The 72089-nt window shown below is 40.7% G+C and overlaps 4 protein-coding genes across 4 annotated transcripts; 2 read left to right on the top strand and 2 right to left on the bottom strand.

The window, feature by feature from the left end:
• Window positions 1-6146: 6146 nt before the first annotated feature.
• LOC131234697 (uncharacterized) lies at window positions 6147-7180 on the bottom strand. The gene has a single exon (XM_058231630.1). It carries the CDS (start codon window positions 7153-7155, stop codon window positions 6706-6708), a length of 450 nt encoding a protein of 149 aa, XP_058087613.1. The 5' UTR covers window positions 7156-7180; the 3' UTR covers window positions 6147-6705.
• A 28417-nt stretch (window positions 7181-35597) lies between these two features.
• LOC131234379 (small ribosomal subunit protein RACK1-like) lies at window positions 35598-46713 on the top strand. The gene is made up of 2 exons (XM_058231207.1): window positions 35598-36540; window positions 46396-46713. Exons 1-2 carry the CDS (start codon window positions 35698-35700, stop codon window positions 46495-46497), a joined length of 945 nt encoding a protein of 314 aa, XP_058087190.1. The 5' UTR covers window positions 35598-35697; the 3' UTR covers window positions 46498-46713.
• Window positions 46714-48786: 2073 nt separating this feature from the next.
• Window positions 48787-56808, top strand: LOC131234746 (uncharacterized). The gene is made up of 4 exons (XM_058231686.1): window positions 48787-48968; window positions 53268-53662; window positions 55029-55038; window positions 56031-56808. Exons 1-4 carry the CDS (start codon window positions 48836-48838, stop codon window positions 56465-56467), a joined length of 975 nt encoding a protein of 324 aa, XP_058087669.1. The 5' UTR covers window positions 48787-48835; the 3' UTR covers window positions 56468-56808.
• A 3052-nt stretch (window positions 56809-59860) lies between these two features.
• LOC131234350 (plant UBX domain-containing protein 4-like) lies at window positions 59861-69467 on the bottom strand. The gene is made up of 4 exons (XM_058231166.1): window positions 69202-69467; window positions 62835-63123; window positions 60488-60583; window positions 59861-60389 (listed from the first exon to the last, which is right to left on the bottom strand). Exons 1-4 carry the CDS (start codon window positions 69345-69347, stop codon window positions 60015-60017), a joined length of 906 nt encoding a protein of 301 aa, XP_058087149.1. The 5' UTR covers window positions 69348-69467; the 3' UTR covers window positions 59861-60014.
• Window positions 69468-72089: the final 2622 nt, after the last annotated feature.

Raw genomic sequence — 72089 nt, 5'->3', positions numbered from 1 at the left:
AAAATTAGATGAAGTATATGTAAGTACAGAAGAAGAGTATGATAAAATATTAGAACAATTAAATCAAATAGAAATGGAAAAACTTAGAACAAAAGAAATTAGAATGGCAACAGAAGCTAGTAGTAGTTATAATCCAGGAGTACCTAGTACAGCACCAGCTAGAAGTAGCGGAAGTACAGCACCTTTTAGAGCACCAGCAACTATACCACCTAGAAGAGATGATTTTCCAATAGTAGAATACCAACCTAGACAAACAGGGTTTAGAAGAAGAGGTAGACCAGACACAGGTGAAATAATAGACAATTTACCAGCACAACATGCTAGAGGTAGTATATTAGTATTAGCAAAAACACATCCTCAGAAGTGGCCAGAGTTAATGGATAGATGGGAAGCAGATGCTATAAATAGCATAGATAACAATAGAATGCTAGGAACTAATGAACAAATGGTAGGATATATAGAAAATTTATTAGGACCAACAGCTAGAGCAATATTTAATAGTTGGAAGAGAAAGTATGCAGAAGAATATCAGAGATTAGTAGATACAGGAGATAATCCTTACAATGTAACTAGTTTTATGAAAACTTTAGTATTAGGAACAGATCCAGCTAGAGGTGAAACACATTTACAGAATATGGCAATGGTAGATTTAGAGAGACTACAGTTAACAGATTGGAACCAGATAGTAGAATTTAGTCAAGCATATATAGCCTTAGCAGCAACAACAGGTAGAGCTTATGAAGACGAAGTATTAACTAATAAGTATTTTAGTAAATTACTTGGACCATTAGGAGAATTAATTTGGCAAAAGTGGAAGAATAATACTAACGGAACAGTAGCATCCTTATTACCAGCAGTTAGGTTTGTATTTGATTATTTAAAAGAAGAATGTTTAAATCAAGAAGCTAGAAGACAAGTAGCTAATTTCCAATATTGTAATAAGATTTATGTGCCAGCATTAGATAGAGAACATAAAAGACGTAGAAAGTTAAAAAGGAATCAGTACTATAAACAGGGTAGACCTAAGAATAATCATGTTAGAAAATTTAATATTAGAAATAAGAGTAAACATCCTAAGAAGTGTAAATGTTTTGTTTGTGGTGAAATAGGACATTTTGCATCAGAATGTAAGAGTAATAGAGTTAATAAAGATAGAGTTTATATGTATCAAGATGTAGAATTACCAGATGGAATAGATATAGTTTCAGTAGCATCAGATGATAGACAAAGTGACAGCGATATTTGTAGCATAGTAGAAGATCCCTTAGATGAAGGAATTAATGAACATAGAGAAGTAGATTTTTCAAGTTTATATAGTAATCTGATAGAAGATTTTAATACTAAAATATGAAGGTAATCTATGATAAAGAAACTTTTAAGGTAGAAGTAGAAATTCCAGATTGTAGACATTTATGGGAAGATTATAGTACTAGAGCTAATGATAGATGTATAATTTGTTTTAAGTATTTAGTAGCTAAACATAAAACTATTTGTATACATTGTAATACCCCAGCATGTAGATGGTGTGCTAAAGATTATCTTAGTTATGAAATGTCAGAATGGAAAGAAAAGAAGGAAAAATCTAGAGAAGCAGAAAGTAGCCAAGATACAGGAATAGAATTAACTATGAAAGATTTAGAAATATAAAATCTCAAACTAAAGCTACAGTTAGAAGAATATAAAAATAGAGAATTAGAAGAGTTAAGAAAAAGAAATCAATATTTAGAAGAAAAAGTAAATAGATTAGAACTAGAATTAAAAATTACCAAAGAAAACGAAGAAAAAAAGATTAAAAAGCTAGAAGCAAAAATAAGAGATTTAGAAGGTAAACTTAAACTTAAGGAGATAGCAGAAGAATTTGGAGAAGAAAAAGAAGAAGATATAGAAGACTTGGGAATAGAAGAAAGAGTAGAAGTTCATGATGAAGAAATAGAAGAAGTTAATAAAAATAATGAACCAAAATTTAGGCTCAGTTCAGATAAATTGCTTAATGTTTTAGTAGAATTACATTTTAAAGATAAGACAGTAATTAAAGCTAAAGCTATAATAGATACAGGAGCAACTAAGTGTCATATTAGTGATAAGATAGTTCCAAAACATTTAATAACAACCCCTAAATTTGAATCTATAACTAGAGATAGTGTAGGAAACAAAACTAGATTAAACCAGATATTAGTAGATTGTGAAATAACATTTAATGAACATAAGTATGCATTACCAATAACTTGGGTAAGAGAAAATCTTAGTAGAGAAATGATTATAGGAATGAACTTTATAGAAGGACAAAGAGGAGGAATTATAGTTATAGGACATAATGTAACAATATTCAAAAGAGCAGATAGTATTTTAGCAAGTACAATGAGTTTAGAACCAGTAGAATCTCATAGAGAATTAGACGATAATATAGAACAAGAAATAGATGTAGAAATGGATAGTTTATTTGAAGAAGAAAATTTGATCATAGAACATAACCCTATAGAAAAATATCTTAGAAGTGATATAGAAAATTTAGAAGAAGATGGAACAATAGGAGAAAACCCAATTAAAAATATCCATAGAAATAATGTAAAATGTTATGTTAAAATAATAAACCCAGAATTAGAAATTAAAGGATTCCAGTGCAAAGTAGCTAAGTATACACCAGAAGAGCTTAAAGAATATAAAATGCATATAGATGACTTGTTAGCATTAAAATTGATAGAAAAGATACCAGAAGGTGAAAGTAGTAAATACAGAAGTTTAGCTTTTATAGTCAATAAACATAGTGAAATTGTGAGAGGAAAAAGTAGAATGGTAATAAATTATAAAAGATTAAATGATAATTGTGATTACCACAGTAGTACCACAAGGAGAATATAGATGGAATGTCATGCCATTCGGATATAAAAATGCACCACAAATCTTTCAGAGAAAAATGGATGACATATTTAGGGATAAAGATTTTATATCAGTATATATAGATGATATTCTCATAAGTAGTTCCAGTGTTAAAGAACATTTAGAACATATTAAAGAAATGTTTAGACTGTGTAAAGAAAATGGTTTAGTACTTGGTAAAAAGAAAATGGTATTAGGACAAAGAACTATAGACTTTTTAGGAATAACAGTAGGAGAAGGAAAAATAAAGTTACAAGAACATAGCTAAAGGAATTTTAGAAATGCCAGATAAGTTAGAAGAATTAAAATTACTCAGAGGATTTTTAGGAAAACTAAATCAAGCTAGAAACTATATACAGGATTTTGCTAAATTAGTAGGACCTTTATACCAAAAGACTAAATTAAAAGGTGAAAGAAGATTCAATAGCTCAGATATAGAATTAGTTAAGAAGATAAAGAAAGTAGTAAGTAATTTAAAACCATTAGAATTACCACCTCCAGGAGCATATTTTATTGTAGAGACAGATGGTAGAATAGGAGGTTGGGGTGCAGTTTTAAAATTTAAACCTTTTAAAGAAGCAGCTAAGAGTGAAGAGAAGATTAGTAGATATGAATCAGGAATTTATGAAGTAAATATATCAGCAACAGATGCAGAAATTTTAGCAGTTCTTAAAGCATTAGAAAATTTTAAATTATTTTTAATAAGTGAAAAAGAATTTACTCTTAGAACAGATTGTCAAGCAATTGTAGGATTTTACAATAAATGTGCAAATAATAAATTAAGTCAGAATAGATGGATTAGATTTTTAGACCAGATAGTAGGAAATGGATTTAATGTGAAAATAGAACATATAAATGGAAAAGATAATTTCTTAGCAGATAAATTAAGTAGATTAATTGAAATAAGTGAAAAAGAAAAAAGATTTTTGAAAAATACTAAGATAAAAGATGATTGAATTATTTTGCAGTAACCGTGTTCTTCTTGCAGGAAGTTTAGATAGGTGTGGAGTGAGTTCTGTCTTATTCTATGGCGACTCTAACCTTGTAGGAAGAGTAGTAGTGAAAGCTATGTGTAAGGACGAGTAGCCTCAAATGTTGGGTTGGCCTCCCAACTAAATAAAAGGCCAAAGTATGGGTTGAACCCCATTTAAATAAAAGTTCCGGTGAGGAGCATGGAGGATAAGATAGAGATTCCCCATGTAGCCAATATACGGTTAAAGTTAGAATTAGAAGGATTGAGGCTTATCCTCATGAAAGTGAAAGAAATTGATTTTCTTGCAGCAATGGCATCATCATCAAGGAGCCTTCAACAGAACCAATACCTTTCCTGTTGATAGAGCCACCGGACTTAGTTTGTGTCCAGGAGCTGAATTTATGCCCCTTCCAGGGCTAACCCTTAATTCTCAGGACCACCTTGTGTTGGATAACCTTTGGGCTTGTAAAAATTCCAGTGCCATGGCCAGAGCAATGAACGGTTTATCAAAACATCTGCACCTACTTAATCAAGCCATTATCCAACTTGAAGCCCAAGTCCATCATCTCACTCAACAACAAACCCTTCATGTCCAAAACCAATTCTCAAGCATGTCCCTAAAGCCCCATTCTTTGGATGCATACATTGCATTAGAGAGAAAATTGGGAGGATCGGAGGCTAGTCTGAAAGCCTGCAAAATTGATCTTGAGAAAGAGAGAAAAGAAAAAGAAAAATTGGAGGAAGAAGTAAAAAAATATAAAGTGAGTTTGAAAAAATTTGTGTGGCTGATGAGTGGAAAACACTCAGGTTCTGTTATTTCAACAATTTGCCTGATGGAGTAGAGAGACGAATTCGTAAGACAGTGTTTGATGATCATGAGCGGAGAATGGTCCAGTTGCAGATTGAAATGAAGGAGTTCTACAATCTTTGTAGAAATCAAACTATTGAACAAGCTCGTGGTGTTGAATTCGCAAGTATTCACTTGCCCATGAACTCTGCATGCTGTGAGCATTGTTCAACTGGATTCTTCATTTTCCAGATGTCCATGGATCTTTCTGTCTTCAAACCTTTTATGTGGGCTGATCAACAAATTAATGTGAAAAGCCTTCTTGACTGTGGTTTCATCAGTCGGCTCATCTTCCGCAAAATCGCCGATGTGAACCATTTTCCAGATTGGAAAGTCAGGAGACTTCTTAGCCTGCTACTCCAGAAATCGTACGTCTCATGGATCGACATGGTGATATACAGCTGCCCCCCTTCTTATTGCAACGGGTATCTTGATGAAGCCCGTCATTTTATTTTGATCACTGATAATGGCCCTGCAACATCACCACTTCAACGACATGATGATTTTGGAGAACTCAAGGAATTGCCCTATGAAGCCCAGCTCCAAGACATCTATCCGAATGGCATGATATTCCATCTATATTTTCCTTGTGGTACTACAAAAGTAAAATAATTCTTACACTCTTCTGCTACTGGTACCTGCCAAAATCCTGATTTTAAATCAAATTTACTATAAATGAATGTGTTTTTTATATTATTAATTAGACTTTCTTTATGTGGTAATGGATAAGTATCTTGTTCACAATAGATATGAATTATTTTTGGGCTCATGCTCTAGAATTATCTCACCAAACGGATAGACGGTGTAGATATAATAAATACATCATTTTGGGGCCACGTGAATTTAATCTTCTGTCAACCGTTCCTACATCTGGGGCTCCGTGATGTGCGTCTTGCGCGCCACATACGCACATCCCCGAGGGATGCGGATTAGATACTGACGGATTGAGTAGCGAGTGGGCTATTGAAGCGACGTAACCAACTTATGCGGGCCCACTATGATGTATGTGTTGTATCCACACCGTCCATCCATTTTGAGATATCTTTTTAGGGCATGAGGTAAAGAATGAGCAGATAAAAATCTGTAGTGGACCCACCACAGAAAACAGTAGGGAGAGTGACTCCAACCGTTGAAACTATCCCAAGGCCCACCATAATGTTTATTTGAAATCCAACATGTTCAAAAGTTAAAAAAGACATGAAATAAGGGAAAACACAAATATCAGCTTGATCTAAAACTTCCGTGGCCTTTAGAAGTTTTTAATGGTGGCGTTACTGTCCCCGTTGTTTTCTGTGCTGGGGTTCAATGGAGCTTTGGATTTAACTCATTCTTTGTATATTGCCCTAAAATTATCTATCCAAATGTATGGAAGGTGCGGATACAAAACATACACAATGGCGGGATTTAACTCATTCTTTGTATATTGCCCTAAAATTATCTAACCAAATGTATGGAAGGTGTGGATACAAAACATACACCATGGCGGGGCCCATGGAACTTGGTGACGTCACTTCAGTAGCGAGTCTCGCTACTAAACCTGTCAGTAGCTAATCCGCGCCCATCAGCGAGGTCGGCGGTATTGTACACCAGCTCATCCGCTTCTGCAGCTGATGGTTTTAAAGACTCCCTCTGATTGCGTTTGGGATGCTCCTACTCCACCTGGCAATTTAAAACCGTACACGTGGCATACATTGGTTGTATCCCTCCCATTCATCTGGATACCCCATTTAAAAACGTGTCGATGATAGGAAATTATTCGCATCTCAAAAAAAAAACAATAAAGACTATATATTAAAAAAGCTTATCACACGTACAAATTTTGGCACACGTGAGATCCAATCAATTCGTCAGATGGGAAGCACCATTTAGATACCCCAACCCCTTAAATCAGGTTGGCCCACTCATCCCTTGAGCCCCATGTGTAAAATGAATATGGACCGTTGGCGAAGAGGCTAGTCTGGGCCATTAACATGGTGGGGCCTATTTGGAGTGGGTCCCATACAACCAATCAGATGCCAGATAAGACCCCTTTTGCTGCTTCCATCAAATGAAAAATGATCAAGACCGTTGATGTGGGGACACTCAATGCAACAAGAGCCATCAACCCAATACCCAAACTGGGCCTGGTGTTCATCAGCATCGTCTGCAGTAGCCCGACCACGTGGCACACATCCGAGTCGTAACACGTGTAATATCGCTTCTCCCAGTCCATCCATCCAGCGGGGGGCTCGTAATTCCTCTCGATCATCTTCATCTCATGGATCCGTTTTCGCAGCACGATCATGTTCTCATCAACCAATCGGCCACCAGAACTCCGATCGTGGGCCCCATTTCTGGCCACGAAGACGTTCGTCCGCGGTGTCTTCTGATGGACCGTGGCGATTTTCCTCTGCGGCCGTGTGGTGACGATGGACGGTTGTGAGTGAAGCATTGGAGAAAATAGAGAAGAGGCTTCCATTGATTAGAGAGTGATTAAGGAGAGAAACTTTGATGAAGGAGATTAGTGTATGTTCTCATATTTATAGGGGAACCTTGCTAATCCTAGACGCGTGTACAAGCCATCTCAGTTACAGTCCATCTGATGTTCCAGCGTGGCTTATGGTATTGAGAACTAAACCGTACATTCGGTGAATCTCAGCATTCCAATTCTATGGAATAAAATTAAAGCTGGTATAGTTACAATGATGGCCAACATTTTAAAAAACTAAATGGACGGATGAATTTTGATCAAGTTTTTCTAGGCCGTCCGCTGAGAAGATAGTCAAAACCTCCGCTCTTAATAGAACCAACTGGATGGGCCTCACGTGATGGATAGCTTGGATCTTATGTCTGTAGACTAGGATGGCACATGTGAGGGCGTGTACTGCCTTACACACGCGTGTGGGCTTGTACCGAATCGTAAAGCGTGTTGGCCCAAAGCCACGTGGCATCTCCACCGCTTGCTTTTACTCGTTGGTTGGAGATCATGCCACGTGTGACAGATCCATGGCTTCTTCTTTTTTTAAAAAAGTATTCCTTTCGTAATCGTAGCCGACTAAGGAGTGGCTCCACTTTCCGAGTAAACGGTGCCTTAATTTCTGGAAGACGCGTACCGGGACGTGCGTTGCCCCCGCGTGAAAATATTATTTTTATTTTTGGATGTCCTCTTCTTTTGTCTGTTTTGATGGATACTTTAAGAGCATAACCGAAAAATAATGCAGATCCAAGTATAAGATGAACCATAGAGGAAATGGTTATTGAACGCCCCACCATTAGAAACTGAATCTTTCTATTTGCCATCCAACCATCCAACATGTTGATAAGGTCACGTATACCTCATTATACCTCAATGAAAGGAAAAAAAATAAGAAAAAAACAAATATGAGCTTAATGGCTATTCACCACCATTAAGCTCATATTGGATCTGCGTTATTTTATTTTTTGGGATCATGGACTAAAATAATCAGGCAAAATAGTTACACTAAAAAGATATAGAATACATGTATCAAGGTGCACTACGCCAAGGGTTGCACCTTATTGGGTAAGGCCGCAGCGGCACCTATTTCACTCAGAAGTATATATGAAGTGTATATAGTTCTTTTTCGTGAATGAAAGAATTTCAAAGGGAGTTCGATTGGATAATAATTGTCACGCCCCGTAATTTGAATATATAGTGTATATCCTCACACTTAGTTATAATTTATAACTTATGCACTAAGTGTATATAATTTCACTCATCAAACAGTTGTTAGGAGTCACAATTTATTGCATTCTAAGTTCTCACTATATTGACATCCACACATTCGCACAATCATATATTTTTTTTTTAGTTAGTTATTATATTACATTCACAACCACAAAATAAATTCTAAAATCAAACTATGTCCACCCGTTTAGGACTTTATTCAACTAGGATATTCAATACCATTTTCAATAAAATCGTAATTATAAACAACGAAATGTCAAATATAAACATCTGTCACTAAATTAAAAATAATCTCATATTAAGTAATTACATTAGTAAATCATCCCTTTAGCACGACAAGTTCATCTTCCACCAAATATAATCATTGGTTCTGGATTCCATTCGCTAACTCGGACTCACTCTTCGATACTTGATTCGGTTTTCCTATTTTTGTTCGTCTCTGTACGAATGTTAATCCACAACGCTAGCAAGTTACGCTAGTTAGTGAACCCAACATGGTTCATATGTAGCACAATATAAAATATGGCACTCGACAATCAAATATATGTATATAGATATGAGTATGTATGCTGATATCTCATGAATGCATATCAAGTGAGATGATCATCCATTTGCTTAGATTGGACATTTGCTAAGCAAGACCTACATCTACTCCATGAGTATGCTTCCTCTAACAAGGGCATCTGTTAACGAATTTACCGAGTAAACTATTCAGGGAGATCTCTCAAGAACTTCGGCACGAGGTGTGCATGCAGTCATGTAAAGAGTGCCTCTAGGAATCAATGCATGATGCTATGGATGTATGTAATGCATGCTCAATATCTATGCATCAACATACTCATTCAGTTTATATATCTCTTGGTACAAGAGGAAACTATGGAATTATGATCATAATGGATCACATATTTATGTATTCAATTCACGTTAATAATCATCAAAGCATGAATCTATGAAAGAAGAATCATCTTAGCATGTTATTACAGCAACACAATAATTAATAAATTATTATAATCATAACAATCATAACAAATATATTATCTATCTTAACCGTACATGTATGAGACACGTTGGGATTCACTCCCTATTCTTGATATAGTCAAATCCGTCAAAGAGTCATACGCTTGGGAATCTACACTATAAATCCATGTTAAGATGATTTAATATATTACAATTCAATTAAACTATTCCATCAAGTGGGGTCCACCTTTGATTAACCCAAAATGACCCGCCATTAATCCTTTTAACTATATTTAAAAATCAACATGGGACATTTGATCATAACTTCTTCATAAATCATCCCTCTAGTGCGGAGCTTAAAATGATGATTATATCTTTTGGAGGGGAAGGTGAATATGACCACTTAAAAATTCTACAGTTAAAATTTTACCAATTAAAATAAGATAATTTAACACTTAGGATTTAAAGCTCAAGTGGGTCCAATCACATAGACTACAATAAATGCAACATTATAAGTAACTAGTCTATAAGAGATAGTGAACTTATGTGTGCTTAAGAAAGTGAGTGCCTAGCATACAATCTAACTCATGCATTCAAATAATTCAACTAAACAATCACATAAGCATTGATACAAATGTACACAATTCATAATCTCAAATACAAACATATATAGCAGTTTGATTTCTCTACTCCACTTTTGGCCAATGCATTCTCCTTTAGTGTACCAGTATTCACTATCTTATGAGTTTTCAATAAGTTCACCCATGACCTTTACAACCCTACACAAGGATCTAAACATACATTCTCATTGAAGGCTCTCTGAGAGACTTAGTTGGTTTTCTATCACCTAACTAACAACCTCGGTCATAATCCAAAAACCTACATTTACTCTCGTCAGAGGCACTCACGGAGACTAACACGTATGCACTCGTGTTCAGTGAATTTAACCTTACACAAGAACTTATTTAAAGTTGGTTCATAAACTCTTATACTCAATCATAGATAAGGAAATAGTGTATGGACTTTAAAATTGACAACCTTACTTATTAAATTAAGCATCATTGATGCGTCGTCTTGAGATGCTTTTTTAATGTTATCTTGTGCTTGAATTGACTTCTTAATTGCTCCCTTGATCATTGATGTCGATGCTTCAGCTCTTACGATCAAGCGATTTGCATATGATGTCATGATGAGGTGACCAATGTCGATGGAGAGTTGTGGATTCTCTTATAACTAGTGGATAATTGATTTTCAAATGGAATTTACCTATATGGATCTCCTAAAGAATTTATATAGGGATATATCAATAATCTTAATGTCTTCTCTAGAAAATGGTGGATATCAAAAACATCTTCATAATGAAAGTTGGAATCCTCATTAGAGTGGTAATCTAAAAGAAGATGACTTGAATATCATAAGTTTAGAGTTATAGGATGATATATGAGTAGGGAATCATCTAATTCTAATTGCACAAAAAACATATCCAAATGACCAAGAACTGAACGCCCATTTTATAGAGTTCGTATTACAATGACCATAAAATGACTAATTAATGTCTTTGTCAATATAATTGAAACGTTGTCGATATGATCGAATTGTCATTCAATCCCATCGAAAAAATTCATGAATTCTTTGTATGGTTGCTAGACTATTTCTTCTATCACATCGAGCTGATATTCGATTCCATTGAAACCGGCAACCTATCGATGGGATTGAGGACCACTCGAAAGTTGTTGTTTTGGCCAGTATATTATATATCAGCTTTTTCTCATCTTTTAGATTAACTTATCATGTTCTAATTTAGCTCATAAAGTTATGTGATAATCAATCAAAGTTTACCTATTAAGGTTAGGATCATCTACAGGCTACATTGTTTTAATTATAAAGTTAGGGTCACCAATGCATCTCAATTTATATGTTCTTCACTTTCTTGATGCTTCAAGTCTTCATATGCCTTCGGTCTTCAACCTTCAAGGGCTTAACCAACTACACGACACACAGACTCACTTGATTGACAAAACAGGTGCACAAATCAGTGCACTAACACCTTGTTGTTTCATAACCACCTAACATGTCTTAAGACAAATCCTTGGTAATTATAATGTGGTAATTCTATATGAGGGAACCAATGACGAATCGATATGAAAGGTCTCCACCATTAGGTTCAACGACGAGTTAATGTGTCTATGCCCTATCCTATATATGAGTTTTAACATTTATGGTAATGGGATCTTAGCATTAGACCCGCTGATACTTGCATTAAATAATCAATTCAAGTTATTGAATTAAGAGACCCATCATGCTCGATATGGATAGACTTGTATATATACAGGCTTTAACTAATCTTTAGACTTAAGGATGTATGTGGAGTTTGACCTCCGATGTAATATGCTTTGGCCTGCTCACGTAATTAATTGCAGTGTCTCCTATATGAGTATTGTTAGGTCTATGCATTACGACATGGTTGAGGTCAATATGATCTAGTAAAGAATTCACTATTCTCCCAAGGATACTCTTGTGGCTAAGATTTGGTTGATCAGACCATTTGTCAGGTGATTTTTCACTTGTAATGAACCCCTAATGCTCTAAATGAATTTTTAAATGTTTTCAATTATTGATTTGTTTGTTTGATTGTTAAAATATTTTCATCACACTTGATGGTAATTTTGATAGTTGAGATCTTATAGTCCATCACTTGATTTACATAGGAATTAAATTAAGAATGGGTGTTCATACTCAATGAAAGGATGGTGTCAATTAAAGTACATCATTAGGTAAGATTATATACTTAAGATATAATGGAGTATACCAAATTTTATGGGGTGATATACCATCATACTCTTATCTCCCTCAAACCTTAGTTTCTCCGTATAAACTAAGATCACATTTAAAAGAGAATACATATACATGACCTTAAATGATTACCCCCATTAGACTTCTACCTTATAAAACTAATGCGATCCTAATCCACAAGCCATGTGACTGTGGGAGTGATGAACTTAGTTGTAAATTATGATGACCAAGTATCATCGGTGGACAAAATGTTATGCCTTAATTAATATGTGGTACTATCTTAAACATCCATGATTAGAGTTAGTATATAAAAGTATTCCTCTCGATATCCTTAAAACTTTGAAATTGGATACAACATTCATTGACCAAGTGTAGACACCCCACCCAGGCTAGCAACTTGACAAGGTGTGGAAGATCCTTGGGAACTGAACTTGAACCCCACACCCTACCCAAAACCGCAACCATTTCTAAACCTGATCCAAACCCTAGCCAAACCTGAGTCATTCCATTACCCTAAACCCTAAATTAACTCAAGTCATCACCCAAGCCAAAGCATGCACAAACCTTCACCCACAATCAATCCGTTTTCCGAGCCACTTTTAGGTCATAATAGGGTCAATTTTGAGTCAAATATCCAAAACTAGCTTTGGGCCGCTCTCAAGGCCCAAAAAAGGGCCACTGGCCAAAATTTAGGAGCAACTGTACCCGAGCAATAATCTGATTACCACGTGCTCTCAAAAAATATACGTAGAGCCAGCTGGCTAAATTTCTAACCAAAACAGTCAGAGGTGGTAGTCCGATTACCGACCTATCTCGACAGAAGTGCCCCTTTGAGTAAACAGTTGTTGCACCCTCTCAAAGTCAACTCTCTCATACAATTGGCCCCAAAGCTTACCTTATTTACCATCTACCAAGCTCATAAACCTACAAGAAAGTGCCATATGGCATCTCCCTTCCATCCACCAATCATATGCTGCTGCGTCAGCATTTACCTTCCATAATCCCTAAAATTACCAAAAGACCATCCCAAGATGTTATAAATACCCCTCACTTCTCCTCATATCAACCAACAACAACTACCAACCAACAAAGATAAGGAGAGTGAGGGAGAGAGAGATAGATAGAGAGAGAGGGAGTGCTTGAGTTCTTAAACTCCTATCTTTTTCAGCCCTCCGCTAGCCCCATCCAACTATCTCTTAGTCTCTCAACTACACTTAGGTCAATCCTTCCAATCATGATGCACCTAAACATCCAAGCCATTTCAAATACAAGTCAAAGATCATGCAATCACTATTAGCATTCATACTTTATCAATCACGTCATTACTTTCCTTCTTAACCCCCCTGCTTCTCTAGGTTGTCATTGAATGTATGCTCTGTGACTTGCCAGAACTATGAATCTTATCACATCAGAAACTCATAGTAGTCTAGTCCTCTTACATGTCATTCTAGCATAAATCTCATTTTTAGACATTCTCTAGATGTATTTTGTAAGACCTGTATCCTAGATCGTACTATTCTGTAGGCTTCCGCAGTCCTTCCGATCGAATTCCGGTGACCCGCGACACGTAAACTTCATTTGCACATGACCCTAAGTCGTATCCCATAGATCTGAGTCGGCTCAATTTGAGACTTGTAACATTGCGACCGTGCCGTCGCTGCGGTTCCGATGCCGCGTATTGCGCACCGATCCGATACCCAGGCCAGGAGATGTGGGCCCACGTTTAGTTCGAGAAAACACCGCGCGTTTGTAATCCCAAGAGAATCTCTACAACATGTCCCATTAATCATTCAATCAATCATCTCATGCCAAGTACAAGAGCAACCCCATAGTCAACTCTCTCCCTCTCTCTCTTACACACCCATACATGTTAAGTACAACTATCACCTCACATCCATCACTTCTCTCTTATAACCACCCCTTTTCTCTCTTTCTCAACACATTTTCTAAGTAAGCAAAAGTGGTGGACGTCCAAGCTCTCCCAATAGAGAAAAAGTTAGTTTTGTGTGACCCACTTTTCACCCTAAGATTTATCATCCTGGCCCTTCATTTCTCATCACCTTCCATCAAAGTGAGACACAAGGAGATCGGTGTTCCATCAGACTAAGTGTAAGACCCGTGTCCTAATCCGTACTATTCCGTTAACTTCCGCGGTCCTTCCGGTCAAATTTCGGCAACCTTCGCACCGTATTCGGTGTTTGCGCATGATTCTAAGCAGGTCCCGCGCACCGACGTCGGCTTGGTCCGAAAGTTATATCATAGCGACCGCGTCGTCGCCGCGGTTCCAACGCTGTGACTTGCGCACCGAACTGATACCCAGGCAAGAAGATGCCGATCAACGTTTATTCCGAAGAAACACCGCGCGTTGCGGATTTCGAGGAAATCTCTACAATTAGTCCTATCAATCAACCATTAAAGCATCCCATACCTCAAGTACAACAACCCATCTCCACCTTTTTCAAAAGTCTACCCTCTTTCCACCTCACCACTCCTCTTTTTCCCATTTTCAACATCAACCATACCCCCTTTTTACAATTTTTCAACCCAAACCATCCCCCATCACTCCATCACCCATCACTCTCTCTCCCTTACAAGTCTCTCTCTCATTTCAACTCTCCCTTAAGCAATTCCATACGTATGAGACCCTCTCCCATTTTTTTTTCCCAAGTTTCAAGTGTGGCCCATTTCCTACCCCTTCATCTCTCATCTCAACCATCCATTTCTCATCTTCCTCCATCAAAGAGGAGCACAAGGAGCTAAGGAAGCCAAGGGAGCAAGAAGATCAAGTGGTGGGTGCCTTGATAGGGTAGATTTTCATATTTTTAAGATGGGCCAAGTGAGGCCAACCGATCAATGGTTTGGATCTCACTTTGGACCCTAAGATGTGACCGATGGCCCACTTGGATCACCATGATCATTCCATGATGGGGCCATTCTCCATGGACCCCATCATGATGTTTGCTTTCTTGCATATTTAGGGTCATCTAGACCGTTTAATTTAGTGGAGATGGGATCTCCACCGTTGGATTTCAATTCCATGGACCCACATGTAATGGGACCCACTTGATGTATGATTTAGTGTAAGGGAGGGCCCATAGTGCCGGGGTCCCTCCATCACACGGTCTCACTCTCTATCCCTCTCTCTTTTATTTTATTTTGTTTTATTTTTTTTGTGATGATAATGGGGTTATGTGGCCCACTTGAATGGACCCCACCATGAGGTAGGTATTTTATCCAAACTATAAGTGGGGCCCACCTTATATGTGTAGTGCTCATGCCATCCATCACAGGGTGGTCCACCTACGCAGGGCCCACCCCCAACGGATATGCCAAGTCCAGCGTCCAGGGACGCTGGACGTCTGCTGGGAATAAACACAAATATCAGCTTCTAACTAAGCTTTGGGGTGGCCCTTCCATGTAAGCCCCACCTTGATGTATGTCTTCAATCCACACCAACCATTCCTCTTCCAAGCCTCTTTTAGGCGTTGAGCCGAAAGATGGGATTAATCGGACCTTCAGGCGGGCCATACCCTACCAAATGGTGGTTTTCACCATTGAAACCTTCCCTAATTTCCTATACGCCAAAACATGTCCGATATTGGACTTGAACTGCTCGTGGTGAGCCATGGAAGAACACTGGACGACGTGGATTCACTGGATATGGACCCCACCTGCGAAATCCTTACAAAAACAGAAATATATATATATATATATATAACACAGCAGCCGCTGCTGCTGTGTCAGGCGGCAGCAGGCGCTGCTTATATGTCATCTAACCCGTTCATCGGGTGGGCCACTCTCTGAAGTGGGCCCACCCCAAAAATCAGCGTGATCCAAGACTCAGGTGGCCCACACCGTATGGAACAGTGGGATTGAACCTCTACCTTTGAAACCCATTTGGGGTCCACAGAAGTTTTGGATCAGGGTGAAAATTTCTCCCACCCTCCACCTAGGTCCACTCGGCCTTGTCAACGGGTTGGATGGCATATCAACATTTCAGTGGGCCCCACATGGAGCCCACTGTGATGATTGTGTGGGCCCACTGTGATGATGGTGTGGAGCCCACTGTGATGCGTGCGTGTGTGTGTGTGTGTATATATATATAGATATATATAATATTATATTTCATGTAATATTATATGTATTATGCATATGTATATTATATGTTATATTATATATATATATAAATATTTTACCTACTAATGTTGAGGCCCATGATTGAGGCCCACTTTGATATATAGGTAAGGCCCACCTCAGTTGCTTTGATGTATATGTAAGGTCCATGGGTTGAGGCCCATTTAATGTATTAGGAGCCCATGGGTCGAGGCCCATTAAGATGTAATGGGGCTAATGGGTTGAGGCCCATTTGATGCATGTATGGGGCCCAACTGGCGAGGCCCATTTGATACATATAAGGCCGTAAGATTAGGCCCATTTAATGCGTTCTAAAGCCCACAGTTTATAGTCCATTGCAATGTACATAAGGCCCATTGGCGCGGCCCAATGATGTGGCCAACTTGATGAATACAAGGCCCATATGATATGGCCCATTTGACGTATTTAAGGCCCAATGGGACGTGCCTAAGGTCCATTGCAATGTACGATCCCAACATGGTTTATGTAATGATGTTTACGTCAGGGCTATGCCTTGGGAGCAATGGTGGTTTGACGTCCACATTGCAAGTATAGTGTGGTTAAATGTCCGCATTATGACTTTTCCTAGGGCCCATTGTTAGGCTCGTGCGTGTTATGTGTAGGCCGTCTAGGCCCACCTTCGTTATGCACGTCATCCATCCTATATAGCATGTTTAATTCCATGATTCATGATCATATGCATCATATGTATGCTTGATATGAGAAATGACTGATCATAGCATATGTCTTTGGGCAGATTGTTTAGGGACTCCCGTACAGGGGGTGTTGCCCTACATGAGCGCATGATACGCGCAGGATTGTTGTATGACTGGATAGTGTGATTCATGCATTCGCATTATGTGATATGGTTACTATACGCCCTAGCGACATCAGGGTCGTAGCCTCTACAGACGTATCGTGGTTGGCAGGATTGGATACCAAAAATACTGTTCTACATGGGGTGCGATAGATATCCCTGGGTGAAAGTCCCTAAACCCTTATGGTACCAGGAGGTTGCTCCAACGTCTAAACCGAGTGGATGCATGAGCGCTGAGTGCCGATTACCAGACGGTTGCGCTTTCCACTGTGTCGTGGTCGGTTGGAAGGGGGTGCGGCCTTACCCGCCCGAGAGTAGGGGGCAATGCTAAGCTGAGTCTGACCAGCTCGAGGAATGGGTCCGCTATTGACGAGCCGAGCCCAATATTGGCAGGCGGATAGTGAGGTCTTTTCCACTCACCTTATTGCGCGCGATGGGGCGGCAATCTGGCTTGGAGTGTACTAGACCGCGGTCCTGATTTGAGCCGTATTGACATGTGGACTTAGATGAGGATTTGTATGCTTGACTTGCATTTCGCATTGCATGGCCTTGGTATGGCCGACATCATTCTTTGCACCGCATGGCCTTGGTACGGCTAATGGGATTCTTAGCATTCATCAGCATGTTCTGCATTACTCTGATACTGCATAACTACATTATCACCTTGAGCATACACTTTCACCACCCTCTAAGCTTTCTATAAGCTTATGCACGACCGTTGCGTGCAGGTGACGTTGGATCGCAACAGCGCTGAGGCTTGGACGCGTGGCTGATCTTTTGGAGCTCTTTTTTTTTATCTATCATCATTGTATTTCCCTTATGCTCATTGTACTTGTAAAGTTTTTTATTATAGTGGAAATGTGATGGAGTTTTTGGTTGTTGTTTGTGGGTTATGCCTTTGGTTATGCTTATTACGAATCAAACTGATGTACAAAATCCTCCTTGTAGCATCCCAGGATCGGAACCTGGCGAATGGGCGCTGGGAGTCGAGAATGGGGTTCTATGGAGGCTGTCAGCGCCGGATTCGGCGATCGGAAATTTTGTGAGCCCGGTTTCCGAGTTTGGGGCGTGACATTAAGAAGATCAAACGGTGGGTGTTTCTATAGGCCTAGATTTCATTTTTAATGATGGACCAAGTGAGGCCTACTGATTGATGGTATGGATCTCACTTTGGACCCTAGATGTGGCCGATGACCCATTATGATTCACATGATCATTCCATGATCGGGTCATTCTCCATGGACCCCATCATGATATTTACTTTCTAGTTTGATAAGGGTCATCTAGACCTTCCATTTTGGTGGAGATCTCCACCGTTGATTTTTGATTTGGTGGGTCCACATGTATTGGGACCCACTTGATGTATGATTGAATGAATGGAAGGGAGGGCCCATAGTGTCGGGGTCCCTCCATCATCACGTGTCTCTCTCTCTCTCTCCTTCCTTTATTTGGTGGCCCATTTGATGAGTGTATGTGATATTTAGACCGTTCATCCAATGAACCACATGGCCGTCTAAAACATGGGGACCAACCCACCTTGCTACCCTTTTTGTTTGAAGGATCTGGATGATGGGAAAACACACATATCAGGTTGAACCAATCAAGTGGGCCACGTCCACGTGGGACCCACCCTGAACATGTGTTGTATTCAAACCGTCCAGCTTCCAAAGACGCTGGACATGGCCTCATGTGAAGTGTGAATAGACTGTGGGCTATACTCACAGCAAAAGAAAATGAAAAAGAAAAAAAATAAAATAAAATATTAGCTTGGTTTAAGCTTTTGGGGTGGGCTGCTCATGCAGGCCCTACCTTGATGCATGGATCTAATCTAAGTCATCCATTCCATTCCTCAGTTCATTTTAGGCGTTGGGCCGAAAAATGAGGCCAATTCGATTATCTGGTGGGCCATTTCATAGAAAACAGTTGCTTTTACCATTAAAATCCACTTTGATGTTTCTATACGCCAAAACACATCGAATATTGAGCTTGATGGGTCTGTCTTAAGCCATAGGATCCAATGGGTGGAGTGGATCCACCTGATGTGGGCCCTACCACGGAAAAACCACATAAAATAAAAATAATAATAAAAATAAATAAGAGGCAGCAGGCGCTGCAGCTATTGGATGCGCAGCAGCATCCTGCTACGCTCCTACGCTGTGGACAGACGGGCCTGGGACCGTGGGTCCCAGCCATGATGTATGCATTTTATCTATGTCGACCAGCCGTTTGGGTTGGGATGTCCATCTGTTGGACGGCCAGTGGACCTCACCCGCTGATGCATGTGTTGCATCCAAACCGGCCAACCATTTTGAAAGCTCATTTTAAGGCTTGAGATCTGCCTATCAAGTGGACCACACGGTAAAAAGCAGTGGGGATTGAGGGTCTGCCATTGAAGCCCTTTTTGTTGTCACAAAAGTTTTGGATCAATATGAAATTTGTTTTTCTCTTGATTCAGGTCTTTAGGACCTTATGAACAGATTGGATGGAAAATCAATGTTATGGTGGACCCTGACCATGAGGCATGTGTTATATTCTAACTGTCCTTACACTGGACGTGGACCCCACCACTGAAAAGTAGTGGACAGTGACATCCACCGTTCAAACTTCTAAAGGCCACAGTAATTTCCAATTAAGCTTATATTTTTGTTTTCACTTCGTCTATGGCCATATTAACTTATTAATTGGTTGGATCTCAAATACATTACGGCGGGCCACTCCATGATGTGTCCAGCCATCAATCAGGTGGACCACACCGCAAAAATAGTGGGTTTGAACGTCCACCATTAAAACCCTTGGGCTACAACATTTGGACCTATATGATATTTGTTTCCCCCTCTTAATCCAGGTCTTTGAGACCTTATGATTAGATTAGGTGGAAAATAAACTTAGCAGTGGGCCCTGTGATTTGTTTAATAGTGAGAATTATTATCTCCACTACTATTCGTGATATGGTCTAAATGATCCTTCAATATGACTCTCTTTGGGTATGTATGAGGCCCACCTTGATATATATAAGGCCCATTTGAGGAGACCCATCGTAATGTATTTGTGGCCAGGCCCACCTTGATATATATGAGACCCATTGTTGAGGCCCACCTTGATGTGTATAAGGCCCGTTGTTGAGGCCCACCTTGATATATATAAGGCCCATTTGATGCGGCCCATTTGATGTATTTGAGGCCCATGGGTCGAGGCCCAATGGGATATATATAAGGTCCATTGCGATGTGTAATTCCACCATGGTTTATGTAATGATGTTTATGACAGGTCGTGCCTTGAGAGCAATGATGGTTTGACGTTGACATTGTAAGAATAATGTTGGTTAAATGTCCGTATTATAACTCTCCCTAGGGCCCATTGATAGGCCCATACTTGTTGTGTGTAGGCCATCTAGGCCCATCTTCATTGTGAGGATAGTTCATCACCTTATAACATGTTTATTGTAACTCCATGATTCATGCCCATACGCATCATATGTATGCTTGGTATGAGTAGTGACTAATCATAGCATATGCCATTAGGTAGACTATTCATGAGACTCACTGATAGGAGTTACCCACATGAGCGCGTGATATGCGCAGGACTGCTGCATGACTAGACGGTGTGACTCATGCATCTCGCATATATGTGACATGATCATTGTAAACCCTAGCAACATTAGGGCCATAACCTCCACAGGCACATCGTGGATGGCTAGATAGGACATTGAAAATACTTGGTTCTAGCACTGTGGGCACTTAGGATGTCCTTGGGTGAAAGTCTCAGAACCTTCGAGGCTAGGAGATGCCCCAACATTTAGACCGAGTGGAACATGAGTGCCCGAGTGTCGAATACCAGTAGGCCACGTTTCCTACACTGTTGTGGTCGGTTGGGAGGGGGTGTGGCCTTATCCGCCTAAGTGAGAGGGTTGTAAGCCAGGCCGAGTTTGACCAGCTCACAAATGAGTCCGCTATCGATGAGTCGAGTAAGTATTGGCAGACTACTGGTCAGGTTGATAGTGTAGTCTCTTCCACTCGCTGGGCTGTGCAGCTAGAGAGGCGGCAGTCAGTGTGAAGTGTAATAAACCCCGGTGATTCCCCAGAGAGGAACAGTACTGATATGTGGACTTGATATGAGGACTGACATGATATTATGAGACCCCATCACTGTTGCACATGTGGGCGGCGCACGTGGGCGGACGTTGATGTGGGTGGGTGTGATGTGGGTGGGGTTGAGGCCTGGGTGAGCTACCACACTAGGCAAGCTACCAGTGGTTGGCAGGCTACTGTGCTGGCAGGTTACTGAGTAGGAGTTGCATACTGATTCATTCATCCATTCACTATCCACTCGGGCTGATGGTGCGTAACTATTTGTTACATATACCTTCGCAATGACCAGGATTTCGGTTGGGGCGTGCCACGAACCTGAGATCAGGAGTTTAACACATTGTGTTTGACTATCCAAATTTAGGTATGAGACGGGTTTGGATAAAATCCCCTTGTGATGGACCTTATAGCCTGCAATACTACGTACTATCATCCCGACTTCACTCCATCTCGGTCATTTCATTCGCATCGCATATTGCATGTCATCCACGGCATATGATATTTTGGATTGCTACGTTTCTGCACTTATATGGCTTAGACGGACTTGTCAAGATTTGCATATTTCATTGCATCCGCAGTATGTGATATTTGGCTCATTATGATCAGCACTGTGTACCCTGATATTATATGACTCATGGACTTACCAGTATATTTTTACTTACTCTAATATTGTATGATTCATGATCTTGTCAGTATTTCCGCTTATTCCGATAATGTATGATTTATGGCATTGTATTGGATACTTGACACTTATCTTGTGCACACACTTTCACCACCCTCTAAGCTTTCTATAAGCTTATACACGATAGATGCATGCAAGTGGCGTTAGGTTACAGCAGCATCGAGCATGGAGTATGTAACGGTCTTCTGGAGCTTTGATTTCAATATCTGTATTTCCCTTTCAATACTGTATTCAAATGTTTATATTAGTGGATATGTGATGATGTTGCTTTTGTGATTTAGGTAAACTTGTGGTCATGCTTATTACGAGACAAATGTATATTAAAAAATCCTCCTTGTAGGATCCTAGGATCGAAACTTGGCATATGGGTACTGGGAGCCGAGAATGGGGTACTAAGGAGGCTGTCGGCATTGGATTTGGTGATCGGGATTCCTATGAATCCGATTTCGGGGTTTGGGGCGTGACATATGCTTTGTGACTTACTGAAATTTCAGACCCTGCCACATCAGAAATTTAAGTCTGCTTAATCTCATTTTAATACTTTACATCTTGTCATTTTATCCCCTAAGATTAGCTTACCACACGAAGTAGAGATCGTATACTTGTACGGGCAAAGAGGGTGCCTAATACCTTCCTTCTTTGTAACTGAGATCCCTTACTCAGAATCTCAAATCGCAGATCAAGAGTCAACTTAATGAAATAGAGTCATCGGATTCTCTAGCTTTACATATTTTGCGGGTTCTAGCCGATTACAGGATTTTGAATTAAGTGGCTAGCGACGACTCCAAGTCTACTACACCAATAATTCAAATCAGTCTATACAACCCCAAACAGAAACATAAAATCAGCGCGGACGTCGATTTCCCACTGTTCACAGAATGACGACTCCACTGAAAAATTTATAGATCGCACTAGCTGAGACCCGACTTGAAAGAGTGTGATAATACAATCTTAGGGGATATTCTTCATACAAACATTTGCATTCATACTTTGCATAAAAAATAAATGAAAAAAAGATGAGCATCGATCTTTGGCTTGCATCCATTCAAGGCTTCCACTCACCCCATGCTTATCTGATCCAAAGTTGTCATGGCAAACCAAAAAGAAGAAACGATTACGCCTAAAAGGCACCCCTGGATGACCTAAACTCATGGCTGGTAATACTGCAACCACCTCATCCATGGATGAAATAGCCCAAAATTTTAAGGCTTTGAAGGACCTTCTTGTCTAATGTATTCAAAGAGAGCCTGTCCAAACTATACAAGTATCATCTCCTAGTTCCCCAGTCATCTCAACTTTCCAGCATCCTCTCCAAAATATGGGTCACCTGCAAGGCCAATTTTCTGCAACCAAGAATCCTTTCTAGCAGTCTCTCACTGATGAGAACCACTATTAAATACAACCTCCCACAGTCAGGAATCTCAGCCAATTCCAACATCCTCTTCCTAGTAGGAGATCTGGTCAATTCCAAGGGGCAAAACCCCTATCATCTGGTCCCTCTGAAATCGAAGAGCTCTAAGAGCAATTGTAAAAGATGCAGAAAAAGTTACGAAAGCAGCAAGGGATGGATCTCTCACCCACTGAGTTCAGGGATCTGTCCCTTTCCCAATACAAATGTACCTCAAGACTTTGAGGTACCAAAATTCAAAAGATATGATGGTACAGGGTATCCTATGGATTACTTAAGAGCATTCTATGGAGAGCTTAATACTGTGGTAGGTAATAACAGAGCGCTAATCCGTTTGTTTGAAAAATTCTTGAAAGGCGATGCATTAAATTAGTACACGTCTTTAGACTACCATCGAATTAAAACTTAGGAACAACTTTCTCAAGTTTTCATTAATCGTTTCGTGTACAATCTTAATGTAGTGCCTAAAAGGGCAGATCTTGCTGTCCAAAGGCAGAGGAATGATGAGTCATTATCAACTTACGTTAGACGGTGACGAGCCATGACCGCCAGAATGAAAACACTCACTGATGACGAGGAGAAAATCTACATGATCATCCACTCAGCAAAACCCGAGTATATCTGGATACTTCGTCTCGTATCCATATGCCAACTTTACCCAATTCATCCGCGTCGGGGAACAAGTTGAAGCCAGAATAAGGGCTGGGATGATCTCCCATTGGTGGCCTCATCAGACCTCCCCAGAAGTGTACCTGACCTCCATCTAACAAAAGAAGACAATCTTATCTAGGGCTGAAAGTCAGGCGGGTTGGTGCTTAACCCTAGCCTAACCCAAGGTTCCTATACTTCAACCCTCACCCAACCCAACGTCAGGTTGGGAATTTTTAACCCAAGCCCAACCCAAGTGAGCTCGATCAGATTAGTCAGGTAGATATATACCAATATTTTCATTATTACATAAGTCTATTATATTTTCAATACATGTCTTTTTTTTGTACCTATAATTTTATTAATTATATATGTAGTTATTTATGGTAAAGAAGTTCATTTTTTAAAACAAATAAGCTAAAATATGGGACTACTCCTTTAAAAGTCATATAATGTACCAAGCAACCTATTTGGGAGAGAAATCTGGCGTATCTTGTTAACTTGAGTCATCAAAAATGACGTGGACCAATGAAACCCGACGATATTGGGATTTCCTGTGCCTTCAACACAAACTATCCGCACTCACAATTATAATTAATTTATAAGGAACTTGTATATTAATCGGGTTCGGGTTGGGTCGGGCAACCCGAGACCTCAACCCAAGCCCAACCCAAGTTTTATCGGGTTGGTGTTTGTATGGCCCAAGCCCGAGACCAAACACGACACATCCTGCCCAAGCCCAAACCAATGTCAAGTCGGTCACGGATCGGTCGGGTTGAACCTGCCAACTTTCAGCCCTAATCTTGCCGCCTCTACCCAAGGCGCTCAATTCGGCCATTAAGAGGGACAATGGCAACAACAACAACAAATGGAGATTCCTCAGTACCCCAATCATGGTTAACAAATGGGGATGTCCTGGGAACTTAGGCAACTCATACCGATTGCCCAAACTTGCAGTGAAATACTAGCCACGCTAGTCCAAAGGCAAATAATTACATCGCTACTGCCTATGCCCCTACCAAACCCTTTGCCACCAAACTATAATGAGAATGAGTATTGTGCATATCACCAATCTCTAAGCCACACAACGGACCATTGTTTCACCCTGAAACATATGGTCCAAGATCTGATTGATAGCCAAAGGATTGTGGTTACCTCTCTTGCTGTTGTCGCTACCAACTACATCCTTTAGAATTCCTTACCACCATATCAAGTATGCCCCATCTCATCAAGAACCCCTACTAACGATATCATTTAGGGAGAATCGCCTTGCCATCCAACCCAATGCATCCATTCAATCATTGTCAACCCAACACCAATACTCCCGATTCTGTAAGGGGCACACCCAGCCAGTCCAATCTCTGCACCCCTAAATATGCAAGGGGCATCTCCATCCAATCCAATATCTATGCCCCTAAGTCTACAAGAGTCATCTCCAGTAAGTTCATTCCACACATCCTCTATTTTGCAAGGGGTACCACTTGCCTATCCGGCCCCTACTCCAACTATCATGCTCTAAGAAAATGTCCATTCCCCGATTAACATACCACATGCCCTAACAAAATCAGAGCCCAGCTTCAATCATGTGGTAACTTTTCAAGAAGGACATTCTAATACTTAAAGTGATTTGCCTAACTCTACTCAGTCTTTGATCCTTCCAAAGAAGAATTTAGGATGTGTGGTTCCCTCCTTTAGGAAACAAGTCGAGGAAGAGATTGAAGTCGAGATTCTGATTAGTCCAAAAACATCAACCATCACTTTTCAAGTCTTTGACATCACAGCTTCATTTCATCTCCTCCCTGATCGATCTTGGATCCACAAAGTTGAGGCTATCTCTTCAACTCTTCTCCAAAAGGTCAAGTACATTTTTAGATATCAGGCGCTAACCATTCTGAATGATCCTGAACAAATCTTCCTGATAAAAGTAGCCAATCATCAAAAGCCATACATGCCAGTAATAGACGTACAATCCTTCAGTGAAGACATCCCATACCATAGTCTCAAGATTGAGATTGTGAATTACATGCCTCTTGCATGTCCCATTGGATCAAACTATGTCTTCCCTCTAGTTGAGCACTAACTTTTTTATCACCTTGAATGTCAAGAGAATGCAAGTATAAGAGGACTGGGATATCAACCTCCTATGGGTGAGGTACCAAAGCACAAATGGATCGAAAGAGGGCAAAGTCGGCGAGAGGAAGATGATCCCTTCAGCCATACATCAATTAAATCTATCAGAGAAGGGATCATCTATCCGGTTGGCAGGCTTAGATCCACCATGGAGGATCAAATGAGCGGAATGAACCTAACTGAACTATTTGAAGAGGACTTGGCTAAGGGGCAAGAATTTCCCCTGATTGACTGGACTACAGTCTAGATCCCGCCTGAGCTAGAAGAATCTAAAGATGCACAATGTATTAGGGATGAGCTGAGAAAAGTGACATCCAATACCAACTCAAAACCCAATCTCAAACTCATCATGATATTTGGGCAAGACAATGAGGGCCCACCTATTGATCCTTCTGGCCCCGCCTCCTGAGGAGAGGGAGTGCAGGGCAATAGTTGGTTTGCAATCCCCAAGATGACACAATAAAAGAAAATAGTATTTGGCTCCCCAAGTCAAATCATGCAATCCTTAGTTCACATCGCCATCTTACTTGGGTCCCTTTTAAAAAAATCAGAAAATCTCAAAAAACCAAAAACATTGGATATTTTCGAAACGCTAAAAAAAATAATAATAATTTCAAATACTTGTCAAAATCCAAAAAAACAAAAAAAAAATCAGAAAATTCCCAGAAGCCAAAAAACACTAGATATTTTCAAAATGCCAAAAAATTTAGATACTCGTCAAAATCTGAAAAATCAGAAATTTCTCAAAACACAAAAATAATAGAAAATCTTTTTAAAAAATAAAAAATTAGAAGCAATAATGTGTCAGGTGTGTCTGTCAAAGTACTTGAATTTGAAATCGACTCATATGATTTCGATATGTAGTTAGAATTTAAACTCATGGATTTGGACGAAGCCTAGGATGGGGAAAATGATGATCCAACTGTCGAGCTAAATGATTCCCTCAGAAAGTTCGAAACAAAAGTCAATGTCATTACGGATGATTTTGAAATTGTGAACTTGGGATCCCTTGAGTTTCCTAGAACAGTATGCATCAAGAAATCCCCGCCTCTTGAGTACAAGCAGAGGATGACAGGCCTTACCCAGATCGAATTAAGAGCTAGTCATACACCATCCACTATGAAGCCTGAAGTCAAGACCATCAAAAAGCTGTGAAGATCATGTCTGAAGTCCACAACTTGTGCATAAATGAACATGCGATGTCCAAGAAGAACTTATGACTAAGTTATTATTGATGAACGATGGAGATAAGTTATTACAACATATCAGGAAGTGCTTCAAGTATTCGAAACTTGCATAACGAATCCATGTGCATGCTTCGAGTCTTTATAACCTGGCAACACCCTGACCCTTTTTTCATTATGAGGGGTGGACATCATTGAAAGAATGAACCCAAAGGCATCCAATGGTCATGAGTGCATTCTCATGGCAGACAAAGTGGGTAGCGACAACATGTTATATCATGGGTACGAATGAAGAAAAAAGTCGAGGAAAATGATTGGTGGTAAGCTCAATGCAACCAACTATATCTCTCAGACATAAAGCACACAACGATCGCTAGGACCAATGACAAGCAAGTCTGAAAGAAATGTTAACAACATGGTAATAATGCACATCTTATCATTGCGCCTACTAAATCCAGTGGGCAAGTCCAAGCCATCCTGGGATGATCTGTTAATCATTCATGAGATTCTTCTGGGAGATGCCTTTCATCTCACCATCATTAGGGGCAAAAATCTTCTAGAGCCTATCAACACCGACAATGTGAATATCTATCACGGGTAATCCTACCTGACTATGTCAATAACCACAATCATAAAGCTAAAGTCAAACAACAAGAGGTTAGCATCATGAGGGACATTCCATCATCATTCCTTCCTTCCAAAAAATAAAGGGTTCCAAAAAAAATAAAAAAATAAAAATGGACGAATAAAGCATGCAGTCCAAAAAAAAAGAAAGAGAGAGTCAAACCCAATGAGTGAGAACACAAGTCACCAGCGTGTTTCCCTTCAGGATAGTTTATCTCAATGTCAGCAACTTCACGGTCGTAATTGAAGACAAAGTCAGACAGCTCACCAGTTGACCGGTAATGAATAGAATCTAGCCTCCTGCCTCTGTTACTTGAAAAAAAAGAAAAAGAAAAGTAATGTGCCTAAGCAAAACGGGTGAGGTAAAAACTCGAAAGGGCATCTCGAATAAAAACAACGGGCATGTAGCGGACTTGGTGAAAACTTGAAAAAGCATCGAGGGTAAAAAAGCATAATTGCCAAGGGGCAGATAAGAGCAAAGACACGAGATGTGGTGAAAATTCGAAAGGGCATCACGGGTAAAAATGATGAAAAAGCTAGTTGTGGTGAAAACCTGAAAGGGTGCTACGGGAAAAAAATGATTGGAAAAGAAAAAAAAAAAGTGCAAGAATAGAAAAAGCCAAGGCAACGAGCAAAGTGAAGAAGCACAAGGAAAAGATAAGTCCTGGATCAGAATTCTGTTAGACTCCACCCAAACCCAAGGGGGCAAGGTTTTAGTATGCAAATATTCTCAGGGACCCGGGATCCCTAGTAAAAAATTCAGAATACTGAAATCGACATGGGCTGAGTTCAATGTTCTGATTCCACCATATAGGCACAAGTTCAGACACAAGCACACACAGACATATAAGGCACAAAAATTTTCATTTTTCATATATAATCTCATTCATTCGAAAAAAAATATACCAAAAAATAAGTTTTTCCTTTTCTTAGTCATTCATAAATAAAAAGCAAATGTATATTTCCCAACCTCTTTGGATCGCTTCCTATGGGCAACTACCTTCCGATCATCATCACTCAAAAGGTAAATATCTCTCCCGATATTGTAACTCAATTTCTCGGCTGATTCTCTCATTTTGTATCACAAGTACAAGGGTTCTTAGAAATCACAAACCATGGGGCAAAATGGGCCTAACCTTTCCAATGGTTCGATGGATTTGATATTCGAAAAAGGGGGGGGGGGGGACCACCCATCGTAGCAATCCCATCACCCAAATTTGTACAAAAAATCATAACCGTCTTGCCACCATCACTACCAACCATCATAGCCGACCCATCACCGTAATCCACACCACCCATCATTGCCAACATACTCCCATCATCAAGACCCTTACCACCCATCATGGCCAATCCACTCCCACCATGAACATCCTTCCACCACTAAAATCTGAATCACCCATCATCATCATCTCCTCATTTATACCACCCAATGACTCACCTATGCCGAAGTTCCCGAAGGACGGCCCACCAAAATCCCAAAGTTCATCACCCAATAGCCCACCAGAAATGAAAAGGAAGAAGACAAGAAAGGGAAAGGACAAGTAAAAAGGAGAGAAAATTCGAGGAAAATGAAGAAACAATGCAAACATATCTCAATAAAAATTGATCTCGATCACAACCATTGGATCGAGAAATGACAGGTTGGGCAATTTCAGAAAAGCCTATATATGCATCCCTAGTGAATTCAATCTTGATCGTAAGGGATAAAGTGTGAAATGATGGATCAGATCCTTTTTTTAATCACAAAAAACATGTCTTTCGATAAATCGATCTTCCAATAAATGCCAAGTTAGTCGAACAGTCCCACGAAACCATCAATGGAGGCAACAAAACTATTTGGACTTATTCCAAATAAAAAATAAAAAATGAAGGCCACAATAAAAATAAAAAGATGTCACTCTCCTGCGAGATTGGACGTATCTTTTCAAAAAAGCCTCAAGAAAATATTTAAAAATTGCAATAAAATCCCCAGGGAGTGCATCTCCTCGTTCGAGATAGTTTTTAAAACAAAAATTTTCATGAACATGGTGCTTGGTATCCAAGATATTAGGAGATCTTCTATACCTCTTAGTGGCATCTAGCGCAAACAACAAAATAAGATTCGACTACTTCCAGTTTTCCTAAGAGTTGTCAAATCCGTATGCGATACAAGCACGGTTGGCCTAGATCTCAATGTCAGGACGGTCATACAACGATGAAGTTCAATGCAAGTGATGGTAAGTACGATCCAACTATGGTTAGAGAGATCATTTCAAAATAATGGAAAAGATCGATTGTAACTAACGTATCAAAATCAGAAGACTGAATGGAAAACAGGTCACCCGCATATACCTAGTCCGAGATGCTTGGAAAGTATGATCGAGTCCAAGTCGGTGTATTAAGTTCCCCGTAAGGCCGTAGAACGCGTAGGGTAGCTAACCACTTTGACGATCAAATCGAACAAGTACTCCTAGGGTAATCATGTAGCAAAGGAACATCACACATCCAAATAGTACTAGAATCCCCGTAAAGATGCGAATCGCTGGGGCCCTACTTTTCAGACTCACTCTCCAATACTATTACCGATCCGATGCGAAAAGGTTGTGATTCGTGGCCCGTAATGCCACAGAAAGCACAGAGACAATCACAACATTTTTCTCAAACCCTCATGATATGTGCAAGTCATCTCTTTTCCATACAGTAAACTGACAATGATATTATGGCAGGCAACAGATTTAGAGCATAATCTTTTCCAACCAGAGGGGTGGGCTGTCCACTTACTTTGGCATTCGATTGCTTGAAACCTTTGCCAAAGAGGGGCATCTGTAGACACCCCACCCAGGCTAGCAACTTGACGAGGCATGGATGATCCTTATGAATTGAACCTGAACCCCACGCCCTACCCAAAATCGCAGTCATTTCCAAACCTGATCCAAACCCTAGCCTAACCTGAGCCATTCCATTACCCTAAACCCCAACTTAACTCAAGCCATTACCTAAGCCAAAGCATATCCAAACCTTCACCCACAATCAATCTATTTTTCGAGCCACTTTTAGGTCATAATAGAGCTAATTTTGAGACATTTTCGAACAAAATATTCAAAACGGGCTTTGGGCCGCTCTTGGGGACCAAAAAAGGGCCCACTGGCCAAATTTCAAGGGCAACTGTACCAGAGTGGTAATCCGATTACCGCTTGCTCTAAAAAAATGTACGCAGAGCCAGCTGGCTGAGTTTTGGACTAAAACAGTCAGAGGCAGTAGTCCGATTACCATCGCGTGGTAATTCGATTACTGCCCTACCTCGACAGATGTGCCCCTCTGAGCAAACGACTGTTACACACTCTCAAAGTCAACTCTCGCATACAATTGGCCCCAAAGCTTACTTTATTTACTATTCTACCAAAGCTTACGAACTTACAAGAAAGTGCCATGTGGCATCTCCCTTCCCTCCACCAATCATATGCTACTGCGTCAGCATTTACCCTCCATAATCCCTATAATTACCAAAAGACCATCCCAAGTAGTTATAAATACCCTCACTTCTCCTCATATCAACTAACAAAGATAAAGAGAGTGGGGGAGAGAGAGAAAATGAGTGAGAGTGAGAGGGAGTGCTTAAGTTCTCAAGCTCCCATCTTTTCCAGCCCCCCTCTAGCCTTATCCAACTATCTCTTAGCCTCTCAACCACATTTAGGTCAATCCTTCCAACCATGATGCACCTAAACATTCAAACCATTTCAAGTGTAAGCCAAAGATCATGCAATCATTATTAGTATTCATACTTTATCAATCACATCATTACTTCCCTTCTCAACCCCCCTACTTCTCTAGGTTGTCATTGAATGTATGCTCTATAACTTGCCAGAATTCCAGATCTTATCACATTAGAAACTTATGGTAGTCTAGTCATCTTACATGTCATTCTAACACTATCATATCTCTTCTTAAATCTTATTTCTAAACATTCTCCGGAAGTATGCTTTATGACTTGCCAAAATTTTAGACCTTGCCACATCAGAAATTTGAGTCTACCAAATCTTATTTTAATACTTTACATCTTATCATTTTAACTCCTAAGATTAGCTTACCACACGAAGTAGAAATCATGCACCTGTACGGGCAGAGAGGGTGCCTAATACCTTCATTCTTTATAACCGAGGTCCCTTACTCATAATCTCAAATAGCAGATAATGAGTCAACTAAAGCAAGAGAGTCTTCGAATTCTCTAGCTTTACATATTTTGCAGGTTCTAGTCGACTGCGGAATTTTGAGGTAAGTGGTTAGTGTTGACTCCAAGTCTACTGTACTAACAGTCCAAATCAGTCTACATAGCCCCATACAGAAACATAAAATCAGCATGGGCATTGATTTCCCAGCGTTCACACCAAGGTGGAACATATTATCTACTATGTTCATCTATTTTGCTAGCTCATTTTATGACAGGAGTCCAAAAATGAGGTGGATCTAAATCCCAAGTGGAACACACCACATGAAATAATAGGGATAATAATGCCGACAAGTGAAGCCTTCCTAGGGTCCACCATGAAGTTTATTTGCCATCCAACCTATTCATAAAGTCATGTGGACCTAGATGAAGGGAAAGAACAAATATTCGCTTGATCTAAAACTTTTGTGTCCCAAGAAAGATTTCTACCGTTAGCATTCAATCCCTATTATTTCTTATGGTGTGGTCCACTTGAGATTTAGATCTTCCTCATTTTTGAGCTTATGCCTAAAATGAGCTAGCAAAATGGATGGACGACATGGATACAATACATACATCATGACGAGGCCCACATGTATTTGACACCAGCTATTTCACTCATGTTGGGGTCACCAGCCAGACCCCCTCCAACTTGGGCCTTCTTTTAATTTTAAGGGAATTTTACAAAGAACTATATTTTGCTACCTTTTTTCAAAAAAGTTTTCAAATCACTACCTCATTAATGAGTATTATTATTGTCCCATTATGTTATGTTGCATTTTAAACCAACGGTTGGGCGTGCATGTCAGTAAATGGGTGGCTACTTCAGTGGGCCCTACCATAATGTTTATGTAAGATCTATCTTGACCACTATGTGCGCCACCTCATGTTATGCCAAGTAGGGGTGTACACGAACCGAGCTAGCTTGGTTAGCTCACTCAACTCGACTAGAAAAAGCTCGATTTGACTCGGTTCGAAGGTGAGTTCGAGCCGAGTCAAGCTGATTTTTTGAGCTCAAAAATGAATTTGAGCTGGCCCTAACTCAACTCGACTCATATCGAATCCAGCTCGAAAATTGAATTCGGTTCAAACCAATTTGGTGACTCAGTTACTTTGTTATTGATGTTGCTGTTGCTCACCAAGTGTTTGATGAAATGACTCAATGAAGTGTGGCCGGTGGCAAGGAAGGTATGTACATGAAACAAATACCCTTTTTTTCTTGGTTTTTATGTTGCTTAGAAGGTGTTTGATCAAATACCTGTAAAACCATTGCTTCTATTTTATATATAGTAGGATTTTGAAGTTGTAGCCCAGGTGTTTGTGAAAATGTCTCAATGGTGAACTCGGCTCGAACTCGGCCCGAGCTAGCTCAAGCTGCTGACCAAACTGAGTCGCGCCGGCTAGTTAGGCTCAAGGATTGAGCCGAGCTGAGGTCAACTAGTGGCCTAGCCGAGTTGAGCTGAGGCCAGCTTGACTCGATTCAACTCCGTGTACACTCCAAATGCCAAAGGCCAAAAATCACCCCCCATCTGTGATTCAAGTGGACCACTTAATCAGAAATGGTGGACACAATAATGATTATCCTTCAAATTGTCTCCCTTAGTACGACCCACTTGAATCACATATGGGACAAACTTTTATGCCCCATGCTTAAAATATTTGTATGACATTTAATGGTTGGAGCGAATTTCATATAATCATCATGATAGGACATGTAAAAATCAATGACAAATTCTTTAGCATGCCCATTTAAATTACAGGTCATCGTGATTTTTTTTTTTTTTAGATCTATGTGCAAACTAGGATTACACATCTAATGGTGGAAATGAATGTTTATGTAACAAAAATCAAAGTCCCATGCACTGCTATAGCTAGAAAAAGTAAGGAAAAATCTATCGCCCATGCCACTCTTAAATTTGATGGGTCCACATTAATGTTTTCGTAAGATCCACATCAACAAGTAGATATTTAGCACCATATGAGGCCAGAGACAAAAAATAAAATAAAATCAGACTGATCTTAGATTTTAGTGGGCCACAGCAAAGGGAACTATTGGAAGCTAACACATACCCTTAATTTTTATGGGGCCTACATGATAATTACATGAAGCCCACTCCTATCATTAGATTCCACCTAAACATTTAGGCTTGTCTGCAAAAATTTATATCATCCGTGATTCGCATGGGCACCCTAATGGAAATAGTTGGGAGGACAAGCACTGAACTGTATAATGTTTCCAATCAATTGGTCCACTTAGGGCCTGTTTGGACAGAGTTATTAAGTTGTATTAAATGGCATTGCATTACTAATCCTACTTTTAAATTGGGATGGCATGTTTGGAAAGAGTGAGATGTGATTAAAATTAACTTTGTAAGTTTTGGAAAATGAGCCTTGTGTTGGAAAGTGTGAGATAGGATTACTAACCCCACATATGATGGAATTTTGTTGCACCCATGTTCAATCCAAATGCAATTTGAAAAAAAAAAAAGCAATTTGAAAGTAAATTTTAGAATTTATTTTTAAATGCATACATTTCAAAACACAATAACAAAACATGGGATAAACCCAATCTAAGGACAATACCTTACACATGTATTTATTGCAACTTCTCCAATTCCATCCACTTAATCTCATCTAATACAGCTTGCCAAACAGGCCCTTGGATCATAGATGGGGCCGATTTTTAAAGCTCTTGAGCTAACATGGGTTGATACACAACAATAGCAGCATGGGAGATTTTACATTACAGTGTGCCGCACCTAAGCCAACGACCCTTTTGCGTTTGCTCTAACGTGGTCGCTGCCGGAATGAAAATACCCTTTTCAAGGCTTTTTGGTAGTAGGTCGGCTCATTTCCTTTATCATTTCTGGCTGCGTCATTTCCCCGCTAAGGTGAGCGGTGAGTTTCTCACCACCTAATCCGAGTCGGTGCATACCGTGCATGTCATTTCTAAACCTGCGTATCAAGCGTCCTACGCTGCGTGAGTATTAAATGACCCCATTACGCTTCGCAGAGACCCTGGAAAAGGCACCGCACAACACAATGTTTTAAGAAGCTGCCAAAACACCCAAGCTATGTAGGACCCAACATGTTGTAAATGTTAATCCATGCCGTCCATCAGGCGAGAACCATTTCTTGAACTGTACAAACAAAATATTGAGTCGGTAGAGGTCTCCAATGAATCACAATGATGGGAACAATGTAAATTTTCTCATAGAACCTCTAAGTTCACGTGGTATGGCTTGCTTGAGTTTTAGATACGGCTGTCTTTTTTACCTCAACTTAATCACGGTGAGTTACACCTGATTAACAGGTTTGATGAAAGATCCACCCCACGATGGCCCCACACACAAACCTGTGGTTGGCATTTCATCTTCATTGTTCCCTGTCATCTGGCCCATTGCCCACCTAAGTTCTTGATCTGGCATATTTTTCCACCCGCACTACAATCGAGCACAGAACCTGATGGACGGACTGGATTTTACATATATCTAATATGGCGGGCCCCACAAGCTTGGGTATTTTTACAGCCGTCTTGATTCTTGCCATATAAACCCTAGCCGGCAAGCCTCTGCCCCTTCTCTCTGTCTAAACCCTAATCACTCACAGAGAGCGAAAGAGGGACCGGGAGAATCCTCTCGCATCATCTCCACCGTCCAGTTCAAATTCAATGGCGGAAAGCTTAGTCCTCCGCGGCGTGATGAAGGGCCACGATGACGTGGTGACCGGGATCGCCTGTCCGATCGACAACTCGGACATGATCGTGTCATCATCAAGGGACAAATCCCTCCTGGTGTGGCACCTGACCAAGGAAGAATCCTCCTACGGCGTCCCCCGTCGCCGCCTCACCGGACACTCCCACTTCGTCCAGGACGTGGTCCTCTCATCCGACGGTCAGTTTGCCCTATCCGGCTCCTGGGACTCTGAGCTCCGCCTATGGGACCTCGCCACCGGCGTCACCACCCGCCGCTTCGTCGGCCACACCAAGGACGTCCTTTCCGTCGCCTTCTCCGTCGACAACCGCCAGATCGTCTCCGCATCCCGTGACAAGACAATCAAGCTCTGGAACACCCTCGGGGAATGCAAGTACACCATCGAGGGCCCCGATTCCCACTCCAATTGGGTCAGCTGCGTCCGCTTCAGCCCCAATACCTTCCAGCCCACCATCGTCTCTGGCTCGTGGGACCGCTCTGTCAAGGTCTGGAACCTCACCAATTGTAAGCTGCGGAGCACCCTTGCGGGCCACAGCGGGTACGTGAACACGGTTGCTGTGTCGCCCGACGGGTCGTTGTGCGCCAGCGGGGGAAAGGATGGGGTGACGCTGCTGTGGGACCTTGCGGAGGGGAAGCGGCTCTACTCGTTGGATGCCGGCGCAATCATCAACTCGCTTTGCTTTAGCCCGAACAGGTACTGGTTGTGCGCGGCGACACAGGAGTGCGTGAAGATTTGGGATCTGGAGAGCAAGAGCATTGTACAGGATCTGAAGCCGGATGTCGTCACGGGGAAGAATCAGGTATTTCTGCTCTGCTGATTCTGGTTTTGTTAACTTTAGCTGTTTGGTTTTGCTATGGATAACTGTTTTAGATTTGGGTGTTGGGTTTTTGCTAGAAAGGTGCAATCTTAATTCTGGCTAGTTGGTTTTTGCTACGATTAATCCATTCCCATTCCTAGCTGCGGGGTTGTGCTAATTATGGAAGTATGGGATTCTGTCAGTTGGGTTTTAATTGCATTGGCTGCTCAAGATTCTAGGTGGTGCATTTTGCTAACATGGTGAATTCCGGATGCTAACATTAATCATTCTGGATTCTAGGTGTTGGGTATTCCCGACTTTAAGCTTTTTAGATTCTTCTTATGTTGTGCTTTGCAAGTATTAACCTTTTAGATCCTTAGTTGTGTGTTTAATGCTTGTATTGGCTAATGTGTGTTCTCAGTGTTGGTTTTTGTCAAAATTAACCGTTGTAGAGTCTGAGCATTGGGCATTTGTAACTTGGCAATATTTGAGGTGTTGGGTGCTACTTACATGGTGGAATGTCCAGGTTTTAGATGTTGGAATTTGGCAAACTACTTTTAGATGCCAGTTGTTGCTAATTTGCACAATGGTTGTTGGGCTTTTGATTTTATACGCATTGGGTCTTGTTAACTTGCTTGTGCATTACAGAGTTTAAAGGTGGTTCTAACCAAACAAAGGTTGAAAATTAGATTTACTTTTTACTTTTTTTGCAGTTCCATTTTGTCACTGTTTTTTTTTTTTTTTTTAAAATTTTTAAATTATTTTTTAATTTTTAATTTCTGTTTTTCATTATACTTTTTCTTTGTGTTGGAGTTGTTTTTAACTTGGTTCTGTGCTCAACTCTTTGAGTCACATTTTTTTTTCTTGATATTTATGTGAATTAGGTGTTGTTTCTTAGCTTCTGTGTACCATATGTGGTTTCTGCTAGGCCTATGGCAGTATTATCTGTAGCATTTTGTTTTTCAATTCTATGGCTTAACATGTCAATTAAAGCTTTCAATTCAAAAATTGGTTATGTAGGTGAAGAATCCCCTTTAATAATAAGGTTGAACCAATAGATTTCTGTGTTCTATTTGAATTATATTCTATACATTATTAGTCTGCTCTCTGACCCATTTGAACATACTGCTTTAGTTAAGATTTATTTCAGTTGTATGCATTCTAGCATCTCAGATCGGTTGCTTAATAGGGTTTCGTGATTACTAATTGTTTGATTGTGGTTTTATCTTATACATTGGAAAGTTTTGATATTGAAGAACAAAATACTGTGCCTTTGCTTCTTTTCCATATTGGGTGGTCAATTATCCGTGGTAAAGTTCATTTTACTCTATTGAAGTGACATAGCTTCTACAACATATGGGTCTGTCTAGTAACCAGCAAAGATGTCATAAAAGTTGTGTCCAGTCAGTCTCTTATGGGTACGTGTAGAACATGTCTGCCTGGACACATATGGCAAGGATAGGTTGTTATGCTGCCCTGGCTATTGTTTATCAAACACCTTGGACGAGGGATGAATAAAGGACAAGCACATGTGCCATTTGCGCATATTAGCACATCTGGACATGTGGGGGCAATTCTAGGTTGATAGTAGCACATGTGAGAGCTTGAAGTTGTATTGTGGCACAAGTGGAGCACTTGAAGATGTATGGTTGCACATGTGGTGGTTGTACGCATGAGCACATTGGCATGTGGTGCATGTGGTGCACTTGAAGGTTGAATGTGGCACGTGAAGTGCTTGAACATGGACAATGACACTTGTGGCACATATTGCACCTGTGATGCATGTATGACACGTCATGGTAGACCAGCATGTACCACAACTAGGATAGGCATAAACATTTTGAAAACAAGATATCATTGTCCTTACTAATGGTTGGAAGTGGATATATCTTTATTTAATTATCTTGGAATTTGTGCTATTCTTGTTTACAAACTGAGTATGGTACCTCAACAGTCACATATCATTGTTTGCCATATCAAGCACCAATGTTGTCAAATCGCATATGCGATTGCACAATTGCATATGCCATGGCATATTTTTTTTTTCGAAAAAAAAAAGAAGGGAAAAACTCCTCTAATTAGTATACATGATTGGATTGGGTTATTTTACTTATTTCATTATAGTTTGAGTGTTTCGTTAAGTGATATATTTAATTACTTATATTATATTATATAAATTTTAACAAAACAATCACCAAGCTACATTAAAAGATAACTAATTATTATAAACTTCGAACAAAGAAATTTTAATGATAAATGGATAACTTGAAACAACTTACAAGTTATAACTTACAACTTAATTTACAAAAAGTAAGCACAATTTATAAAATACAAAAAATAAACATAATTGAAATAATTGTAGAGAGATTGGAGTAAGAAAGAGAGAGTAATAGATTTGGAGCTTTGGAGTGGAGAATATAGGATCGCATATGCCATCATGGCATATGCGATTTGATCAACAGTATGCGCATATGCGATCACATATGCGCATATGAGATCGCATTTGATAACAATGTCACGCACACAACTTGACTGGTTACCAAATAGGCGGTGCTCAGTTTCATGAGTAATTTGAAGATGGTTTACTTGGTAATACTTTAACTCCAAATAGTTAACCCCGTTATGATAGTGAAGGAAGACCATGGGCACATTATACGTGTGGGTTTCCAACACTCCAAGGACAGTTGGAGGTAGGAATGTGAGTCACGCTAGATGTGCGTGGGAATAGCAAACCTTATCCAACCCTTAGAGGACCATTATGGATGGTGGAGGAGGTAGACTATGAGTCATGCTTGACATTTGTGAGAACAGTGAACCTCATCCAACTCTCGAAGGACTATTGGAGGCGGGACCATGAGTCACACTAGATGTGTGTGGGGATATAAACTGCATCCAACTCTTAGAGGACTGTGAGTAGAGGTGGGCATCGGACTGAGTTAGATCGGATTGGGTCCAACTCAACTCAGTCCGGATTCTACGTGGCCCAACCTGAACTCGGACTGAGTCCGGGTCATCTGACCCGAACCGACCTGAACCCCTGTTGGCCTGAACTGACCTGAGTCCGACTCGGATTGGGCAAGGTTCGGATTGGTCCTTTTTTGGATAAAGGACCTAATGGATAAATTGGTTTGTGGTGTGACCCACTTAGATCTCACCATCATGGATTGACCATGCCCAAAAAATACCCTCAATTGGCATGCAGATGCACGACACACCAACAATCCATATTCAACAGAAAAGATCAAACATTTTATGATTGAGATTTTCCAATTTGGGAGAACTTTTGGGCATCTTAGTCCAGATGGGGCCATCAGATAAGTGGCTTGGATAAAACAACCATAAGCCAACACATGCATAAACTAGGTGCACAAAAGGAAAGCTCCATGTTCGCCACAAATAAGAAACTTAGAACCCCTAATGTTATGTAGGAAATTAGAAATTAGACCCACTCGATTTAGACTCATCCCAAACCACTACAGATAAATGGGTTGGGTCTGAATCCTCAGTCTAGACTTCACCCATACCCAATCCAATCCCAAGTTATTTAGAGCCAGCGTATCATCCGTCAAAGTAATTCTAGGAGCCAGTGTATCATCCATCAAAGTTTCTCTTTCAACCAAGAACGATAATTGAAGAAGAAGAGGAGAGGTACCTGGTGGGTTCCGAGCGTTGAAGAAGAAGATGAGAGAGAAGATAGGGCGTCGGGCGGCGCAGTGCTCGTTCGTCGGTAGGGTAAGCAAAGATGATTTATGGTAAAAAAAAAAAAGAAGAAGAGGTATTTATAGTACCCAACTACCTGCTCCGGATTGGGTCAGGTCGAATTGGTCCGGATCCTTTCGGTTTGGGTTTTTGGATTGGATCGGTCCGGATAGACTACTACCCGAACCTGACCCGAAAATCAATCGGATCTGGATGAACGCACTCGATCTGCACCAATCCAGACCGTTGGTTCGGTTCGGAACAGGTCAGATCCACCGGATCGGACCTGACATGCCCACCTCTAATTGTGAGTCACACTAGACTTGTTTGGAGATGATAAACCTCTTCCAACTCACAGAGGACCAAGGTCACACTTGAGAGCATTGGAGAGGGGACTGGTAGTTACCTTTTGTGTAAACACGTAGTGGATAAACAAATGGTTCACCAACTCCACGTTCCTTGTACACATAATGCAATGGTTGGGGATCACCATCGATCCCCTTTTGTAGATTATATATTGCAAGTACCCTATTCCTTCCCACTATCCAAGCAAAAGCTGCAACCCTGGGGGAGCTCTTTAAAACCAAATACGAGAAGTGTGACCATTTCTCACTCCCACAGGGGAGTTGAACATTGTCTTGTAGGAGCAAACAAAGAACCGACCTAACTCGACCTCGCCTTCATCCACACCATTGAATCCCTCTCACTTGACGATATCTTGAACTAGCGAAGCATCTCCAAGAGTCGAATGAAATCCTCTGCTTCCACATCTTGTTAAATTCCTCCGATAATGAGGGGACCAAACTACTGTGTTGCCAGAGATAGAGAAGCATTGATCAATGGCAACATCCCCTTCCGGCACTAGATTGGCTAACCTCAGAAACTCCACCTGAAGAGTGCATGCCGAATCTCGCATGAGAAATGGACCCACTCAAACTTGTTTACCAATCTGCAAGCCGCCTTCCATAGCCTAGAAGTCCTATATAAAGACGAATCCTTCATCCACTAACTTCCTTCTTGGACACCATATTTGCTACTAATCACCTCTTCTAAAGCCCCTCATCTTTTTTCACGAACCTCCAAAGACATTTTCCTAACAACCTAAGTTTCATTTGCTCCAAATTTCTAATTCCTACTCACCATTCTTGAACTGGTTTGCACACTTCCCATCTTAACAGATGAAATTTCTACTTCAACTCAGCTCCTTGCCATAGGAAATCTCACCAGAACCTCTCCAACCTATCCAACAAAAAACGACGGACACTTGAATAGAGACAAAATAGAACGGCATTTTCGACATGGTTGCTTTAATCAACGAATCCTACCCCTAAAGAGAGGTGGTGACTCTTCCACCTAGAAAATTTCTTTTTTACCCTTTCAATTACCTTGCCCACAAGTGTTTTGTAGGCTTGACGATGCATAAAGGGAGCCCAAGATATGATGATGGAAGAAGCCGTACTCGACACTCGAAAACCTCTACCAACCTCTCTCCCTAATCTTTAGAAGCACGAATGCCCAATAATTCACTCTTGAGAATGTTAACCTTTAATTTGGACACCAATTCAAAGCACCTCAAAATTTTCCTCAATATGTCCACTTGCACTATACCTACATCACAAAAGAGGATCATGTCGTTGGCAAACTGAAGATGAGAGAGATCTGGAAGTCGGCGTTTTCCACCCTGAAGCCACTAATCAGTCTAGCAGATTGACCCCTATACAGCATCTACTTCATGCTTCAACATCCAGAATTTTCCCTCCCATCCGAAACTAAGAGCACCATTTTCATAAATTACAACACTAGAGGATGTTTCTCAAATTAAAATAATACAGAGGTTCTTTTTCGTAAAATCCCTCACAGAAAATAGTGGACACTATAAGAACTAGCATGTTTTTATTTTTTTTACCAAATAACTCCTTGGCCTACCTAATAGTTTACCGACCTTGAACTTTTCGCAAGATCTTATACCCTGTGAGTCACACTTGATACATGGCTTAGATATCCTGGTTGCATGTAGGCATGCATGGGAGGATTGTAACCTTCATTTGAGGAAAGTGCCAAGGGTTCCACAACCACTTGCATAATAGGATTTACACATGGTGTGCCGTAAAGGCTGTTACGAGGCCATAAAGGCCGTTATGTAAAGGTAACGGTGGCAACCGTTACACGTTATGGGGTCGTAATGGCCGTAACAGCTGGTATGGAAAAAAATGACTTGTAATTGCCATTAACGGCACTTTACATCCCCTATAAAGGCCATAACAACCTCATAATTGTCTGTTATGGGGCAGGTACAGGTTTTCCATACCTGTTAATCAACATTATGGGGCAAATACAAATTTTTTAGGATTTTTTTTTTTCAATTAAAAAAGAGACCGTAACGGCCGTTACGGGGGCTGTAACAGCCGTTACGACCTGTGTCGTAAAGGTAACGGTGGTGGCTATTACAGCCACCGTTACCATTACAGAACATCTCATTTACATGAAGCCTCTCATTATGAAAAAAAAAGGTACTTGGAGACTCTTAGAGAACTTATGAACAATTCTCCCGCAAGTAATTGAAGATCATCAACGAACCTTTACAAATTGAACTTGAAGAACTTTCCTATCAAACTTGAAGACCTTCAAATACCTTATCAACACTCGGTGAGGAAAAGGACTGTCAATAGATACTCCGATCTGTAGGTGTATGAGCTGCCCCACCTGATTTAACGGATCTGGGTGCATTTTCTGGACTTGTTTAGTAATCAGGCCGGGTTTGGGCCTACTATGTCAGACCGTTCTAATGGTCTGGATTGCATAGGGTCCATTTAATGATTTTTCTGTGTCCATCGTAGTGGGACCCAGCCAGTAGATATTTTTCTTCTTCGTCATTGCCCGTAGTTTGGGCCAACGATTTGGATTATCTGTTCATTGTGGGATCCATTCAATGATTTGAACTAACCATTCATAGTAGGGCCTTGAGCCCATTTGAACATATAACATAGGATCCCAAGGCCCAGTCATGTTCCAGAATACGTTACCTATTTGGCACTATCAATGGATGGAGAAATATAGGGAGAAGAGGAAGAATCTCTACATGGTCTTCATTGAATTAAAAAAAGCATAGGTTAGGGCCCCTAGAGAGCCAATCTAGTGGGTGTCGGAAAAGAAAGGAGCTTCAAGAGAATACTTTACCTATTGGCACTATCAATTAATGGAGAAATATAAGGAGAGGAGGAAGGATTTCTACATGGTCTTCATTGAATTAAAAAAAAAAGAAGCATAGGATAGGGCCCCTAGAGAGCCAATCTAGTGGGTGTTGGAAAAGAAAGGAGCTTCAAGAGGATACATGACATGACTAAGGATGTGTATAAGGGAGCGATTATGTATGTGGGGACCACTAGTGGAGAGATAAGTGAGTTCTCAATAACTATAGGCTTGCACCAGGAGGCAGGAGTTGGCATTGAGCCTATACTGTTTTGCATTGGTTATGGATGAGTTAACATGGGATTTGCAAGAACATATTCTATGGTGTATGTTGTTTGCAGCTGACATGGTTTTGATTGGCAAAGATGAGGGAGGGCATAAACACAAAGCTAGATGTATGGAGGGGTTCTTTAGAATCTAAACAATTTAAAATGGTCTAACTAAAACAGAGTATATGGAGTACAATTTTAGTAACAATAGGAGTGGAAATGAGGAATTAATTAAGATTGCTGATCAAGAATTAGTTTAGATTGACGATAATTCATGAGAGGAGTGACTTAGAAGGATGTTGCCCATAGAATTGAAGCTGGGTGGAAGAAATGGATATATGTGCCTTTGGACTGTTATGTGATTGTTGGGTACCAATCAAACTGAAGGGAAATTTTATAGGATAGCTATAAAACATCCATGTTTATAGGACGAGTGTAGTTTAAATGTGGATGTTGAGATGGATGAGTTGCAAGATGAGGAAGGATAGAATTAGAAATGAATGCATGTGAGGGAAGTTAGGAATACCACCAATAAGTGAAAAGATGAGTGAAGGTACTTGAAGTAGACATTAGGTGGTTTGGTCATGTGTGACAAAGACCAAGAACTGTGCCAGTTAGGAGTGAGTTGGTGCAAGTTGAAGGCTCTGAAAGGACAAAGGGAAGACCCAAACGGACATGGGTGGAGGTAGTGAGGAAAGACTTGATTACCTATGGTCTAACTGATGTTATGGCACTTGATAGAGTGGAGCGGCGGAACAGGACCCAATTAGTTGAGATAAGGGTTAGATGATGATGATGATTACTCAACCTGTTGGCAGCTCTAGCGAGAGTCTGCAAAGGTGTCATCAAGCTTATAAGTTATTATTATTATTATTATTGGCAATAAGAAATTTTATAAAGAGAAAAAAAGGTGGTCTGAAAACAATCCAGTGCAAAATAAAAGCTTATATCCTCTAATATAATCATCAAAGATGACTGTAACTAATTTTGATCTGGAGGTTATTAGGACTGGCCTAACTCCCAATTGTAACTCTGTCATGGAACTTAGTGTGGTGGGAGGAGACTGGAGGAATCTAATTGCAGATTTCGGGAAGATGTTATTCCTTAGAATCATGATGTCATTGTAGATGAGATTGAGGTCATGTTTGGTAACTAGCTGAGTGGCATGTTAGACATGGTAGTCAAGGATATGTGACTGTTGAGCCTCTATCCTTTGCTTGTCCACACCAAGGATAGTTGGATTTTAAGAAAGACAACCACATGGATGTCTTCACTTTTGACTGTGAGGATGATAGTTTCTTTTGTAAAAAGGTGTTTTCACATCTTCTTCTGATTGTGGTAGGCACAAGACCACTCTGTTATTGTATGCATGTGCCACATGTACGACTGTCCATCTTCAAGTTCACCACTTGTGTTGCATTCAACCTTTACAGCACCTACATGTGCTAATGTGCCCTGTGTATGTTCACCTCAGTGCCACCATACTTTTTCAAGTGCCCCACATGTGCCACTATAATCTACACAGCCAAACATGCTCATGTGCACAAGCGTCGCATTTGCTTGTCCATCCATCCCAATGACATGGTGTTTAACTAACAGCAATCGAGACAGCTGAATAGCCTGTCCAAAACAGATGTGTCCAGAGATGCTTGTCCTGGAACAGAGGTTTCCAAAGCAGCCTATCCAAACACATTTTTTATTGTTACCAAACAGGCCCCAAAGCATTGCCTTTGTCATCCTTGGACAGGTTTTTGGAGGCTGCTTAGCAGATGTTTTAGCTAACGAAGGAGCTTCTTGGCTTTTGTTAGTTTGTTGGTATTGTGTATCCATTGTCTTAATGGATGGTTATAATTTTTTCGTGTTTCTGATTAATAAAATTCCTTGGGTTGGTGGGTATTTCCTTCGAGGTGTGAGCTTCAAGGAGATGATTCTGTTAGGGAAGTGCATGGTACAGGAGCTTCATTTAGGATATGGCTGCTTTTATATTGAAAAACCTGTCGTCCTTTACACGACCCCTTTGAGAGTTAGGTTGCTCTCTACAACTGAAGTAGATGGGTGACAGATTAGTCTCATCTTGCAAGAACTGACAATCCATATATGTTAAGCAGCCACTTGGGAAGGCAGAACCCATGTAAAAGAAATTGGTTTCCATGGTAATCTACTTTCCCCCTCATTTGAGGAAAAAAATGTGGATATCAATCACTTCAGAAAATGTTAAATGTCCATTATCACAGTATGAGTGACAGCTCTTGCTGTGACAATAAACCTTTTAACATTTTCATGGAAAACAAGTCCAACCGAAATAATGGAATTACTGTTGGATTCCACAGTTGTCCATTTCCCAAGGATTCACGAGGGTTTTCCATTTCAGCATTTGGATTCTCTTTATCCAACCTGCCCACAGTAGGCAGAAACATATGAAAGCAGTGATCTAATTCTCTCATTCCCAACTTTGGTTGAGATATTCAACTCCCTGCGTTGTATGTAGCAGGGCTGCTTCTTCTTCATCTTGTTTTTTTTTTTTTTAAGCATGTTAGTACACACCCCAATTAGGAATTAATACCAAATATGTAGCAGGGCTTGGCTGTATATGTTTAATTTCCATGTCTTTTTCTACTATAACCCAATTACATGTGTTTGTTGGATGAGAAAAAGCTTGGTTGATGTATATGTATTTTTATTTTTATTTTTAATAACGCAGACGTTGTACTGCACAAGCTTGAGCTGGAGCTCGGATGGAAGCACCCTCTTCACTGGCTACACGGATGGTTCTATCCGAGTTTGGGGAATCGGCCGTTATTAGAAAGCCTTTGGTGGGGCAATGACGCCAATTTCTATTTGTAGGTTGATGATTTAAGGATGATCATGCAGGATTTTTATCAGATCTGTTCATTAGTGCCGACTGTGGGCTTTGAGGCAGGCCTCTGTTTTTGTTTGATTTCATTTGAGAATTTTAGTGATGCTTTTTGCTGGGACATCCCTCATCTTTCTAAAGCTTTTATTAGCAGCGGATCTTTTGTATTTCTTTGCCTAAATTGCATCCAAACTCCATGCCAGCTTATATTCCTGATCACATATTGCATTTTCAGGTTATTCGGCATGAGTCTCTTTCTCATCTGTTGCCTTTTGGGAGCCCACGTGCTGATGTGGTCTGATTTTTTGGAACCATCCATGTTATGGATGTTACTTCATAGGGCAATGCTCACATTCAACTCCAAGAATCGTGTTAGTATCGTTTTCAAAATGCAGTTATTGCACCCCCAGCGCACTCGTGATGGCACCGAGGCCAAACAGGTCTGATGGTGAACTATCACTGCCTGTGGGATGGGATTTGTCATCCGCAATGGTAATTGCCAATCACAACATAGGTAAAACGCATTGACGGTTGTCTGCCATGTCATCTTTCCGACAAACATGATTTGTGTGTAGGACAACGGTGTCTCCATGAAATAGGAGAAAAACCATGGAAGGTCACCTTTTGAAAATCAGGCTGATTGGTAGGTGGGCCACGAGTGCATGTTGGTCCAGACAATTCACCTTTTGAAAATCAGGCTGATTGGTAGGTGGGCCACGACTGCATGTTGGTCCAGACAAGTCTACTGTTTGTTTCCAATGTGTTGCCCATGGTTAAAGACTAGGCCACTTGGACTGACTTGTTTGGTCCCGAGTACAGGTCGAAACTCACCAAGTCGTCTGACTCACCAATTGAGGGGTGACTCAGTACCAAGTTGACTCGGATAAGTTGCATCGGACTTGAAAACGGGTCAGTATAGCTGGTCATTTGTCTGAGTCAAGGGATCTGATTAGGTGCGGCCCTGACTGTGAGGCCCACCTTGATATATGTATTGTATATTCATATGAAGCAGATCCAATTCTCATGTGGATATTTGTATTTTTGTTTTGTTTTTTCCTTCATCCAGGTTGGTGTTATGTTTATCAAAATTTTGGATGGAAAATAAGCATTATAGTGGGCCCACCTGAGATTTGGATGGTGGGCGTTCAATCCCACCTGACCAATAAAAACACTAAGGAAGTTTTCAACGGTGGGTGTTCAATCATCGCTGCTTTCTATGGTGTGCTCCAGAGAGTTGGAGCTACTTCAATTTTGGATTCATATCCTAAAATGAGCTGGGAAAATGGATGGACGGTGTGGATTTACAATACATACATCAAGGTGGGCCCTACGGTCAGGGCGGCACCTAATCCGATCTCCTGAGTCAGGCGATAGTGGCTCTACGCAAATGGCTGGGGAGTGGGAAAGAGGGTAGGGTACCACAAGTTGTCGTGCTGTACCTTCTTTCCTGCCAACGTGTCACTTGTGCAGGACATCAGCACGATGAAAACCGTAGGCTCCACCACAAATATCATCTACGACAAAAACCAGACCTGTCCTCTCATCAGATGGGCCATACCATTGAAATCATTGATGGGGCCAGTTTAACGGATCATCCTGGTTTTCAAGAACGATGATCTTAACGGTGGGAAGAATGATCTTCGTGGGCGGGCTTACCCTTTTTGTGGTGCTGATCACCTACACTGCTACACAACTGGTATTTTGGCGGGAAAGATGGTAGAGTTGGCGAGGAAATGATAGATGGTTGCGAAAGAAAATATAGCAACGCTTCGTATTCAACCAATTGAAAGAAAGCCAAATTTTCATTTCTTGGGATCTATTGAGTGTTTTGGGCCATCCAAGGTGGCACCATTTGTATCAACGGTTTGGATCGTTAGGAAAATGCCCCACTTGCAGAAACTGCCAACCGGTAGTTGGTACATGAAGCCGTGGAACAGATCGTTCATCCAGTGGACCCCGCAGTACAAGTGGAGTTAAGTTGATCCAGATCGTTGAAAAGACATCTCTCCACTTGTGATGGACGGAGTGGATGTCAGACTTACAATCACGGTGGGCCCCACGGAGCTGGGATGTTGCCCGCGCTTCCCATCATCAGGTGTCCTAGAAATTCCGAACCCTTTCCCCGTCAAACGTGGGAAGCTTTTCGGAGCATATCTCCAATCCAAAAAGGGCCCGCAAAAGCAACGGACCAGATTCGAGAACATCTGAAAAATGGGTCCACCATCCATGGAGTGGCGCCTCAGGAAGCTATGATTTCTCAAGGAAAGCCTCTCTCTCTCTCTCTCTCATGGCGAATAACAACAGCAACAGAGAGCCTGACAGCGCAGCTCCTGAGGCGGAGAGATGGTATAACCTAACCCTAGGTTCCTCCTTCAATTCCCAAAACCATCTTCCCTCTTCGAAATTCTTCACTCTCAGATGTAAGTCTCTTCTCAATCTCTTTTCTAGGGTTTTTAAATTTCAAATTCTTTTTTCTTTTTCTTCCTGAATTTCAGTTCTTGATCATGCTTTAGGGTTTCAAATCGCATCTCTTGAATTTCCCCAATTTTCCATTCTCTTTGGTGGCTTAGAACTGGCATCGATTAATGCTACGTCTTTCTAGGGTTTGAATTTGAATTCTTAATCATGTTCTAGGGTTTGTGTTGTGATTCTTGAATTTGAGTTCGTTTTCCTTCTGTAGCAACACAGAATCCAGCATCTGTCGTCACCCACTGGGGCCCATATGCTGAGTGGTCTGATGATTGGAACCGTCATGCCAACCTAAGGAACTTACCGCCGAAAGGATTATTGTGTGACCATCACTATCTGTAAATGAATTTAGAGCAATGAAAAGACAAATTTCAATGGCTCGTATTCAACTACAAAAATCAAAGGTTAGGATCATCACCGAAGCACGATATGGACAGTTCAAATCATTGCACTATCTCAGCATATGGGGCCCAAGTGGTTGGTGGCGCATGTTGGATCCTGAGTCATGATAGAGGCAAAGCAAATTCAAATCCAAATGTTCTGTCTTTCTAGGGTTTCAAGTTATGAGGTTAGCTATGCTCACATGAGTTTGTAGTGGCCCTGCTCATCTATACACCAGCACATGTGCCAATATAGCACCTGTGTGCATGATTGAACTTTCTATGACTTGGTCCACACTGTGCTGATTATCTGCCCCAAAAGTCGGGCCAATTCAATCCTAAGAGGGGCTTCATTTGTTTTGTACACTCTTAACAACTTGAAGGGTTACCTGGCTTGATTTTTGGGCCAGATGACTAAATAACATGCTCATCTCATGGAAAGCCTAGATCTCATTCATGTGTTCCTTTATTGGTGGAGAAGTAATTTAAATTAAACTGTCCAGATTATGGGCACCAGTTTAGATGTATCATGAACCAAAAATTACGACTATTCGGTTATTAATTATCATTTTGGTGGATATTTATTGGATGGTTAAAAAGGAAAATATCCAATGGTGCTGATTCAAGAAACAAGCGTCCACCAATCAGAGCTTTGGATTGTTCAACCAATCTGATTTTCCGGACTTTGACATTGCGCTCGCATTACCATTCCAAAGGTTGGATAGAGGAGGGTTGTAAGAAGAGAAAGAGAACAAAGTACAAGACTCTATGTATATCAAATAAAATACACAAGACTTGTAACTCTGCAAATCACAACTACAGATTGCACTGACAACTTACAAATTCACACCTACAAGACTTACAATTATAGCACCTACAAAACTCACAACTATAGCACCTACAATTACAAGAATACTTCATCACACTACCACTTCACATAAACTACTCACATCGTCCCACACTTCTTTCACACTTCACTTGTTCTTTCACATGCACCAACATCTATTCATAGCTTCCTCATGCTATGTTGATTAAAACTATTGGGAGACAAAAACTCCATGTTCACTAATCCGTGCCATAAGCAAAGTCAGTGAAAAAGGAATGTTATGAAGTTATCCCATATGGTTAACACTCTTACCATGATATTTGGCAAAGTCGGTTACCTAAAATCGATTTTGTCTTTACAATACTCCCACTCAACATTGACTTTTTTATTTTTTTTATTTATCAACATTCAAAGTCAGTATTGTCTTTACAATACTAACATCATATGAAGAAGCACGACAAAGCAAATAGCGGCAGAAAGTTATAGATGAAGAGATGTCAACATTAATAACAAATCAGACATAGAATTTAGTTCCCAAGCCAACATGAGTAAAACCCATTTCATGTAAATGGGTGTATAAACTGATGACTCATGTTAATGGATCAATCGAAATGTACAAAGCCAGACTGGTTGTCAGAGAATTCTCACAATAGTAGATGATCAATTATGACGAAACCTTCAATCCTGTAGCAAAAATAATGACAATACATGTGTTGTTAGCCTTGGCTGCAAGCGAGTCATGGAGGCTATAGAATGGATGTGAAGAATGCCTTTCTTCATGGAGAGGTTAATTGGGATATCTAGATGGAGTAGCCAAATCAAACCAGATTACATTTGAAAAATACGAAAGGCCCTCTACGAACTGAAGCAATCACCAAGAGCATGGTATAGCAAGAGCGTTAAATTCTTGCTCGAATAGATATTCAGTTTCACTTGCAGACTTTAGCTTATTTATAAAAGCTAGAAATGGCAAGTTATCCATCATTCTCATCTACGTTGATGATCTAGTCATCATTGGGGATGATTCCGACGAAATCATCTAAGTAAAAGAAAACCAATTAGTGTGATTTCAAATAAAGGAGCTCGGGGAACTCCGACATTTTCTAGGACTCGAAATCCATCCAGTCAAGGAAAGTGTTTTCTTGTTTTCACAAAAATATACAAGAGACCTTCAAAAGTTTGTTATGGCCAACTGCAAGCCAATATCAACATCAATGGAGACAAACTTGAGACTAAGCGCGGATGAAGGAGACACTCTCAAGGATTCAACAATGTATAGATAGCTTGTCGGGAGCTTGATCTACTTAAACACTAACCTGACCCGACATTTCATATGCATTTGGAGTAGTTAGCCTATTCATTCGAGAACCAAGAAAACTTCATTTGGAGGTTGTTCGAAGGACACCAAAGGCATTGCTCACTAGTCACTACGGCCTTTTATACAAAGAGGGCAAGTGTGAGCTAACTGGATATTGTGATGTTGACTTTGTTGGAGATCTCACTACTCGCTGATCCACTACCGGATATTTCTTTAGCCTTGGCTTGGCAACAATTTCTTGTAAGAGACAATCAACAATTTCAGTATCAATCATTGATGCAGAGTATAGATCTGCAACAATGGTTGCTTAAGAAATCACCTGGTTGACACTCTTGCTGGAGGACCCACATCAGCCAGTGGAGAAACCAGTGTCACTTTATTTTGATGACTTATCGGCTATCAAATTAGCCGAGAATCATGTCTTCCATGCAAGGTCCAAACATGTTGAAATACATTATCACTACGTTCGAGAAAATGTTTTACAAGAAGATATAAGTTATAACACTATCATTGATTAGAACAAAAGACCAAGTTGCTGATATATTTATGAAAGGACTCAACTCCATAACTTTCACAAAAATCAAGAAGCAATTGGCATGATTAAGAGATTCAAAAAAAAAAAAAAAACAATGTTGAGGGAGAGTATAGTAAAGACAATACCGACTTTAAATAACCAACTTTGGTAAATACCATGATAAGAGTGTAATCACGTATGATAACTTCATACCATTTATTTTTCACCGACTTTGCTTATTGCATAGATTAGTCAATATGGAGTTTTTATCACCTCATGGTTTTAACAGACATATCATAAGGAAGCTATAAATGGGAGTGGGTGCATGTGAAAGGCAAGTGAAAGTATAAGACAATGTGAGTAGTCTATGTGAAGTGCTAGTGTGATGAAATTGACTTGTAATTGTCGGTGCTATAGTTGTAGGTCTTGTAGGTGTGTGTTATAAGTGTAATTTGTAGGCGTGATTTGTAATAGTTTTATATATCTTGATTTTGTATATAGAAGATTCTTTGTACTTTGTTCCATTATTTTTTTTCTCTTCTTACAAGGGCAGCATTGGGTTGGCAGCCGGTATTGAACTTCTGCGGCTCTGCCACAACTGCTGTCATGAATCCTCATAGCAAAACATGATTGGTGTACCCGATCCCAAGTAGTTGGATAAGGCTTAGATGATGATGATGATTTTATGTAGACCATGTGTGTGATTTTTAGGTGCATGTGTATCAAGCGTCATACCTGCTGGCTGCCAAAGTATCAAAACACTCCTCTTAGGATGTTTGGATGCATGGAATTGAATCCATGTGAAAATGGAAATTATTTTTCATTAACAAGACAGTTGGGCTATTTGGATGCCTGGATTCCACACAATAATCATTACTCCTATCCAGGGTTAGAATTTTCTAGCACAAGAAACAGGATGACAATTGTCTAATGAATTTGAGGATTTCACTTGCCATCCAAGCAGGCACCTCATTATTGGAATCCTTTTTTCTACATTGGCTGTGGAAATGATCACTGGTTATCTTTAAGTTATCCAAAGAATCCAAACGGAATCCACGTATCCAACCACGCCCTTATGTTTTTCTCAACTTTGCTATACTGCTCATCATGATAATTCCTCTTCATGTTTGTTACATTCTATTTTTAGAAATTTACGTCAGCATGTTGTTATTATAATCTCACTTTATTTTATTCTATTTTATCAACTTGTAGATGAATTTAAACCGGCATCAATCGATAAGAACCAAGCTGGTTCTCTTCACAAGAACAAGGAAAATAGGGTTACAGTAGAATTCCCCAATAATCAACCTGGAAAACCTAAAGTTACCTTTGAAGGTAGCACCGAAGACTACAAGGACAATGATGGGGTCTTGTTCTTCGATGGTGAGACCTTCCGGTTGGAGCGGTTGCATCGGGCCATGAAGCGGTTGAGGCATGTTCGGCTGCCCGGTGAGTCTGCCTCTGCAGCAGTTGCAGCTGCCGCCACTTCAGTTGGGCCAACAGTTGAGTCTCGTTCACCTCCACTTGGAAAGGTGGCAAAATCACAGCCGTTGAATAAACCAATGGTGCATTCAGTGCCTGTAAGTTTGGACCAATGCCGAATTTTTGTTTGCTTTTGGAATCCATGAATCTGGTTCGTAAACAATTGTCGATCGATGATTGTTTGAGATACTGTGTGGCATAGTGTTTTCTTTTCATATGCAAACTGTCAATTTACCAGCTTCTGCTTGGTTTTAGTCTGAAAAAGAGAGTTGAGGAAGATGAATGACTTCTTTTTTTCTTTATTTACTTAAGCTGTCAAGAAAATATAATGCAAATGACTTATAAAAAGAATTTGACATGATTAAATGAAGCCAACAATAGAATTTGCTATGACTAAAATGCCCTTGTAAAACCGGTAATGTACAACTAGGACAAATTGATTGAGATATTTTGAACAAGGCACCATGGTCTTTGGTTTCTATGTTTCTATTTATTGCATTAGGGTGTTGGTCCTGATCTCTTTTACTCCTTTCCTATGTATATAACTAGTTAGGAAATTATTCAATGATTTTGGTATGATCCCCACAAAGTGGCTGTAGACTACCTAGAAAAACTCATAAAAGTGCTGCAATTTCATCCTCACAAGTTTTGCAACCTTCTATCCTCTCTTGCATTGACGCATGATGGGACTTGAAACATTTCACTAGTTGCAGCCATAATGGGATGACTTCATTGCCAGTGAATTTTATATAACAGATCCTTGCATCAATGTTTCATCACAATGATTAATAATGATAGGAAATTTTTTATAATAGATTATTGCATCGATGTTTCGTTACGATGATCAACAACCACAGGAAGCTTGAAGAGCTTTGGAGGTTAGTTGCTGAAGCTGCCTACAGGTGATCGCTTTGTAGCATGTTCTTGCTATAAATCCGATAGAAATTACATGTTAGAGAAACAAAGTGATTTAGTTAGGACTGGATTCATGTCTTGCATGTATACTAGTAACCTACCATCATTGCATAATAAAATACACATATCAAAAGGTTCCTTTGCTGATCTCAATTTTCTTAATTAATTGTTCTTCCTTGTCCATTTAATGCTGGTGTTGCTATGCTAACTTGACATTTTCAGGTGACATTTCAATGATTTCATAGAACTCCTGCTTCTTTATTGGAATATCTTGTGGATTAATGGCAATAAATTACATCACTTGTAGACCAGTTGTAGCAGGAAAGTGGTGACTTGAAAAACGAAAAACTCACCTTTTTTTTCTGCTTTATGTTTACAACTTCTGCTTGAATATGAGATGAAAAGAACTCATTTAGAGTGAAAACTGAAAAAGGGCAGTGAAATAGAATCCACAACAAGAATAGCCTCACCCCAAAATAACTATAAAAAGATCAGGGGGAGCAATTTTTATTTTTTTATTTTATTTTATTTTTACACACACACATACACCCCCCCAGTTGATGTGATAGATACAAGAATTTAGAAAGTGATGTGGATTGAGAGAGGTTCTCTCCCTTCTCAACCAATTCCAATATTCCCTTTAGACACTCAGAGAGGCTTCCTTTGCATTTTGGAATCCAATTCTTTGGCTAATTCCTGTATTTGGGGGACTTAAACGTCTGAGAATGGAATTCCAGTTGGAATTCAGCTCCGGCAACATGCCCATTTTTGAATTCTTAGGCAGAGAGTGCTTTGCAACTCCCAGAGTTACCAATTCCAGCCCAGCCATCACAAACATAATGGGCAGAATCTAATATATAGAGAATTCGGTTCCTGAAATCGAGCAATTCCCAAATTCCAGGCTGCCAAACGACCCCTTTCTCTCTTGTGCAAATGTCTTGTTGGAAATGAAAAAGAAGTTTGTTTATGACATTCGGACGCTTCAAACAGTGTGTTCTTCCAATGACCTATGTCTGCCACTTAAAACACTCACCAAGTACGAGTGCCATGCACATTTCACACCATCCTATCAATGTTTGTCTTATACACAGTTCAATTTGGACTAGGGAAGCTATATAAGCTGAATCTTTGCAATGCATTTCCGAAAGACCTTCACACTATGTATGTTGGCCATGAGGAACTTGTAGATGCACAGGTGAACCTTGACAATTTGAGTTTCGTTATGCCCACAAGGACCATTTCCCATGTGCATGGAAAATTCTATCCGTGCATCAGGTGGGCCACAGTGTGGATTGGCCCAAACATAAGAGGCAGGTCAAGCGGGTCACATGTCACTGTTGAATGTGGGCTGCTGGGAATCTTTGTAAACGGTCCCCTGTATTTGTGCATGGGGTTCTAATTCGTTGACTGGCCTGATCTGTAGGCCAGGCCATCTGCACACTAGGGCCACCTGGTGCATGGACCAGATGTCTGCACACGTGCTGCATATTTGTTTGCAGTTATCCATATGTTTTCAGAGTGTGATTCTTTATTTGTCAGTCCATTTCATTCCATTCAGCTTCTGGTTTATTTTCGCAGGTCCAAAACCTACTACCAGGAGCACTGATTATCTATCGGTTCCACCAAATCCAGCACCTATATCTCCGGATCAGAAGAATTATGAACTGGAGGAAAACCTAGAAATAGTCGATGATGAAGATGGAGGAACCCCTGACAAAACCAGTACTGCTGTGCAGGAAGCAAACACTGGATTTGATATCAACATACCAAATCTGAATGACATGGATGATGAGATTGCCGATGTGGATGTCAGTGATGATGAGGCGGACAAGGGCCTAAATGCCGCAGAAGCCCTGCGAGCCCAGGTGAATGCGGAGGGAAGGGATGGGCAGACTTCCAGTTCAAGCGGGAGCAGTGGGAGTGGCAGCGGGAGTTCAAGCAGCAGTAGTGACAGTAGTGACAGCGAAGCCAGTGACAATGACTCTGTCAGCTCAGGTGGTGACGTGGATATTTGAGATATTGAAGGGTAAATAAAAATGGCCCCGTCTTTTGCCTAAATGCCAGTATTAACCTTACGAGAGGGAATAATTCAAATTTGGCAAAAATTGACAGTTACTAGGCCAAATGGCATTTTTGCCTCATAAATGATTCCTCAGGTGGCTGCAGGAAACAAACCAGTCCCACAAGTGAATGCGGCGTGGGGTTATTTTGGTAAATTTTATCTCAGTGAGAGTAACATTTTGAGAACAAGGCAAATGTAGGACGGCTCCCACCATTGTTGGTTCATTGCATGTTTGTTGTTATGTGAAATTCTCTGTAGGAGATTTATGGGCATGTACCAACGTTCTAAGACCTACACTAGGCCAAGGTCTCTCTCTCTCGCTCTCTCTCTCTCTCTCTCTCTCGTGTGTGGGTTGTTTGGTCCAACCGGTTAGGTCTGGTCAGCAACCCGTTTTGGCCTGGAAATCTGCCGTTTAAAACAAGTAAAATGCAGAGGAATCATCTACAGCTAATCTGCTTTGTCAGCCTAGTGGTTTGAGTGTTTTGAGTTGCTTTATTTTATTTTTTAATGCAAGACACAGTCCTCGTAACGGACTGGTTTTTTTAGGTGACACGGTCTGTTTTCACCGCCAGTTATGGTTCATACAATCGCATCCTTAACATATTTCTGCCAAAGTTAGCACATTGGTTCAGCATCATTGTTGGTTTATGAACCATCCAAAGTTGGGCCCATTGATGCGAAGGTTTAATTTTGAATGCCACGTGTACATTTTCTGTGTAACCATCACTACCTACCTCCCTGTTAAGTAATTTGTTTTCAGTCACGAGCTTCCCCGTTAAAGAACTTATATTTCAGTAATTTCATTTGCAATAGTTCTTCCTTGTCGGCCCAAACTGTTTTTTGGGATGTTTTGGGTCCAGCTGTAAGTGCTGTCTCTGTCTCAAATGCAGCAAATGTGAATGGTGGTGGTGTGGGCTGACAATCCTGACCATCCATTCCTTTTCAATGTGGCCTCTGGTTCATTTAAGATTTAACCATCCGTTCTGCAGGTCACTGATTGACTAGCTGTTGTAGTTCGCATTGCTTCCTGGCTATATAGCCCAACAAACCAATCTACCCATCCCTTTCTTTCATGGAGGGATTACGTTGCTTTTGGGTCGTGGCCCACACATGGAGGTGGGCATCGAGTCGAGTCAGACTGACTCGGTCTGAAACTTTCAATACAATGACTCGAACTCGATCTGATCCGGGACCGAGTCCAGGTCCGGGTCCTCTGACTTGATCCGATCCGTTGCACTGCTAGGGCCTGACCTGAAGAGAGTTCGCCTCGGTTAAGAAAACTGATTCGATCCGATCCGTTGCACTGCTGGCCTGACCTGAACAGAGTCCGCCTCAGTTAAGAAAACTGAAAACCGATTCGGATCGGGTTGGGTACAGTTTCGATCGAGTCTTCTATTATTATTATTATTATTATTATTTTTACAGTGTGGTCCACTTGATCTTTAGATTTGTCTTATTTTTCGGCTAAAGCCTTAAGACGAGCTCGCCAAATGGATGGACGGTTCGGATATAACACATACTTCATGATAGGACCCACAGAACTTGCCGACGTCACTGCCAGTGGGCTTCACATACAAAAGTAGATAGGGTTAGGGGTTACCCTCCCATTAAAACATTCGTAATCATTTTTGGGCCCACCGAGGTGTGGTTCACAAATCCAGTCCATCCATGATGTGTGTCCCACTTGGATGAGGGGTCATACCAAGTTACAGATGCATCCAATTTTTAGATGGCCCCACCAAACGCTTTTATATGTTATAGGAATGTCTTCACATGGTTTTAGATGGTATGGCCCACCTGAGTTCCATATACGGCTGATTTTTGGGATATCCCATAATCTAAAGGGACCCATCAAATACACGGTTTCAATGTTAGACACGCACCACGGTGGGGCCCACAGCTCGAACTGGTGGGAAGTTCCCACTAGCTCAACGCACAGAACCTTTTCCTTCACGTAACACGATGCCATGGCAGTCTGGCATAGCTAGGTGCTCGATGCACATCGAGCCACGAGCTGAGGTGAGAGGACAGATTGGATACTCCCCTGGTGGTCGGTGCTCTGTGGAACCCATCATGATGTATTTATTTCATCCATGCCGTCCATCTATTTTTCTAGATCATTTTACGGTATTAAACAAAAAATGAGATATATCCCAATCTCAAGGGGACAACATTACAAGAAACAATGTTGAATGAACATTGTGCATATAGGGGCGGATTGGATTCATTTGGATTGGATCGGTCTGGATTGACCACAATCCGAACTCGATCTAATGTATGATCAGATCTAATTAATATTACTTGAACCGCACTAATTCAGGCCCTCGGTTCATTTCGGATCAGGTTAATTGATCCGACTCGAATTGCACTAATCCAGGCCTTCGGTTCATTTAGGATCAGGACGGTTTCTGTCCAGCTCTACCCATACACATGGGTAGGTTCAATGAACCAATGGCCCTAATCTCTGTATGCCATCTAAACCGGCCATTGTAGCCCACTTCGCATGTCCTCAAACGTCCATGCGTAGTAATCACAGTAAAATATCTGAATATAAGAGGGGTATAAAAGAAGAAGAGGCTGCAGGGGACCCAATTAGTCGACTACAGCTGTATCCGTCACTCGAATTCAAATGGGAACAGAGCAATCCATCACGGATCCGTGACAGCCAAAATCCACTCCAGCCAATCTTGGAAGCCATTCATCTAAAATGGTTAGCCATCCATCTAAAATGGTTAATAAGATCGCACCCATCCATCCAGAAGCCAGCGACAAGATGGTGGGTACCACCCAACTGGAGCAATTTTTGGCTATAGCCGATCCCTGATCAAACATCAATAAAGTACTATATTGTATTCCCTCACCAGTGATCTTGGGGCTCCATCCTAACTCCCAAGCAAAAGATTGGAAAGTTTTTATTTTGTGCAAGTCCCAAATTCCGCACTATTCCACAAGTTAGGCCAATGTTTCAGTGATCCAAACCACTGATCGAAAGGACTCCACATGGGTTGGGGATTACTCAAATATCTCCCAGACCTGTATATTCTTTAGACATTTGGCACTTTGCCTGTTCAACGAAAGCAGCAGTAGTACTTTTTTCTCCCTCCTGTCAAGTTGTAGATGACCATATTGAAGGCTTGGATCTTCAAATCTGCAAGATTTCCCCATCCACTCAAGCCCCATCAGATCAATGGTTTGGATCACAGACCCGCATGTACAGGATTCCTTAAACAAACTGTTCATCACAGGACCCTGCAATTCCCTCGGCAACAATGTACAGTTCCAACAACAATTCATCACAGAAGAAGGGTTGAAAATAAAATGACAAAAACATTTCTTGGAAAATCTGAAGATGTAATGTCTGTGGCTTCGAAGGGGAAAAAAAGTATACAAGATTTGTAAGAATTCCACATACCATCATTCGCCATGTTCTAGATCGTTTTCATTCTATGAAAGCAACTGAGTTTTGAAGGAGATGACCTTACCCTTTTCAAAGATGTTTGCTAGAGTTTCTGGATTACAACTGAATTTGCGAGGCCTGCTTGCTCTATTGTCTGGGTGATGTCAGTAAGTTGCTTAGGTGGGAACCCAACAGTCTGTAGCTGATATGTTCTTGACCCGCCAGGCCTTGATGCATCAATATATGCACGGATGTCACCTACCGTATGGTGGTAGTTGAAATGTGCAACCATACGTGTGCCGTCCCCCAACCTCAGCTGGATCGAGGTTGATGGCAGTGAACGATCTACAAATGGGATCGACACACGACCGGTGGCGGTAGTAGCAACAGTTGGCTCGGGGACCATCGGAGCAGTGGTAGACCCACTACCTAAAGTTCTTCCCACACCTTGAAATGGAACATGGCGACTCTCTGGTTCCTGCAAAACAAAAAACCGGAGGAGATCTCAGAGAAGGACGACGGGTGGGATATTGGGTGAAGAGCACAAACGAGTAGAGGTGTGAAACAAAGACACACCGGGCAGTTTTCGTCCCTCCTTATAAGATTAACGTGGACCGCTGTCCTCCTATCAGCTGGCTCGAGCTCTTTTGGACACTCAGACTTCTTGATGCTCTGAATGATGAAAAGCATTCGGTAACATATGTAATGAACATTTTGAATGATGGGAGATCATCATAATTACTAGAATATTCTACCCAACAAGATCATGCATCACAGAGGTCTGTCTTGGAGCAGATACTAAATCTAGGTGTAGAAAGGAGGAACTGTAGAATCCTGATGCACCAAAGCATACGTGGTATCTTGATGCAATAACGTGTACAAGTGGGGCCAGGGTTCGTCAAGACAAATGTTGATCAGATTTGGCTCCAACATGTATGGAGATGCCACAGGAATCTCCCAGATCGGAAGATTCAACCCTTCGACCGCCAGCCAACCAAAGGACAGGTAAAAGAATATGGCAAGGTTCCAGAGAGGATGCGAAAACAATGGAATAGATGGTAAAGGTTGTCCAATCTGGAAGGATGTTTGGGGCATCCACCAGCCATAGTCGGGCCCAATTGATCAATGGCTTGGATCACTGAACCATGGGCGCCACTAGTATGCACTGGCCATCTTAGAACATTCACATCACATCCTGATGCATCAGCATCCTATAGTTCCTCATGCAGAATTAAGTGATGAGCAGACTGATAATGTGCATGCCCATCCACAATATTCATTAATATTTTGATAACGTTCAGTCACTGCTTAGAGAGTATTAATCATATGTTCAAATCTGATAGGAAGTAGAAAAACTGCACCCAGACCAGAGCTGGTGTGAGCAAAGAATTGGTCATGTGACTCCAATATCTCAGTCAATTCATTAAATTGGGAGTATTCCAAATGGTCTCAAAAAGAAGTATATAGGATCTTCAACCCAACACTCTGCATAGTTTACTCGGGTTTTCAGCTCTGACAAGTGGAGCTCATTGTTCAGTAATCTAGACCACTGACCTGTTGCATACCAGCTTGGCTGAGCCACGTGCCAAAGCTCTCACGGGCTGGAAGATCCTAGCTGCCACTATTTCACCCTCTTTTTTCTTCTTCTTCTTCTTTTTATTATTTTTAAAATTTTTTTTTTTTTTTTCCGGTTGAATGTGGACTGTCACTGTACTTTTCTTCGTAACCATCCATTTGTAGGCTACAAACCAAAGCTTTAGAATTGTCATATCAAGGATGATTTTGCAGGATAGTCCATTCAAACTGATGACGACCAAACAGCAGTCTAGATTTCTGAACCATGGACCCAACTTATCTGATCTGAAAATCCACATACTGTGCAAAGCCTCAGGTCAAGTATCCTACAATTCCTCCTCGAAGAACGTTTTGGTCCTGCAATAAAACAATTCACCAGTTGTTTGAGTAAAACTGAGAATGTGTATTTTGGTCTACCATAATTCAGGACGTTCTTTTGACAACCATCAATTGGATAAAACCCTGATTAAAGGCTCTGGCTAATGGTGGCATGAACAGCATGTTTGGGGTGTAGTTGCTTTTTTGTCTGTTTTCAGGCAGTCTTTTTCTCTCCACTGCAGCTTTTGCTGTGGCGTTCCAGTAAATTTCTCATTATTCTCTAACAAATTAAAAATCATTAAAACCCATGAGACAACAATACATCCAACACATCTGGGAGCAATATCTAATTCAGAGGTTTCTCAAAATGGCTACGACAGATCCCTGACCTATCCTTTAGATTTGAGCCGATGTGAGGATGTTCTTTTGACAGTCATATTAGATAAATGTGTGAAATATCATTAAAACCCATGAGATAACAATACATCCAACACCTTTGGGAGCTACATCTAATTCAGAGGTTTCTAACAATGGCTACGACAGAGACCTGACTCATCCTTAGATGTGAGTTGATGCGGCGACTTTCGCTGAAGGGGATTATAAGCTAGGTCACGAATCTTTTCCTATAAGACTGAATCATAGAATTTGATACATACATCATAGAATTATGCAGCAGCCGTGGAAAGAACAAAATAGACGCACTTTCGTTAATTGCTTAAATCTTGTGAGACAGTTTTCCTTAGGGCCAAGGATAGAATCATTTCTTAGGCAGTGGGCCAAAATATTTGTAAGAGGGAAGACCTCATAGGCGATTGGTTTGGAAGCAATTTGGGGTATTGTCAATCCAGTGGAACCATAAGATCAATGGTTTGGACCCCCTCAATATAGATTCGAGAAATCTGAACATTATACACATCCTCAGGTCATTGATCACATATTTCATAGCAGATTTTATTGCATAAATGAATGAGAAGCACGATGATCAGAAAAATATCATCCAGCACCAGCACAAGCTCTAATTAGATAGTACCTCCAAGAAGGATGCATTCTCGGGATCATCCAACCTCCTCAATGGACCATCATTCACAGTGAACCCATTGCGCCAAAAAATGATATTGTGCATGACAGCCTCAGGCTGCTGAGGAGAAGATGGTACAGTTTCCCCTGAGAGTAGTCTCCCAGTACCAGTAAAACTTCTCGAGCTTGAAGATGGACGGAGATGATCGAGAGGTCCTTCTGAGGCTCCCAACTGCCTAGCTTGATCGAATATTGCATCCACATCCTGGTTACCCTTGGAGGGATCTTGGACAAGCATTCCACTGAAAAAGGAGAGGGTCGTTTGCCAACAATTAAACACATACAATCAAGAGTTTACACCCAGATGCACTTCTCACACACACCTCTATATGATTACATGGCCAACCTGACATGTACAATATCTAAAATGTGCTTCAGGCAAGCACACATGTTGAAGACCTAGCCAAAAAATCAGGCTGGTCCACTCATCAGGAAGGCCAAACATGTGGAAACAGTGGATGATTTTTGGAAACTGCTGACAGTCCACCTGCAATGTACATTTTTGGACCCCTTGATGAGAACCGTCTGGATGTCGGGCCAGGAAATCTACATGTTAGGTCCACCTGATGCATAATTTGGTTGTCCCCCAAGTAGTGTCATGTCAGCACATGTGATGTGCATGGGTATGTGTAGCCTTAGCAAACTCATGTAACCAATGATTTCTGCAAGAGCTCATGCAAAGAGAAAGCTTAACAGAATGTCCAAGAAAAATGAATGAAGAATAACAAGAAAACCACTTCCGTCAATGCGCACTCCATCCTAATATCAAGCAACAGTCTTACGCAAGAGAGCACCATGATGTCTACTATAAAATCCTAGCCATACATAATGAAGTTTTAGCACTCCATCCTAACATCAAGCAACAGTCTTAGGCGTAGACATGCACAGATCACCATTTCTGAAAGTACGTATTTTATAGACGGGTGAACTACTGTAGAATAGTAGCATGGATTGCATCATCTGTAGCCTAGTTAGTGGCAACAACAACAAAAGACATGTAATAAGACACTGCATCTAGAATATTTAGACATCATACATCATCATCAGATACTGCATCAAGCATTTGAGAGAGAGAGAGAGAGAGAGAGAGAGAGAGAGAGAGAGCAGACAGTACTGGGATAGATTCCTACGTCTTAAGCTGATTCCATTGGGGCTGCCGTGGTCATCCAAATTGGGCCTGTAAGCATGGGGATGGCCTTTCGCTTCCTGCTGTTGATGACTTCTTGGCTCATCAAAGTAAGCCGCCGAACACATTTTTGCCCATTACGGAAGTTTCAGATAAGGCCATTTGAAATGATGACCTTTGAGAAGTTTTCACTGCAAAATCTCTCTCTAAAGAAGTAAAGGGCATCATCCCTGTTGGAGCATATGACACCCCTTCTTTCCACACTTCAATAGATTATCACCCAAAAAATTAGAAAAATACCTGCGAAAGGACCGTGCATGCTACATAATTCCAAGCATATGACCTAACCAGCATTTTTTTTATTGATTGGCTCACATTTTTTCTTCGGCATATTCTAGAAGTATATGAATTTTAAACCAGGGCAATTTGTATGGATGCTAATTTCCTGCAGAGTTGTTTTAGGGAGCTGATGCAACGAAAAGCTCTGTGGGGGCCGCCACCTTGATGTGCACGTGACATCCACTTTGTCCATCATTTGTGCTAGCTCATGTTAGCACATGAGACCAAAATCATGACAATATGAATCTCAAGTGTGCCACACCACAGGTAAAAGTGGGAGTGGGAGTGGGGGTGGGGGTGGGGATGGGGACATATTGATGTAGGACAATTAACCACTTGCTCTAAAAGCTCGAATTGATAGAGCATGGCAAATTAATCCATTTATCCTATAGCCCAGACCCTAAATCCATGGGCTCCGCCTCACACGGGCCCCAAATCCATGGGTTATGCGGGCCACCCACCCCGAGTGTGCCCTCGCATCACACAGGCCAGCCCACTTGAGCCCGGTGTGAAAATGCCCCTGCATTAATCACCTCTGGTGAGGAGACTCAAACATGAGATCTCCCGCTCTGATACCAATTTGATGCAGGACAATTAGTCACTTGCTCCAAAAGCTCGAACTGATAGAGCATGGCAAATTAATCCCTTTATCTCATAGCCTAGACCCCAAATCCATGGGTTAGGTTCTCGGCCGAACCCTCCTCGTGGGCTCCAAATCCATGAGCTCTGCCTCACACGAGTCACCCGCCTCACACGTGCCCCAAATCCATGGGTTATGCAGGCCACCTACTCCGAGTGTGCCCCTGCATCCCACAGGCCACCCCACTTGAGACCGGTGTGAATGCCCTCGCATTAATCACCCCCGGTGAGGAGTCTCGAACAGGAGACTTCCCGCTCTAATACCAATTTGATGCAGGACAATTAGCCACTTGCTCTAAAAGCTCGAACCAATAGAGCATGACAAATTAATCCCTTTATCTCTAGCCCAGACCCCAAATTCATGGGTTAGGTTCTCGGCCAAACCCTCCTCGTGGGCCGTAAATCCATGGGTTCCACCCCCTAGTGGGCCCCAAATCCATGGGCTCCGCCTCACACGGGCCTTAAATCCACGGGTTCCACCCCCTCGTGGGCCCCAAATCCATGGGTTATGCGGGCCACCCACCCCGAGTGTGCCTCTGCATCTCACAGGCCACCCCACTTGAGCCCGATTTGAAAATGCCCCCGCATTACATATACTAATGAAAACTTCTTGGGGCCCACCGAAGTTTTGGATCAGGCTGATATTTGGTTTTTACCTTCATCCTAGTGCGAATCACCTTATGAACATGTTTAATGGCATACAAACATCACTGTTGACACTAGGAAGGTTTCAATGGAGGGCATCTCCAATCTCCATTCCTACAGTTTCTTATGGTGTGATTTAATTGAGTTTTGGATTGGCATGATATTTTGGCTCACATCGTAACATGAGATGGAGCAAATGATGAATGGAGTGTTGTTTTCGTACATAAACCATGGTGGGCTCTATAGAGTTTTATAAACACATTAAAACGTGTCACTGATGAAAAAAGGAAACACACAGACGACCAATGTTTTAAATAGCGTGTAGCGTTCGGCCCTCTATAGCTTGTAGTAACAAGATCTCGGTCCTTAAAAAAAATTAAAATAGTAGAAAAATAGAATAAACGTGTAAATAGGTAGGCAATGAACACAGAACGTAACAAGATCTCGGTCCTAAAACAGTCGTTGCACTAAAGCAGCTGAGCCATTTCCAATTTTCCATGCAAAACAGATCTATAGTGGGGCCATTTCCATGCAAAATAGGTCTACAGGTGGGCCATTTCCATCCAAAAGACTAAAATAGTGGTTGTACACAACAAATGTTTGTCAAACAAGCTTATTCTACAAAACTGGCATCCCAAGAGGGTAAAAAGAAAAAGGAAAAACAACAACCAAGGAGGGAAAAATGGAAAGAAAAAAGTCAAAATGGCAACCTAAAAAGATAAAAATAAATGACAAAATATAACCTAGACCAATCATTTTATCAATAAAACTAAAATAAATATAACTAATTGAGGTTAATAGTTGTAAAAGTACATTTATTCTCTTCCAAATCAAGCAGAAATCGCAAATCTAAAGGCCCATAGCCGCGTGGACATGAAATGGGGGAATTCTGGTTTCTCCATTGTTCGGGGTCCAATGGCTGTGAAATTCTAACTGTAGGAAACTTTGATCTGGTTGATCAAAACCCTAAAATATTTCCTAAAATGGATGAGTGGATTGAGAGAATCAAATGCTGAAATTTTTTATAAGGGGTTTATATGTTGCGAGTCCGATAACATTTAAAACCCATAAAAACTCTCCAGCTGTACAATTTCCTGCCCAAAATCAGATGGTTAGGATTGTCCGATGGGTGTAATAATGGAGATATGATATATCATCTATCCATGATAGGGATCACAATTTGGATGGTCCAGATTGACCTAATGTAATACCACGTGTGATGGAGATGAGTCCCCACCATTTACAAATTATCTACAGCATAAAAATTTTAAAACTTAAGCATAAAATGGGTTTTTAGGTAGTGTACGCTACCAGGCTACACACTACGCTACTAGGCCTGTAGCATATGCTACCACAGAAATACAAGCGTTTTAACTACGTTACACTACGTAGCATATGCTACTGAAAACACTGCACACAACATGCTAACACTAAGCAGAAAGGGAAGACAAGATGGTAGCGATCATAGTTACCAAATTCAATGAATCATCATTATCATAGACTTATCCTAGCTACTTGGGCAGGCTTTAGGAAACCTTTTTTTACTAATCATATCAAAAGCAGGAATTGTCATAATTGCTTGGCAAAACTTCCTGTGAATCACAATACATGCTCCAAACCAAGTGAATCAACTTGATTCCAACTGACTCAACAGAAATCAACTTGCCATTTGCTGCAAATGGAGCAAATTGAATTCACAAATTTCCTACCCTCAAAATGACCAAAGTTTGCTTGTTGGATCAGACCTTTCGATCCTTACATCCACAGAAATTTGTCAGTTGATCAGAGCTGATATGTCCTGATTCTCCTGAATAAAGAATAAGGATCAAAGCTTGGGTTGAAGATACTTGAACAGGTAAGATATGGCAAGATTTAAATCATCATTGTAAACTAGGTGAATTAGATCGACAAATGTGACCCAATCGAGTCCGCAAGCATGGCATATCAATTCAAACAAGCTAACATTGAATTGAACTCCATGAATTGGATGCTGAAATTAAGAGTTCAGAATCATACCCTGAAGTTGGCAACTGTGGTAGTGACGGGTCCTTTTCTTCTCAATATTTTTGAATGCTGGAAAGGAATATGACACAGAGGATCGATGGGGTGATCTTTCTCTATCATGAATAAGAGAAAGCGGAGGCACTTTGGAGGTCTCTGAGTAGTGTTCCCCTGTGTTAACAGATGCGGTGGAGATATGGGCGGCATCTCCACATCCATTAACACCCTCAATCATGTGTTCAAGGCAACATCACTGACTTGGCACTGAGTGCACACCAGACAGGTCGCACCGTGATGGATAAATCCATATTTTGATGGCAATTGTGAGTTGCAAGACCTCCACTGATCTTAATGGTGTTACTGGGGCATAAGTTCATTGGAATAGGACTCTGAACCCTCATCATGTGTGTCAATACCACACATATGTGCAGTCCAGCCACTCATCAGGTGGGTCCCACCCTGTATGTACCGTGCCCCATTGATGCAATCGCCCCACATCCTACAAGTGCAAGCTCTTCATGCGTGCACAAGAAAGGGCCCGCTTTCCATTTTTAAGCAAATCTCTACATTAGGAAATATCTTTATTTTTCATTTCTTCAAAATCTCTATATTAGGTAATTTCCTTTGATATCTTTACATTAGGCAAACAGTAATCTTAAATTCTTTTTATTTAATTACTTTCTTATTTATATGGTCTCTTATTTATGTAGTTTTCTATTTTTCAGATCTTTGCTAACTAAAATTTATATTTTTAGATTTCATAGTTTTTATTGCAAATTGTAAGGATTGATTATAAATAAGGCTCAGGCCTATGGAATAAGATAAGTTGATTGATATTTTCTTTGAATAATTCTTGTATTTTTCTACAGTAGTTGTTGAAGGGGGGAAGTGATCTCTAGTTAAGACTAAAGGACTATTGAGCTTGCTCACAATCTTGCATTCGCGTTGTCTAGCATTCAGCTAGAGGACTGTTGGGTCCTTTCCCACAATCTCTTTCTTCTTTTCTTTGATCTATTTGCTTCCCCTTTCGGGGTTTGCATCACCTAAGAATCAGGCCAATTCAGTCATCACGAAGGTCACATTTAAATAAAATGTGGACACTTAGTCGCCTTTTCTTTTCCAATAGTCCTTTTTAACCCACCTGATGAGATCTCATGCCAAATGCCGTGCCGGTGAGAGAGACAAAGCAGCCATTGCTTCTCTCCTCTGAAAAAGAGGATCAAGCCATTATTTCCCTCGTGGGCCCGATCAGAACTGAAAAGGCGCCACATGGGAACTCTCGATAAACAAACTAATGGCAGATCATCCACAACACACTACGATCATAAGGAGACTCTTTAGGGTTAGAATCCATCAGATCAAATTCTAACCTAAATTTTGATCGAAAGTCCGATAAATAGACACTGAATTCTGGTGTTGATCGTCACCTACTCATGATTCGAAATAAAAAATGATCGACACCCATCGGTGACAAGATTCGGAGAGAAATGATCAAAATCGGAGTAATTCTCTTCTTCTTCTTCTTTTTTCTTGAAATTCAAGAAATAGAAAAAGGAATTAGGGTTTATACCTTTTCTCACCCCCGGTGTAGTACTCCTGGGGGCCGTCGGAGTCGTCGCTGTCAGAGTCATGGCCAGGAGATGGACGGTTGAGATCAGATAGGGTGCGGATGCCACCCGTACGGCTATTCGCTGGCTTCTTGTCTTTGGAAGCCATGACTGACGCTCCTCCGTACGATCGAAGAGAAAGGGACGGTGATGGCAGGGAGGAGGAAAGAAAAGGAAGCTTGGGGTTCGGTTCTTTCCCAGCTTCTTTGAGGGGAGTTATTCCAGCGAATGACGCTTTGATGCGTAGGGCACGGCTTCGGTGGATCACCGAATCCAGCGACGTGGTTGGATCACTGACTCTGGGGTCCACCTTGATTTATTTTCCTTACATCTAATCCGTCCATCTGTTTTTACATCTAATCCGTCCATCTGTTTTGAAAGCTCATTTTATGGAGTGATTAAAGAAATGAAGCAGATTCAAATTAGGTGGACCATCCCACAGTACAGAGTGTGATTGAATACCTACCATCACCCACGATGGTGCGGCCCTTACCTTGGGACCCACCTTGATGTGTTTATTATGTATTCACCCTGTTCATTCGTTTTTCCTTATCATTTTAAGGTATTATCCAAAAAATGAAGCAAATCCAATTAGTAGGTCGACCATACCATAGGAAATAGTGTTTATTGACCATTAATGGGCCACCAAAGTTTTGGATCTTGTTTTTTCCCTCCATCAAGGCTTATGTGACCTTATCAACAGAATTGATGGCCAATAAACAATACATAAACATAAAGATCACCTTAAGAAAATTTTAATGGTAGGATGTTCAATCACCATTGTTTAGTAGAGTATGGTCCACCTGATAATAGGATCTTCTTCATTTTTCAGGAATCATTCCCTGAAATGATCTAGAAAAACAGATGGACATGATAGAGACATAATAAACAAATTAAGGTAGGCCCACTGCAGGGCCATACGGTCTTGGATGAGGCCGGGGTGTCACTTAATCGGCTCCCACCTATCCCTAGCTAGTGGACTCGGATTCTCTCTCTAGTGCCGAGCACGCTTCTGGTCTAGGTTGTGAGCCCCACCCTTGTCGTCCATCTGTATTTTCCCGCTCATTTCAGGGCATCATATATAAAATGAGGCAAATAGATATCTAAAGTGAACCACACATCAAGAGACGGGGATGAATGATTATAGCTGAAAACTTCTTATAGGCTACAAAAGTTTTGAATCCGGCTGATTTTTTATGTTTTCTCTTCAATAAAGGTTAGGTTACTTTACGAACAGGTGAGATGGCAAACAAACATGACAATAGGCCGTATAAAGAATTCATTTATAGTCATCACTATACCCACTACTTCCCATGGTGTGTTACATTGTAACGTCTTGGATTTTTACCAACTTAGAGTTGGATATCTTTGAGCGTTGCCTTTGATTTATCAATTTGAGTGCATGTCTGTTCATGCATTTGCCCGTGTTTCGGACTAAAATAAGTGATGTGAGGTCCACCAAAATCACTCAAAAGAGTGAAAGTTCAAATTTTATAGAGCATGAACCGACCCAAAGGTGCTATCACAAAAAATATAGGTTTTAGAATAGTTCCTGGAGGTGGCACCGCCAAAATTGAATAATAGGCAGCGGTGCTACGGCAATCACATTTTTCAGCATTGTAGCAATGTTCAACAATTGATAGTTTCAGTGCACTGATTTTTAAAACTCATATATTTTGTTTTACAAATTCAGTTGAGGTGATTCAAAAGTTAAATTAAAATTTAATGAATCTAGTTTTATATAAAATAAAGAAAAAAATATAAAAAACTCAAAATATGTTAATTTTAAAACGTTTTGGAAACTGTACTGAAATTTGTTGGTTTCTGACAACTAGCGCTTTTAGAATTTTTAGAATTTTCTACAATTCGAAATGAAATAAAATTTGATAAAGATAAAATAGAGTTAATGATAAACTATCATATTATATATATATATATATATATATATATGGGAAAAGGTACCATGCGCTCGACCTCACGAGTCTGTCCCATGAGGTCGAGCTGTGTAGGCCCCACCGTGATGCGTTTCGAACATCTACCCCACCAGTCAGATGCACCATTCCATTGTGGGCCTAGGTCTCAAAAATCAAGTCAATCTGTGACTTGTGTAGGCCACACCACATACAGAAGTGATGAGGAGCCGTGCACCATTAAAACATTCATAATCATTTTTTGGGTCCACTGAGATGTGGTTTGCAAATCCAGCCCATCCATTATGTGTGTCCCACTTGGATGAGGGTTCAGACCAAGTTTTAACAACATTCAAAACTCAGGTGGGCCTCACCAAGTGCTTTTATATGTTTTAACGGTGCTTCACATGATTTTAGATGGTATGGCCCACCTGAGTTCCGTATACGGCTGATTTTTAGGATATCCTATAATTTAGAGGGGACCCATCAAATGCACGATGTTGATGGTCGACATGCATCAAGGTGGGGCCCATGCAGCTCGACCTCACGGGAGCTTATCGTGAGGTCGAGCGCATAGTACCTTTTCCCTATATATATATATATATATATATATATATATATATATATATATATATATATATAAACTAAAAGTATCAAAAACATTATTAGAAATAAACTTATTGAAACTGAAAATTTCTACAACTCCATGATGTCGATGGATCGCATATATTTTTTTCATCTTATAGTTTTTGTTTTCAGTATCATCTTATGAATTGCTTATAATTATACTAGAAATCATTTTATATAATTAAAAAAGATTTTTTATATATATATTTAGTATATTTTACTATTTCGGGTAGTTTCTAATATAATTGAAACAGGGTTCCTAATTAGTATGATTAGAACTGAATTATTGTTTTTGCTAATTAAAAATAGGCCGC

Source organism: Magnolia sinica, chromosome 19, assembly GCF_029962835.1.
Source record: "Magnolia sinica isolate HGM2019 chromosome 19, MsV1, whole genome shotgun sequence".
NCBI lineage: Eukaryota > Viridiplantae > Streptophyta > Magnoliopsida > Magnoliales > Magnoliaceae > Magnolia > Magnolia sinica.
This window is presented reverse-complemented; position numbering and strand designations above follow the sequence as displayed.

Excerpts from the sequence above, each read along its gene's own strand:
- LOC131234350 (XM_058231166.1), bottom strand. The coding sequence starts at position 69,347 with ATGGCTTCCAAAGACAAGAAGCCAGCGAATAGCCGTACGGGTGGCATC. Across the intron at positions 63,124-69,201 it reads TACACCGGGGGTGAGAAAAG|TGGAATGCTTGTCCAAGATC; the intron begins GTATAAACCCTA and ends CTCCTTTTTCAG. Across the intron at positions 60,584-62,834 it reads AGAATGCATCCTTCTTGGAG|AGCATCAAGAAGTCTGAGTG; the intron begins GTACTATCTAAT and ends TTCATCATTCAG.
- LOC131234746 (XM_058231686.1), top strand. The coding sequence starts at position 48,836 with ATGGCGAATAACAACAGCAACAGAGAGCCTGACAGCGCAGCTCCTGAG. Across the intron at positions 48,969-53,267 it reads GAAATTCTTCACTCTCAGAT|ATGAATTTAAACCGGCATCA; the intron begins GTAAGTCTCTTC and ends ATCAACTTGTAG.
- LOC131234697 (XM_058231630.1), bottom strand. The coding sequence starts at position 7,155 with ATGGAAGCCTCTTCTCTATTTTCTCCAATGCTTCACTCACAACCGTCC.
- LOC131234379 (XM_058231207.1), top strand. The coding sequence starts at position 35,698 with ATGGCGGAAAGCTTAGTCCTCCGCGGCGTGATGAAGGGCCACGATGAC. Across the intron at positions 36,541-46,395 it reads TCGTCACGGGGAAGAATCAG|ACGTTGTACTGCACAAGCTT; the intron begins GTATTTCTGCTC and ends TTAATAACGCAG.